The sequence below is a fragment of the Ziziphus jujuba genome, chromosome 4, assembly GCF_031755915.1.
Source record: "Ziziphus jujuba cultivar Dongzao chromosome 4, ASM3175591v1".
In the NCBI taxonomy this organism is placed as follows: Eukaryota; Viridiplantae; Streptophyta; class Magnoliopsida; order Rosales; family Rhamnaceae; genus Ziziphus; species Ziziphus jujuba.
In genome coordinates, this window is record NC_083382.1 from 27,238,748 (window position 1) to 27,303,464 (window position 64,717).

General features: G+C 33.6%; 5 protein-coding genes across 13 annotated transcripts in view; 1 reads left to right on the top strand and 4 right to left on the bottom strand.

The window, feature by feature from the left end:
- LOC107416572 (protein decapping 5) overlaps positions 1 to 3,390 on the bottom strand; it is a 6,036-nt gene extending 2,646 nt beyond the window's left edge. Inside the window, exons 1-4 of the mRNA XM_016025080.4 lie at positions 2,590 to 3,390; positions 2,015 to 2,115; positions 819 to 887; positions 1 to 698 (exon numbers count right to left, since the gene is read on the bottom strand). The exon at positions 1 to 698 is cut by the window's left edge and continues 271 nt beyond it. Of these exons, the coding sequence (XP_015880566.3) occupies positions 1 to 698; positions 819 to 887; positions 2,015 to 2,115; positions 2,590 to 2,767 (1,046 nt within the window). The 5' untranslated portion in view covers positions 2,768 to 3,390. The remainder of the gene's footprint in view (positions 699 to 818; positions 888 to 2,014; positions 2,116 to 2,589) is intronic.
- Positions 3,391 to 14,464: 11,074 nt separating this feature from the next.
- On the top strand, positions 14,465 to 21,918 carry LOC107416567 (nuclear matrix constituent protein 1). Its single transcript, XM_016025073.4, has 8 exons — positions 14,465 to 15,225; positions 16,608 to 16,817; positions 17,188 to 17,441; positions 17,579 to 17,849; positions 18,027 to 18,110; positions 18,456 to 20,557; positions 20,754 to 20,919; positions 21,341 to 21,918. The coding sequence occupies exons 1-8, from the start codon at positions 14,944 to 14,946 to the stop codon at positions 21,581 to 21,583; spliced, it is 3,612 nt and encodes a 1,203-aa protein (XP_015880559.3). The 5' UTR covers positions 14,465 to 14,943; the 3' UTR covers positions 21,584 to 21,918.
- A 1,777-nt stretch (positions 21,919 to 23,695) lies between these two features.
- On the bottom strand, positions 23,696 to 32,665 carry LOC107416576 (histone acetyltransferase HAC12). 5 transcript variants are annotated; one of them, XM_048471999.2, is made up of 17 exons: positions 32,429 to 32,568; positions 32,128 to 32,207; positions 31,250 to 31,467; positions 30,991 to 31,093; positions 30,403 to 30,685; positions 29,206 to 29,951; positions 28,351 to 28,632; positions 27,997 to 28,272; positions 27,320 to 27,448; positions 26,962 to 27,162; positions 26,662 to 26,804; positions 26,239 to 26,542; positions 25,680 to 25,819; positions 25,199 to 25,277; positions 24,687 to 25,076; positions 24,222 to 24,442; positions 23,696 to 24,070 (listed from the first exon to the last, which is right to left on the bottom strand). In XM_048471999.2, exons 3-17 carry the CDS (start codon positions 31,450 to 31,452, stop codon positions 23,995 to 23,997), a joined length of 3,576 nt encoding a protein of 1,191 aa, XP_048327956.2. In that variant the 5' UTR covers positions 31,453 to 31,467; positions 32,128 to 32,207; positions 32,429 to 32,568; the 3' UTR covers positions 23,696 to 23,994. The 5 variants fall into 5 exon arrangements, with proteins under 5 accessions (XP_048327956.2, XP_060672191.1, XP_048327953.2 ...); XM_060816208.1 differs by lacking the exons at positions 32,128 to 32,207; positions 32,429 to 32,568 and adding an exon at positions 32,615 to 32,665 and having other exon boundaries at positions 30,484 to 30,685; XM_048471996.2 differs by lacking the exons at positions 32,128 to 32,207; positions 32,429 to 32,568 and adding an exon at positions 32,615 to 32,665.
- A 727-nt stretch (positions 32,666 to 33,392) lies between these two features.
- Positions 33,393 to 39,387, bottom strand: LOC107416574 (uncharacterized). 5 transcript variants are annotated; one of them, XM_048471861.2, is made up of 10 exons: positions 38,944 to 39,384; positions 38,521 to 38,568; positions 37,489 to 38,135; positions 37,198 to 37,279; positions 36,958 to 37,033; positions 36,312 to 36,392; positions 35,809 to 35,945; positions 35,160 to 35,412; positions 34,723 to 34,786; positions 33,393 to 34,238 (listed from the first exon to the last, which is right to left on the bottom strand). In XM_048471861.2, exons 3-10 carry the CDS (start codon positions 38,090 to 38,092, stop codon positions 33,610 to 33,612), a joined length of 1,926 nt encoding a protein of 641 aa, XP_048327818.2. In that variant the 5' UTR covers positions 38,093 to 38,135; positions 38,521 to 38,568; positions 38,944 to 39,384; the 3' UTR covers positions 33,393 to 33,609. The 5 variants fall into 5 exon arrangements, with proteins under 5 accessions (XP_048327818.2, XP_048327821.2, XP_048327820.2 ...); XM_048471864.2 differs by lacking the exon at positions 38,521 to 38,568 and having other exon boundaries at positions 33,393 to 34,232; positions 38,944 to 39,387; XM_048471863.2 differs by lacking the exon at positions 38,521 to 38,568 and having other exon boundaries at positions 39,060 to 39,384.
- Positions 39,388 to 40,216: 829 nt separating this feature from the next.
- Positions 40,217 to 44,846, bottom strand: LOC107416566 (protein GAMETE EXPRESSED 3). Its single transcript, XM_048472250.2, has 10 exons — positions 44,711 to 44,846; positions 43,893 to 44,080; positions 43,404 to 43,733; positions 42,902 to 43,148; positions 42,015 to 42,299; positions 41,820 to 41,906; positions 41,506 to 41,538; positions 41,365 to 41,424; positions 41,099 to 41,241; positions 40,217 to 41,006 (listed from the first exon to the last, which is right to left on the bottom strand). The coding sequence occupies exons 1-10, from the start codon at positions 44,805 to 44,807 to the stop codon at positions 40,389 to 40,391; spliced, it is 2,088 nt and encodes a 695-aa protein (XP_048328207.2). The 5' UTR covers positions 44,808 to 44,846; the 3' UTR covers positions 40,217 to 40,388.
- Positions 44,847 to 64,717: the final 19,871 nt, after the last annotated feature.

Here is a 64,717-nt window from a genome sequence, read left to right on the forward strand (position 1 = left end):
CTAGGGACTGTTACAGGCTTATCAGAAACTGACGATAGAATTGTAGATCTATCCAAAGAAGTAGTTAGCGGAGATACCAATGGCTCAGCAGTGCTCACAGCAGTAGGAAGTGCTTCAGTAGAAACCTTATTAGGAATCAAGTTTGATGATGTGTCCGGAACTATAGCAGAAGGCTGGGCAGGAAGTAAAGGAGACTGCAAGTTCAAAGCGCCCACACTGAGGGAAGGTGGCTGGGCAGGAAGAAAAGAGGATTGCAAATTAAGGATGCCTGTACTAAGGGGCGGCAACAATGCAGATGGTGATTCTGATGATTTTAAAGCTGGTGAATTTGAAGCCCCAGAAGGCAATGATGTGTTCATGGCAGGATACTGCAGCGTCTGTTGCATGGAAGGTGGCATCGACAAGCCAGGTGGGGGTCTAAGCAAAGATTGCTGCGGCAGTTGAAACCCATTTGACGACCCATAGAATCCTTGCCAATACATTGGCAAAGCAAGTCCACTTCCATTTGTTGTTGGAGGAGTAGGAGTTGAACCCCATGATCCTAAACTTCCAACTGGTTGATATAAGGGAAGATTTGCTTGAAATGGTGGTCTGGGAAGTCCCATTTGTGGATTACTAGCATTAAGATCTGGAATAGTAGACCCAGTACCAGAAGATGGTAAGCTCGTAGATGTGTTGGCTGCTTGAGGATAGTGAGTCTGCATAAGGAGTAAAACAAATATCATTAACAGAAAAAATAAAATAAAATAAATTTTGAGCAATAGTAACTCTTTTATCTCAAAACATTCTAAAACCAGCCTCTCTTATGTTTTCTTAACCTGTATAATTGCAGGATCATTGTGTACAGGCGTTGTAGTCTGAACTGGAGAAGATTTGACCTGCAAATCCTGTTACAATGTGGTGAATGATAAGTACACTTTTGAGTAAACACAACATGGAATTAGGGGGTAGAAACGTTAAGAAGTTGCATGAAACCATCCATCTAGAATACCTATGCAGATGCACACAGGAACCATCATAATTAAAGCCAGAAAGAATAAATACAAGCTCCAAATCCAAATTCTGAAAATCACCCGTATCTTTGGCTTAATCATGGATCATACACCTGGTCAAATTATATCATGATGATAACCCCCAAAATACTGCAGTAACCAGGATTTGAATAACAATTTTCCAGGAAAATATCTTAAGGTTTCCACAATTCTTCCCCTTGCTGTTTTTACTAGAAAAAGAAAACACATAAAGATTCTTCAACCCAAGAACAAGATACTTTATAATGGCCTAATCGCTAAAACAATCCACTCAACAAAAATTCAGAAGATGAAAACTTAGATGCAGGTATGTAGATATTAACTTATCAAGAGTGATTACTGGAGAAAACTATTGGAATAAGAACACCTGATAATTGAAATAGACAGTCTATTTCAGGCTCACGACTGACGGGCATAAGACACAATAGAGGAAGTAGTTTATAGACATCAAGATTATGTATGATGCCATTATTCCATTGCATCGTCACTTCCAACTTAAGGTTTTACAAGCAGATAGTAATGCCAAAAGAAATCTAACATATTCTATCAAATAGGTATCCAAAGCATGGGCATCTTGTTCTGTTTGGCTAGTTCATAATGCTCTGATCATTTCCTAACTTATAGCACAACAACAAAGGTAAGAAATTGCAAGGCCAGTCAATGAGTTACTGCTAGTATTTTGTTTAACCAAATATTTTACGAGGTTGCCTAAGCACTTATAATCTAAAGGAGAATGACAATTACAACAAAATTTAAATTGACTTGAACATTTCTTTGATTGTGGTTTTTTTATAGTCTATCAAGTTCAAAATTCTAGTATTTGCTTCCAAATTTGAGTCAGACTCTTAAACACCAGAATCCAGATCTTCAGACTCAAAATTTCTAACCATAATCAACAGATAATAGTCTTAGTTGCTAACTTGCAAATGTAGGCAGTGGTCTATCAATGTGAAAGTATGAAATTCAAACGTACTATTATATACCTTGATGTCACTTCCTCGAAAGAGTATATACTCGTAAACTTTGTCACTTGGAGGAACCTGCAGACCATCTTTTTTCCGTCCTTCCGTTCCAAATGATCTTACTGCAATATTAAAGATCATAAGTCAAAACCAAAAAATGTACAATAATTTACTTTTCATTGAAGACAAGAAACACCAAAAGTGAAGTCAATTTTCTGCTTCATTTGATATTGTTTACTTATGTTTTAAAACAAACTTAACCATACCAGACAGATAATAACATGTATCTCACTTTTACCCCCACAACGATGATTCATCCGGAATAATAAACCAATTCATACCGATAAGCGAACCAATTATAGTAGCAGTATCCCAAGGAGAACAAAAATACAACACTCATATTTGAAAATGCCGAGGCATCACTTATATACCAAACAAATAAAGTCAAAACAACTTACAATCCCAAAAAAAAACCATGTTCACACCCCATTAAGGAAATTACCCAGAAAAAGTAAAACACCCCATAATGTATTAAAAAACAGACAAACAAAAACCAAAAAAAAAAAAAAAAAAATCGTGTGTGGGTTTGGTTTTACCATTTCTCAAACCGATGCTGGATTCTTCGGTATTGATGTTGAAGAGGACGCCTTCATATCGAATTTCTGACTTGGAAGTCAGGCTAATTAAGCTGCCGATGTAGGAATCGGCAGACCCACTCGAAGAAGATTTGGGAGCTTCCCCTGGTGCTGCTGTTGTTGCTGCTGCTGCGGCCATGGTGGCGTTGCTGTAGTTCCCTTTTACACTGAGCAAAACAAACTTTATACACCTCACTCTTTTTTACAGTCAATTTTTTATTTACGCTTTTTTTTTTTTCCCCTTGCAATGTAATTTGGTAAAGCCACCCGCTTGTTCAGAGAAAGCGCATCCACCGTGAGGTCTCTGTACGGCTTGTTGTGTCAGATTCCTCACCAAAACCAAAGCAGAACTCCGGTGATATAGGCAGCGTGAAACGGAAATCCCCTTCGCCGAGAACGGAAAAAGACGCGACGGCGCGTAGGGAGGATATTCCGGTGTCTTCGAGGCTAGGCTTTACCGTGGTTTTGCAGATCGGCGTTATCTGAGTCCGATGAAACCGGTGGTGTCGACGTCGGAGGTTTGGATCACCAGAATCGGCGGAAAATTCTCGACAGAGGAAATTTCCGGCGTACCTGCGTTGTTGAGAACAAGGTTTTTTTGATAGATCAGAGCTGGTTTTGATTGGCAAATGAGTGTCGGTTTTGTTTTGCAAAACGACGAATCGAATTTCCCAAAATACAAGGAAGCAAAATCTAAATGTATGAATTAGGGTCTGGAGTTTTCCGGAATTTCGCAGCCAAGAGTAATAATAATAATAATAATAATGATAAGAAAACCAAAAAGCGTTTTAGGAAGTTTTTTATTTAAACTTTGTTCTTTAAATTTTCCTTTTCTCAGTTTTGACAGTGTGTGTTTCTATCAGACAGAGCACGAGTGCACGTACTCCATAAAAATGAGCTAGTCATCATAGTTTTTATTAGTACCCAAAAAAAAAAAAAAAACATATTTTTGACTGATTATTTGGTTTTTTTTTTTTTTTTTCCAATTGCTTTTACAAACATGCTTTTTTTTTCTTTTTTTTTTTGTGCTTGAATTACAAACATGCTTGTTTTTGAAATGATGTTTGAGTGAATTGAATTAAAAAAAAAAAAAAAAAATGTTAGCGCCCCAACTGGCCTTTTATTTTAAAGAGCCAAGCATTCCCAAAGTCTTCTTCCTTAAAAGGTGCTCCAGTAATACTCACCATATTTTATGTATTTTTTTTACTTTTATTTGTACAATAACATTTGTTGCTATGTTTTATGTAGTCAGGTGAAAATTTGATTAGTATTAAATTAATTATATTAATATAGTGTTAAATATACAAAATAGATTTGATTCTTCATATTTGAATAGCAAAACCTATCCCATATTTTAAAAAATTAAATTATTAAATAGCTTAAAACACACTTTTAAAGCCGTCTCAATATGATAATATTAAAGAGCCTCTCAAATGCTCTAAAAAAATGGTTTACAAATCACTTTTTATTTTAATTTTTTTTTTTTGGCTTTGTTGTATTGTTAGTTACCCTCAGAATTATTGAGGATGTAATATTTTGCCCCTAACCTTGTAAGTTGGTGCAAGTATCCCTGATCTTTAAAAGAAAATATGCACCGTAACCACAAAAAGTTGACCCTTTTTTTTTTTTTTAATTTTGGTGTTAATTGTTGCATGGATACCTTAAAGAGGAAGAGTATTGTCATTTTTTTTGGTTTTTTTTTTTTTTCACCGATGCCTCTTAACTATGCAAAAAATTGCAAATTGCTCCTTGTAGCAAAAAACAAATACATATTAAAAATGTCAAACAAATTTTCTAAAAATTCAGAAATTTGTTAAAAAAAAAATTTAAAGCATTATGTAAAGCATTCGAAACTTTACCATCTTGTCCTGTACGATTCTTTTTTAATTTAAAGCATTTGAAATTTTTCAAGAGCTTTTAGGACAAAAAAAAAAAAAAACTTTTATTTTTAAATGTTTATTGAGCTTTAAAAAAAAAATTCGAGACATCTTGAACTTTTCTAGAGCTTTGAAAAATTTTTCTCGGATTTTTCACATTTTTGTAAGGCTTCGTAACTTTTATTGGAGCCTCTAGGTGTTTTTTAAAGCCTTGAAAAATATTTAGGGAGTTTCGAAAAACTTGTTTGAGACTTATTGAATTATTTTGTAGCTTAATTTTATAGAACTTATGGAATTTTCATATATTTTAAGGCTTTGAAAAATATTTTTGGAGTTTCGAAAAACTTGTTTGAGGCTTATTAAATTATTTTGGAGCTTAATTTTATAAAACTTGTCAAATTTTCATGTATCTTTGATATTTTTATTTTTTTTTTGAGAATAATTAAAATTTTTCTGGAGTTTAAAAATTATTATTATTATATTTTTTTTTTGGGGGCTAAAAGGAGCATTTTGCAACTTCTTGCATAGTGCGGGGCATTGGTAGAAAAAATAAATAAATAAAGAAATGACAACATATAAGTGGGATGCGACACTCAATGGCAAATAACAAACTATACTAACATTTTGTGGTTATGGTACATATTTTTCAATACTCAAGAGGTACTAACACCAATTTGAAAGGTTAATGGGAAAAATGTTACAACCCCATAGTTGAAAGGGAGTCCAACTTTTTAGTATAAAGAGAGTCCAAATTACTCCTTGTTTGTATTTAATATCATTTTCAATGCTATTAACACAATCTTTTATAGAAAATATATATTTATTATTTCATCTCATTATGTACAATAATTAATGCTTATAGAAAATAAAAATGAAAAATCTTGTTGAAGGATCTACTTTTAAAGATGCTCTCTAATTTTAAAATTATGTCATTTAAATTAAAGATATCATTGTAGATGCTCTTAAAGGATGAACAAATTTTACTTAAATCGAGTATGAACAAATTACACTTCAATCTTTTGAGGACATATTTTTTCTTGGAAAATATTCAGTTATTTTTATTTGGCATATGGAATTCACAACTAATATGTACTTCTTGAAACCTGAATATAAAATTCACACAATAAAAAACTACCAGTTAGATGATAAAAAAATTACTTGTTAAAAATGCACATAAGATATTTACTATTAGATAATAATTTTCTTTTGCTTTTTTTATTGCGATATGTTCTACACTAAAAAATGTGAGAGATTTTTACCTAAAAATGATCAAACCAATAATTGGGGAAAAAAAAATCGTATCATTCTTGGACCATCTATTTTTACATGGTCCTTCTACAAATTTTTAACATGTGATAAAAACAACACTTAATGTGATTTTAAAATGATTGATGATAGGATCCGTCCCGAAAACCTTTCCAGGATCTTCCGGATGGTCCCGTCTAATGAAGTTCTATCGGACCCGCCCCGGAAACCCTCCCAAAATCTTTCGGATGGTCCCGCATAGTGAAGTTCTATCGGATAATCCTTAGAAAATATCCAATGGAACTTCACCTTAAAACGTGGACAACGAACACATTCATTATCAATAATACCGCAATATAAATATAAAATGAATCCATAACAGCACAAGTCCAGAACCAATCTATAGTATCACAGGCCATAACTACACACATAAGTAATATGGTCTCTATTGAGTCCAAAACATAGATCAAAGCATTCTACGAATGTTAAAAAAGTTTAGAAGTATAAATAAATAATGAATGAATCCGGAAAGATAAAGGTAAGATCAGAAAAGATAAATACTGCTACTGTTGCGGAAGAACGAAGTGACAACTGAGCGCAAGGTAGACTGCTACTAATTGCCTGGACCTAGAGAACGAATTTAAAATAAATAAAACGTGAAATAAAAAAATCTCAGTGAATGGCATAGTATAATAGAAAAATAATAATTTATTTATGAAAAATCTTTCTCTCAAGACCTCTCATTCTACTCGTTTGAAAAATTTCCCGTTTAAAAATCATTTCGCAAAACCTGAACTTATACCTCAATTTAATATCATAAAATCAATGCTAAAAAGTATAAAGTGAACAATCATTGTAATATTATAAAATATTTTAATCAAGATATAATTATTGAGCATAAAATATTATAAACGTAGTTCCACAAAATAAATATGAAAGTGTAGTAATAACCACAATATTTGAAAACAAACAATATACTTAAATGTATACAATGTACCATACGATATACTAATCTGTAAATCGTGGGATAGACCCACCTCACGACCCTCAATATATGAAACATATCGTGGAAATAGTAAACTGTCGGAACGTACCCAACCTCACGGCCTATGACAATAATAAACTGTTGGATGAAACCAACCTCATAGCACCATGACAATAATAAACCATTAGATAAAATCGACCTCATGATCCATGACAATAATAAACTGTTGGATGAGACCAACCTGATGGCACCGTAGTAATAATAATAAACCGTCGGATAAACCCGATCTCACGGTCCGTGGTAATAATAAACTGTTGGGTGAGACCAACCTCACGACACCGTGACAAATCCAGCGCTCTGTAATATAATAATGAATCAAAACTCTGGTACTATATGGTACATCAATTAAAAATGGCAGATATAATATCCTTAAAACAATCTTGTAATATCTCAAATACTTTTTTGGACAATATTGTATCATAAGTCCTTATTTAATTTTCAAATCTATCTGCTTATTTAAATATTTCAAAAATTTCAAATCATCATTTTCTACTAAAATTGAAAATACCACAGTGAAATATATTCACCATAAACTAATTTTAAGCATATAAAATTTGAAATACTTGAACATGCTTAAAATCATAAAGTTTACAATCTGCTTTCTCAAATCAATCATTTTCTGAAATGATTTAAAATCTCAATTGAAATACCAAAATATATAATTAACATAATTCACAAGTTCACTATGAACTCATCAAAATTAGAAACCATTAAAAATCTTATTAAAATCCACATAAAATGATAACACATATAGGTGACGGCAGACATTTATATATGCACAAAACAAACATTTTAATTAATTGGTATATAAATAAAATATCTAAACCACATATAGATATTATTCTATATACCCAAAACATTTTAAAAGTTATAATTACTCATAGTACTGCAGATGCTCATTCCTGCTCCCCTGCAGGACTACCTCCAGACTTAATACAAGTGTCTATAATATAAATAAAATATTTCTTAGACTTCAATAACTAAACTAAAGACACTTGTATAAAACAAATGTCTTAAAATAATTTATACTACTAAAATTTTTTTCATAAATTGGGTACTGAATAATCCAATTATATTGCATACCCTTAGGATCCGATACCCAAAATTGGGACTTTTCACCCAAAGGCTAATCTTTCAAAATTTAACCTTTTAGTGAGTCCTAATAATATTTAATATCACTAATCCAACTCTAATTTCAACCAATTTGACCAATTTTGTCCAAACACAGTTCGAATTTATTTGAAATTTAACTAGTTGATTCAAAAATGGAAAAATTATCAAATAACCTCCAAACCTCACAAACCTTATATCGACAGAAAGCCTAAGAGACAAGGAATCCATCAGTAAGCTAACCTCGATCCAAAGGTTCCTCCGGTGGCCTGAAAACTTAGTTGAAGCTTCAGCTGAACTCCCCGTGGTCGTATCTCTCAAACGGTGAGGAATCTGGGCAAAATAACCATGGAATGGAGCTCAAAGGGTCCAAAAATGATGTGAAAGGTCTATGGGTTGGTCTAAAATTGTTGTAAAAGCCCAAACAGCCACCGTGGGCTTCAAACAGCCAATCCAGGCGCGTCCGCCAACGGTTTGGCTTGAAATTTGGCCCGTGAGGTCGTTCTAAGGTGGGTAAGGAGGTCCAGTGTGTGCATAAGAAGGGTGGTGGGAATCAGGCAAAACTGTGATGACCCGATTAGGCATAAAATGGGTTCGAAACGACCCAATTTGGGTCCGTGGGTCTTGAGAGAAATTTATTAGGTTTGGGTGACAAAATGGGTATTTTGGAACTTGTTTCCTGCTGGGCATGCTTTCCCACATTTATATAAAGTCTTGGATCACTAATAGAAGAAAATTTGGGACTAGTTTGGCCACTGATATAAAATTGATACTGAAAAAATTTTAGAACTATAACTTTTTATCCATAATTCCGAATTTGACGTGCCGCCAGTTTATGAACTCATATCGAAGATCTCTACACAATAGTATATCAGTTAAACCAAAAATCTTATCCATAAAAAGAAAAATCAACTTTGATCCCACATACTGTTTACTAGTCAAACTTGATCAAACCTTGTTAAATTGTACAACATGGGTATTTTGGTACCGGTTGTTACATTGATATGATTTAATATTTTGATTTTTTATTCTATTTATGACACGTTAAAAAAATGATGAAAGGACTATGGAGAAGATGATTTTATCTACATAATTGAAAATGTATTTTCAATGATTTTATTACTAAACTAAGCCTACAAAAACTTTTAATACAGTTGACATGACTCACCCTGAGAACCTTCCCAAGATTTTCTGGATGGTTCTGCCTAGTGAAGTTCCACTAGATAGTTCTTAGAGAATATTCATGGGAATCTCACTTAAAACGTGTATAAACGAACACATGCATTATCAAATAATACCTTGATATATAGATAAAACGACAGCAGCATACAAATCCACAACCATGGTCCACAATTACAACCATTATACTATAAGTCATAACTGCACATATATAATATAGTCAATATTGTGTCTAATATCTAGATCGGAGCATTCTAAAAGTATTTGTAAAATTCAGAAATACAACTAATAAAAATAAGTTTAAAAATATAAGAATAAATAAAGAAAAATAGATATTGCTGCTGTGGAAAACATGAAGTAATAAACAATGCATGAGATAGGCTATCAGCTAACTATCTGAATCTAGATGAATGAATTTGAAAACAAATAAAATGTGAGATAAAGATATCTCAATCACTGGTATAGTATAATAGAAAAATAATACTTTATTTCTGTAAAACTTTATCTCAAGACCTCTCGTTATACTCTTTTGAAATGTTTCCCATTTAAAAATCATTTTATCAAATCCAAATTTGCACTTTGAATTAATATCATAAAATTGATGCTCAAATAGTATAAAACGAATGATTATTATAATATTATAAATTGTTTTAATCATAATATAAATATTAAGCATAAAATAATATAAACACAATTTCACAAAATAATTATGAAAGTGCAGTAAAAATCATAAATATTAGAAAAATCAATAATATAACAAAAAACATAAACAATGTACCATAAATATATCTAGCATTGTCAAGTGATGCACGGCGTCCTGGAACACCACCGAACAGTAAAAGAAATGATACTTGTGGAATACACTCACCTCACAACCCTTAGTGTTCTAAGATGATGTAGTACTATTAATATGTGGGATGAATCCAACCTCATGACCCGTAATATACGAAAGAGATTATGGCAATAATGAACTTGTTAAATAGAACCAACCTCACAACCCTTAGAGCACTATAGGTATCGTGGTAAACCTGCACGCTATAATATAATACTAATCCAAAACACTAATACTATGTGGTACACCAATTAAAAACATACATTACAATATTTATAAAATAATTTTTATAAAATCATACCATTCCAAACAATACTATATCATAAAATATAGTTTAATATTCAAATTTAACTATTTGTTTAAATATTAAAAAGAATTTCCAAATCATCGTTTCATGCCAAAACTAGAAATACCACAGTAAAATATATATATATCACCATAGACTAATTTTAAGCATATAAAATTATATGATACTTAAAAGCGTATAATTTTCAATCCGCTTTCGAAATTATTTATTTTCCAAAATAATTAAAACCTCATTCCAAGTATCAAGGTATTTAAATAACATAATCCACAAGTTCATTATGAACTTAATAGAACCATTTAAAATTTTATTAAATGTCATATAAAATGATAACACATATATGTAAAAGTTGATAATCATATATGCATAAAATAAACATTTAAATTAAACGATACATATACAAAATATTCAAAACATATATATATATATTATATTAGCATGTCTAAAACATTTTAAAAACATATAACCATTTATTATATTGTAAATGCTCACTCCTGTTCTCTTGCAAGATTACCTCCAAGCTCAACACGATTGCCTGTAATATAATTTAATATTTTTCAGGCTCCAACAACTAAATTAAAGACAATGGTGCATACCAAATGTCTTGTAATCATTTGTACAACTATAAAATTACATAAATTGGAAATCGAAAGGTCTAATCATATAGTGTACCTTTAGGATCTGATATCCAAAATTGAAATTTCTCACCTAAAAGGCTAATCTTTCAAAATTGAAATGGACCCTATTAATATTTAATTACACTGATCTAACTTCAAATTTGTCCAAACACAATCTAAATTTACTTGGTATTTAACTAATCGACCTAAAAATAGAAAAAAGTATCAAACAATGTCTAAAATTCACAAACTTTATATCAATGGAAAATCCAAGAGATAAGAAATAAAATTGTGTGCTCATCTCGGTCCAATGGTGACTCTAATAGTTAGAAAAATTGGCCAAACTCTCCGTTGATTTATCTCTCAAATGAAGCATGAGAATGGGTTCAGAGGATCCAAAAATGGGGGAAAAGTGTATGGGTTGGCATGAATTGATTGGAAAATCTAAAAACTTCGACGACCCACTCTGTTGATCGTCGTCGACTTCACAGGCCCGATTTGGGCTCGTCGACCAGCTGTTCACTGTGAAATTTCATGGTGGAGGTCGCTATTGAGTGATCTTTCTCCTTGTATGACGCATTCATAAGTATGGTAGTTGGACTTGGACAAAACAATGGTGACCCAGTTCGGACCTGTGAGTCTGGAGAGAAGTTTTTCGGATTTTGGGATAAAATGGACATGCTTTCCAATGTTTATATAGAGTTTTGAATCACTGACAGACAAAAATCTAAGACTGGTTTTGACATTGATATAAAAATGATGTTTAAAATTTTTTAAAACCATAACTTTTTTTTTTCCGTAATTTGGAATTCGGTGTGCCACCGGTTTATGAACTCGTATTGATGAACTCTATACAATGATATATCAATCAAATCAAAAGCTTAACCATAGAAAAAGTCAACCTGAGATCCATATACGTTCCACTTGGTCAAACATGGTCAAATTTGTATAACATGGATATTTTTTGTACGGATTGTTACAATCTATCCCCTTAAAGAAATTTTATCCACGAAATTCATACCTTAGAGTACCTTAGAGTTTTAGAATAAAAAATAATAGAATTAAATGCTTTAATTAAAGTTTACTAAATAACTTGGTCATCGTTACCATTGATAACAAATAGCAATATTTTATTGCTTATAGGTTTTAAATTTGATTATAAAAAACCAAAATAGTAATTTTCCAAATTAACTGAAAAAACGGATAACCTTCATGTTAGAGTCCCTATGGACAACTTATTAGTAAAATTTATTGTTTTTTTGAACAGTGATTCAAAGTTAAAATCTATTCATATTCAATATTCGAAAAAAAAAAAATTCTTATCTTAATAAAATGCTAGAGTTACTAATTATTTCACCAAATTTTGATAGACCTAGCAATATTGGTATCATAAAATGAAAACAAAAACAACCAATAATCTTTCAATAATGGATATATATAATTTTCATAAAAAATTGTATTATATATAAGGAATATTCATTTACGCATATGAGGTTTTGGATAAATATAAAAGCATTTTTTGGATTTTAAATAAACCATTCACATCTTTTGAAGGCAATCTAAATTACCTTTATACCTTTAGCAAAATTAAATTAAATTTAAAAGATTTATTATTCTTTTTTGTTTTAATAATTAGTTTGAAGGCTTCAAAGTTTATATATATATATATTAATTAAATTCTATTTAAAAAATGTGATAATTTTTCTTTTTTTTTAAAAAATATATTTTAATTTTAATTATTAGCTTTTTTAAGTAAATTATATATATTTAGATATATATTTGACAAATACATTTAGTTAAACATGTTTGAAAAATTATAATTATAATGTATCTAGTTAAATATATTTGAAAAAAATTTCACCTAGTTGAAAAAAAAAAAAAAAACTTATATTAAAATCAACACATAGTTTTTTTTTAACTGAAAAATATCATATAGTTTAAACAGAATTAGTTAAAAATATGGACAAATAAAATTTTCAAATTAATTTTTACAATATTACCTAAAAAATTAATTTTTGCAAAAAGAAAAAAAAATATTTAAAATAATTTATTTTTATTAAAGATATCAGTATATTTAAAATTGCCATCAAAAATGTAAATGAAATATTCCCTTTTATATAACATGAAACATTTAAAAAAAAAAAAAAAACGAAAAAAATACATTGATTATCCAGTCTTTCCGTCCTACCATCGATCAATAAATCCGTTGGCAAATCTTCAAATGTTAGAGGTAAACTTTATGGTCTTCTGAATCTCAGCCATTCCACCTATATTCACCAACTCCATATAAGACAAAGTGTAACATAATTCATAAAATTAGGTTATTACAATAATCTTATTTATGATATATAGTTTCTCGTTGTCTCTTGGATTAATCGTGCGCATAAATACCAACATATTTTTATATGTTTTAAAATTCAGATAATAAAAAAAATATGCCACATAACTTTTGTTGGTTCTCATTAGTTAATATTCAGGTTTTACTCTTATCACAAGTGTACAACAAACGAAAACAAAAGGAATATAATTTATGCTTTCCAAAATTATAAATCCATCATATTTTATAGATTGTCAATATATATACTTTTATTAAAGGAATACAAAGAAGTTAACAGAGTTCGAAAGGATCAATGAAAAATTATTAAAGAAATGAGAAATGATTTTTGTAATTATATAAATATTTTTATCTAGAGAAAAAAAAAAGAAGAAAAAGAATTGTGTGCCTCAATTGGCAATCATACAAGGCAATAAAGGAAAACATTATATCAATGATTTGCAACACAACAAAATGAACTTCCATTTCCTATTACCAAAAAAAATGCATTTTCATTTCTTTTCATAAAAAAAACACTTTCATTTCACATTTAGTTCATAAAGGCATATAAAACATTGTGATTTTTATCCAAAGATTAAAGATTTATTTTTTTAATAATTATTTTTAACCCATCTAATAATCATCCTTGGGAAAGTGTGACTAAAAATCATCCCCATTATCCTAAAAGTACATTTTTTCACAAAGCGGTGGTCCCCCCATAAAGAAACATGTTTCTCATTTTTTTTTTTTTTTTTTAAATGGTCGTGTTCCAAATTGAAAAACCCATATTTTAATAGACTTTGTTAATTGTGTTTAACGGTTAAATTAATCCTACTTTGCCTTCAAATTCAAAACTTTTTAGAGAGAGAAAAAGAGAGGAGAGAGAGAGAGAGGCAGTCCAATCCATAGTCCATAATGATGGCGAAGAAGACACATGGGACAAAGAGATGCTTATCTTCAAGACCCAGTTCTCTACTTCCCCCCTACTTAACAGCTCCTCAACATCGTGGCATTTCCATACAGGCATATTCTCGGAAACCCAGAAAATTCGTCGATTTACTTAAAAACCCTTCACTTTATTCTCTATTTACTAGCTGTTTCACCGAACCGGCTACTAGATCAACTATGGGTAATTTAGTCATATAAGAGAATACACACGAACACCCACGTTGTCATTCCAAAAGTACTTCTTTGTTAAATTCCTAAAATGCCCTAGACTAAATCGAGGGAATATCTAACAACCAAGGGCGTTTAAATAATTTCGAAGACAGAATTGTTGTTGGGCCCATTAATAAAAAAAAGAAAGAACGTGAGTGATCCGCGCAAAGCATCCAAAAGGTTGCTGAAAAGAGAGAGAAAGGAAGAGGGAAGAGAGTGTTCGCTTCAAGACGTTATCGGACCTCAAATATCCAATTCGCCGGAATTTGGGAATTCTGTTCGTGTCCGGACTAGGTTTTATACTTCTGTTAAGGAAACAAAGAGAGAAAATCGTAGTCGTTCGTTTCGCAAAGACTAGTATTTTGAAATTTTTTCTTTTTTTTCCTTTTTTTTGTTCGGTTCGGTGGAAATTTTGGGTTACTGGGTTAGGTTCCTACTGTGTTATGTTCTTCACTGTTCAATTTTTAGGGTTTTCTATTGGTGAAAGGTGTTTCATTTTCTGAAACTGAATAGGGTTTTCGAATTCCAGGCAAAATTCCAATTAGACTTTCTGGTGAGCGGTTGTGCTTATGAAGTTGAATTTTCGATCTGTGGTATTGGGTCGTGACAAGAGGTTATTGTGGAAAGTTTCGTGATGTTTACTCCTCAAAAGGTGTGGTCGGGTTGGTCTCGAACGCCGAGAACCGGGGCCCAGAAGAGTGGAACTGGGTCGGGTTTGAACCAGAATTCGGGCACTCCGAATTCGAACTCCGGTGATGGGGTCGTTGCGAAAGGGAAAGGTGTTGCTTTTGCCGAGGCCGTGACGCCGCCGCCTTTGGTAGTTGAGAATGGTGGAAAGATTCTGGTAGGTGGTTCGGGCGACGGATCCTTGGACCGGGATGGGTTGGCTCGGAGGATTTCAGAGCTCGAAAACGAGGTTGGTTTATATTTGTATGTTTACAGTCTTTCGTTTTTGTGATGTTGAACATGTTGCAATTGGTGGGTTTTGGTTCTTTTCTTAATTCCTTGTTTGAATAATACTAATATTAATACTAATAATAATAAAAAAATTACACTAGTAATGCTCCTTTTTTTTTTTTTTTTTTTTTTTTTTGTAATTTGACATTTGGATACGGATTTATGGTTATATATTATAAATTCTGATTTGTTTCTGCCTGAAAGTTTTGGTTTTGGTACTTTTAGTAATGTGGTGCATTTTTACTAGCTCATATATTTTTCTTAGTTGGATTTTTCTTATAATGCTACTAACAGTGTTTTGCATGAAATTTTTTCGATTGTTCTGATGCGGTACTAGAAAGGCATCACTACAAATAAGTAGGATGTAATTAGATGAAATGCTGTAAAGGAAGAGAGAAATAATGGTTTTTTAAGTCTAAAATATTAATCAAGGCCAAAACTACAATTCAATTAAAATTATTTCTCTTTAGACAATTAGAATTCCTAAATTAAAAACAACAAGAAATACTTACGAATGGAAACTGAATAAAACAAGCTTAATTGACACCCATGTGCCTATGCCTAGTAAGTGCAAAGGTGTCACTATGATCCTAAAACTAGTCATTGCTCTCTAAATTAAGCAGTTTCATGATGAAGTTTCCATGCCTGGGTTTTACTGACCGACCCTGATATATCTTCATATTTTTATGCTCTATTTAATAATCTTATGAAGCTATACTAGGGTTACTGAATCTAGTGAAATCATATTAAAGTTTTGGAACAAGAAGGATGATGAATTTACATATCGATAGACTGACATAAAGAGGAAATAAAGCACATCGTAGTAAACCTTAGAAAGTAACACAAGCAACTGGAAAATGCCCTTTTTACTGAAACAATGCATTTCACAGTTAGTGTTGTGGCTCATTGCAAATCCTTGAAGTAAGGTTTATGCACATTGAAAAAAAAAAAAAAAAAAACCACTAATATGGGGAAGCACTTTCTAATAAACTTATTAGTTATAAGGTAAACTTGCAAAGTCACTGTGGTTATCATGATTAAAGTCACTGTGATTATCATGATTATATACTTGCTTATGAGGTAGAACCACGGATACATAATTTCCAAATATGTTGGCATATCTCATGTATATATTTGTTTTTAATTAATATCTGTCTTAATGTTGGGTTGCATCAAAGATTTGACTATTTTGTGTATGGATTGTTTGGTATACCATATTGAATCCCACACGTGTCTCATAATAAAGTCATGTAACTCTCCACTGCATTGAAAAGTGTCATTTTTTGTTTGTTATACTCTCATGAAACTGGTTTCTTATAACTTATTGCATGCTTTGGTCAGCTTTTTGAATATCAGTACAATATGGGGCTTCTTTTGATTGAGAAAAAGGAGTGGGATTCAAAGCTTGATGAACTTAGGCAAGCATTGGTGGAAGCGAAGGATGCAGTTAAAAGAGAACAAGCAGCACATTTAATTGCAATATCTGATGTTCAGAAGCGGGAGGAGAACTTGAAAAATGCTTTGGGTGTTGAAAAGGAGTGTGTGCTTAATGTAAGAATGCTGTTACCCTTTTCTCCCTTATATATCATTTTTTGCTATGTTTTCTCCTCTCTCTTTATGTATGTTCTCTCCTTTTTCCTTTCTTTCCCTTCTCCTCATCCATGAATTTGTATGTTGGTATAAAAATATCAACAGAAAGGTCTTACCTTAAAACTGAGGAAATTGATGAAGTTCCTGAGGAATCTTCTAAGCCATTTGCTCCTACTATGATCCTGTAAATATCCCAAGTGATAGTCCCAACAAGTATTTTATTCATACACATGAGTTTTTCTTTTGGTTTTTTGTCATGAAGATTGTATTGTTATATAGGAAAAAATTATGGCTGGTGCTTGCTAATATTTGGAGCTTGTTGATCCTGCAGCTAGAGAAAGCTTTACGTGATATCCGTTCAGAGAATGCGCAAATCAAATATACAGCTGATTCAAAGTTGGCTGAGGCAAAAGCTTTGGTCTCTAGCGTAGAAGAGAGATCATTAGATCTAGATGCTAAGTTGCGTGCAACAGATGCTAAGCTTGCTGAGGTGAGCAGAAAGAGCTCAGAGATAGAGAGGAAATCACAAGATTTGGAGGCTCGTGAAAGTGCACTTCGAAGGGAACGTTTCTCCTTCATCGCGGAGTATGATCTAGATGGACCTTTAGCTTTATTATTTGCATTAATGTACGATAGATATTTAAATGCTATTAATGACATTCCATCAGTTGGAGCATCTTTGGCATGGTTTTAACTTTTGTCTCTGTTCAAACTTTTCTCAGGCAAAAGGCAGATGAAAGTAATTTGTCTAAGCAGAGGGAGGACTTGCGAGAATGGGAAAGAAAATTGCAAGAGGGAGAGGAGAGGGTGGCGAAGGGTCAAAGAATCCTCAACCAAAGAGAGGAAAGGGCAAATGAGAATGATAGGATTTTTAAGCAGAAACAAAAGGACCTTGAAGATGCACAAAGGAAGATCGATGAAACTAACACCATTTTAAAAAAGCAAGAAGATGATATTAGCAGCAGGATAGCAAGTCTAGCACTAAAAGAGAAGGCAAGATTTTTTATTTTATTTTATATTTTATTTTTTGGGGTAAAAGATGGCAAAAATTTGTTTGGTTATGCTGTTTGTCAATGGTAATGATTCATGATTCGTGTGTTAATGATTCATGGTTCGTGTGTTAATAATTAATGATTCATGTGTCATTATTTAAGTTTACTTTTGATGCAGGAATATGATGATTTGAGAACAAATCTAGAGATCAAGGAGAAGGAGTTGCTTGTGTTAGAAGAAAAACTCAATGATAGAGAAAGAGTAAGTCCTTGCACCTCATATTTTTTGATTGGAAGATATGAAAAACTTGGTTACTAAGGATGTAAACTTTTGAATGCAATTCAAGTCTGTGGGAGGATGGCCACCAGACATTAGGCGTATATGATATTTTGCTCTTATTCAGTGGGTTATCAGTCATGTTAATGAAGTAGGGTTCATGGGTAGCTGTACAGCTGCTTCTTCTTCTTCTTTTTTGATTTCCCCCTCCACACACACACACCCCACACCACCCCAAAAAAAAAAGCAATAAACTACAAGTTATGAAAGATCATACTTCTGATACCCTTTTTTTTTTCTTTTTTTTTTTTTTGCTTGCAACGTCTGCAGAATGAGATTCAAAAGCTTACTGATGAACATAATTCCATTCTGGATGCCAAGAAGCGTGAATTTGAGTTGGAAATTGATCAAAAGAGAAAATCGTTGGATGATGAATTGAAAAACAAGGTGGTTGACTTGGAGAAGAAGGAAGCTGAAATCAACCACATGGAGGAGAAAGTTGCAAAACGAGAGCAAGCATTGGAAAAGAGATGGGAGAAGTTTAGGGAGAAAGAGAAGGACTATGAATCGAAAGTAAAAACCCTTAAGGAAAGGGAGAAGTCTATCAAATCTGAGGAGAAAAATTTGGAAAATGAGAAGAAAGAGATGCTTGCTGATAGAGAGGAACTACTTAGACTTAAGGATGAAGTTGAGAAGTTAAAGGTTGAAAATGAGAAGCAGCTGCAGAAAATAGTTGAAGAAAGAGATCGGCTTAAAGTAACTGAAGAAGAAAGGGCAGAAAACAGCCATTTGCAGTCAGAATTAAAGCAGGAAATAAACAAGTATATGTTTCAAAAAGAACAACTTCTGAAGGAAGCTGAAGATTTAAAGCAACAAAAGGAAATTTTTGAGAGGGAGTGGGAAGAACTAGATGAGAAAAGAGCTCTAATTGAGAAGGAGCAGAAGAATGTGAATGATCAGAAGGAAGAATTTGAAAAACTGAAACACAGTGAAGAAGAAAGATTGAAAAATGAGAAGGCAGCAGCACAGGATTACATACAAAGGGAGCAGGAAGATCTTAAATTGGCCAAGGAATCATTTGCGGCCCATATGGAACATGAAAGAAAGGTATTTGCTGAAAAATCTCAAAGCGAAAGAAGCCAAATGCTGCATGATTATGAGACACGGAAAAGAGAACTTGAGACTGATTTGCAGAATCGGCTGGTGGAGATGGAAAAACAATTGCGGGAAAAGGAGAAGTCCTTTGAGGAAGAGAAAGAGAGAGAATTAGATAATATTAATTACTTGAGAGAAGTAGTTAGAAGAGATATGGAAGAGTTAAAGCATGAAAGACTTAAAATAGAAAAAGAAAGACAAGAGGCTGATGCAAATAAGGAACATCTTGAAAGGCACCAAGTTGAAATACGGAAAGACATTGAAGAACTTTTTGACCTTAGCAGGAAGCTCAGGGACCAACGAGAACATTTTATCAAGGAGAGAGAACGCTTTATTTCATTTATTGAGAAACTCAAGAATTGTAATAACTGTGGTGAAATTATCTCTGAGTTTGCGCTTTCTGATTTACAACCTTTAGCTGAAATTGAAGATACAGAGGCCCTTCCCCTATCTAAACTGGCAGCTTATGTAAAGGGAGGTGTCCCAGGAGATCTGGCTGATTCTGGGAGGCAGATATCTCCAGTCGCTGATTCAAAATCACCAGTGTCTGGTGGAATGTCTTGGCTCCGGAAATGCACATCAAAGATTTTTAAGTTTTCCCCAGGAAAAAAATTTGAGACTGATGCTGTTCAAGATTTTACAAAGGAGTTACCTTTATCTGGTAAGCTAAATATGGAAGAGCCATCCAAGAGAGTACAAAGCACTGAAATTGAGGCGGAGCTCTCTTTTACTGTTGCAAGTGATTCTTTTGATGCCCAAGGAAAGCAATTTGATAACAGCATTAGAGAGGTTGATGCTGGTCAAGATCCATCAGCTGATACTCAAAGCAACATCAACAGCAAGGGACCAGAAGCTCCAGAATATTCTCAGCCTTCTGATTTGAAGGACGTTCCTAATAAGCCTAGTAAGAGAGGGAGGGCCAGAGTTAACAGAACACGCACTGTGAAAGCAGTTGTTAAAGAGGCTAAGTCTATACTTGGGGAAGCTTTAGAACTAAATGAGAGTGAGTATCCTAATGGGAATGCCGAGGATTCAGCCAATACGAATGCTAAAAACCAGGGCGGGCCTAGTCTTGTTGATAAAAGAACTCCAAGAAATGGAAGGAAGCGTACCCGTGCTCAGACATCTCAAGTCACAGCGACTGAAAATGATGGGGATGACAGTGAAGGGCGTTCTGATAGTGTAATAGCAGGCCAACGCAAGAAGAGGCGAGATAAAGCATCTCTGGCTGAGCAAGCACCTGGTGAAAGGCGGTATAATCTCCGCCGGCCAAAAACGTAAGTCCTAAAAATATTTTATTTTTGAAGTGTTGACTCACCTAACATGGGTCGACTTTGCCTTGCCTGCTATACAGCACATATTGCACAATTGCACCCAATCTGACTGGCTGAATGGGCCTCATTATAATATAATTTCTACAATTTAGTGGTGCATCACTACAAACTAATGTGTGAATTTTCATCGTGTTCTCAGTAGAGCTACTGCTGCAGCTGCTGCAGCTTCACCTGACTTAAGTAAAGAAGATGAGGAAATGGATGGTGGTAGAGGTACACAGGATGAGGTTATGTACTCTAAAGTAGTACCAACTTCTTCAGTAGGTGTGGCCAGTGAGAATGGTGGAAGTACACACATAGTGCAGGTGAGTGTTAAATGGTTTTTTCAATACCCACTTCATCTTCTAGTAAGGTTGTTTAATGTATGCATGTTGAGCATAACCTTGTTTTCACTCTCATGCTTTGTTGAATCTAGTCATTTTCTTTGTAATTTTTGTTCTGTTTCTACGAATATTGGATTTCATTAGGATTGTTTTGAGTGAACGTCAATTGTTTCTCTCTTGTTATAGATCTAGGTCTTGATATTTGACAAACAGTAAATTTTGGATTGAAGATTTGGCTAACAATCGTATCAACTTGATATTTCTACATTTATTATATTCGAACTTTATAGCAAAATTTGCATGTGAGCATTACCGTAATTTGTGATGTTTTTCCATACTGTGCCATCTGAATATTTCTGATGTATATATAATCTCTTCTGTTTATTTTTTCTTTCTGCCACAGTGTGGGGCCATTTCTGTTAATCAGAATGGTGATGACACAACAAAAAAGCCTGTTGAGAATACAGCCTTGAGTGAAGAGGTGAATGGAACACCTGAAGGGGCTGGGGATTATGAAGACTATAGGAGTGAATCCCACCGGGAAGATGCTGGTATTATTGAAGATGAGGATGCCGATGATGAAGAGTCTGAACATCCTGGTGAAGTCTCAATTGGAAAGAAACTTTGGACCTTCTTCACAACATGATTTCAGAATCCTGTTCCTGATATTGTTTTTTAGGCTTGGCTGTTAGGATATCTAATGTGTAGTAGGTGTGTCGATGATTTAAATTTAGCTAGAACAATGGAAAATATTTTTAGTTTGGGGGGATTAGGTTTTTGTTTGCCCTCATCTTCTTTTAGGATTCAGGTTATTGGTCCTGTTTTAATTTTTTTTTTTTGGTCTCCCCGCCAACAACGCTCTTAGAATATGTAGCACTAATCAGTGCATATTTGACACTGGAGGTAGCATCCTTTCAACATTGTTTGTATCACGTATTTGTATCACCTTTGTTCTGGAATGATTGTTTGCACTTCATAATCTATTCTCTCTCAAAGGTTTTACTTTGAAAAATTTTGACTCTGCAGAGAAGACGTGCATGATTGCCTAAGCCATGGATAAAGGGATGCATTCTTTTCTGATTATTATTAGGGTTTCACTTCATTGGTCAGCAAGATATGCCCATTAGATCAATTCTAAATTGCTCAAGAGAGAAAAAGAAGAAAAAAAGAGGAAAAAAAAAAAAAAAAGGGATTCTTTTCCAACTATAGCCCTCTCAAACCACTTCCAAAATAAATAAATAAATGAATCGTTGCCATTTTCAAATGCTGTATTTATCGTTCAACAAACGTTGCTTTGTCTAGGAGTCCAAAACAAAAAGCAGAAAAACGATATATTCAAATAATTTTTATAGCTACGGCAACCATAAAGAATCAGCGAAGGGGTGGATGAAAACCCAAAAAAAAAAGAAAGACAAAAAAAAAAAAAAGGTTTTGTTTTAAACTTTGATTAATATAACCCCCTCCTAACAGGTTGGTTTCGAGCAGAAAAAACCCGAAGCATATCTAGCTAGCAATCGTGCGCCATAACGTTGTTCTTCGTAGGAGTAAAGGAAATCCGTTTGAGGTACAGTACATTGTTTCCTTGTTTGGCTGGCTAAGCATTGGTCTTCCTCCCCAACCATTCAGCTGACTGCACAGCAGCGATACAGAACCCGATTTGCAGTTCTCGTTCAAACATTAAACCAAGATATCTGCATGCATTGTCTTCCGTTTGGTTTCCAAATGAGAGAAAAAGCAAACGGCTTCAAATCACCAGGGCCTTTTTGCGGTCAACATCGACTAGTAGGAATATGTTTTCTGAGACTATATTGAATGAACAATCCCTTTTTTCAAAATAAAAATACTTTTTTAGTAAAAACTAAAAAGCATGCAGTTTTCAAGTAAATGAAAAAACAAAGCATCTTAAAGTTCCCACGGGTTTCTTTCATCTTCTTGTCTTATAAATAAATAGAGTTTTGGCACTAGTGCTCTTTATAATTTCAACATTTTTGCTTTTTATAAATTCCTCCTTAAATTTATAAACAATGTAGCATTGGTCCAAAACCTTAGCTCTGCGACCTTTTAATTGTTAAAATGGAGGTGCATAGTACAAAAGGAGAAACATTTTTCCTTTTTTTCCTCAATAGCAAAGAAGAAAAAGCAAACGAAGCAAATCCAAATGCACTTACATATAATACAAATTAAAGTCCACCATGACCAAAGTTCAACATATCAACCATTTTAATGCTCCAACTTGGCTACAAGCCACTGTAATCAGAATGAAAATCCTGTTCTGGTTAATATGATTTCTGTTAAAAAAGTCACAACGAAAACGTTTTGAATTGATGGTGCCACTATTTACAAACTTTAGAAGGCATTGGTGTTAATTTCATATTATAAGGGGTAAAATGCAAAAATGATCATATTATAAGAGGCACTGGTACAAAAATCCCTTGTAAATATAGAACAACAAATTTGGTTTTTGCATGTCTTGTTCCACTGGTAAAGTGTAGATTTGCAAATTTTTTGTCTGAGATTGAATGTAATGAACATAACATCTTTGTATTGTCTGGTCAAATGCTCGAACTTCCAACAACTTTAGGTTTAAGTTTGACTAGGTTTGTTAGGAGGTCAAACAGTTAACAATGGTTGCTGGAAGATAGATGAAGGCTGGGAGAGAGTGGTGGCGCTGCTGTACATGGAAAGCACAGTCTTTTTAAAGGTGTGCATCATGCATACATGCAAAACAAAATTATAAAACAAACTCAGTTATAACAGCTTGTGTGAAATATCTGCGCGCTTCTTGTTACTACAAAAACAATGGTAAAAATTATTCGGATTTACAGACATATTCATTGGGAATTGGTGATCATCTACACAACACATCCCGCATAATGGGGGAAATTTAACATTCTATAAGCCTTCACAGAGCTCCACTCAAAACTGTGAATGTACTACTTATATTTGACAACTTGACATTGTACGCTAGGCAGTTGCTGTTGTTGATGGTCCTTCTAAATCTATACACTTAAAGACTAATCAACTGTGTAAACTCTAAATTTGATGCTTCCTCATCGGCTAATAATGCAAATCATCAGCTCTTTGACAGGTTGCAGATTGTAACACCCGCATTTTTGCATGCCTTCTCATATCCCTACAAAATTAATCAAATATATAATTTGAAAACGAGAAAGTTGTAGAGTTGCAGCAAGATGGACAAAAGAAACTGAAAATTTCTTGGAAAACCTCTTTTTTTTTTTTTTTTTTTTTTGGGTAAACACTAATGTGAAAGTATTTATACGTACATGCAACGTGGTACCCTGCAAACTGGCTCTCCACACCTTTTTGAGTGCAAACACAGACACAACCAAACCTTCTTACAGTGGCCACAACCCCCAGCAACCCGAACAGTGCACTTAGCGCCATGATGAAATAGATTTTTTGTTTTAGGGCAGTTTGGATAGGAGCAAGCTTTGTCTACATGGCACTGAGATGCATGTTGTATAACATCCAGTAGTTCCCTTACCTGCATCAACAATTTTAAACCATAATAAGTACATAACTTCCACCTCCATTAACAATTTTAAATAACTTCCTCAATCTTAATGACCTAAGAATGGAACTGAGCATCAATTTGTCTTGTATAAAGTACTACCGTGCCGGTCACCTTAGAGTGACCCATAGAAAACATTTGAATTTATAAAAATTAAGATAGTACTTCTATGATTAAGCCACTACTCTAAAAAACATATAGGGCAGAAAATTTATACCCTCCATGCATTTCGTCGTGCCTCTTTTCTCTTGACCCAGTGACTAACTATTGAAGAATGTCGACTCAATTTATGAGTATGACATGAATCTCCTTTTTCTTGATAGCATGCAGCACAAACATCAAACTCTGGACAGAGTTCACATATCCAGCTGGGGTCAACCGCAGCTTTCTTAAGGCAGATGCTGCAGGTCATCCTTAGAGTTGACACAGTTAAATTGTGGAGATGATGCAGAACCATCATTGAGGAATGCTTTGCCTGGCGAAGTGTGTCAAACTGGTAATGATTCTTCTCACAAAAGTTCAAGAATGTATGCCTGTCCTCGAAGAAATCATTGTCCAATATAATATCTTCATCCTTGGTATCATAAGGCATGGTATCTGTTTTTACCTGAAAAGGAAAGCAAGTGATACAAATGGGCATAATTTGAATGGAACGTGAACAAAATTTTCCCAACATGGTGACCATGAAGAGAGTGATAATGGAATTTTGATTTTGATTTTGTTACTCACCGGAGAGAGAGAATGTTGTTTCCCATTGATAAAAGTGTGTGTGTTCCTCGAATATAGGCACTGCTCGTCATTGTGACATCTGCAATATCAATTTGTAAGAGAGTAGGTATAAAATAATTCTACCTTATAATCAAGTTCTTCCAAATCAAGCAATACACTAAATGACCACTTTTTTTCTTTTTTGATGTCCTTGAGTCTAATATTGTCCATGCTCCCCACATTTAAAAAAGAAGAACAAAAAAGAAAACTGCTCTAGTTGTTCTGAGAAGAAAGATAATTATAGAAAATGGCAACTGGAAAAGAACTAAGATTGATAAACAACAGTGCATGAAAATGAGAGGGCTGGCATGGAGACAAAAAACAAAAAAAAAGACAAAAAAAACAAAAAAAAAAAAAAGGGAAAAAATGAAAAAAAGAAAGGCAAGCTAACATATATCTGATACGAAGGAGAATGCAAAAGATCCTACAAAGAACTAGTTACCTTTCACATAGTTGAAAATTTTTGCACCGACTGCAAGACCATCGCTGTCCAGATAATATCAATTCATGGCAGTTTGTGCAAACGAACTGCAAGCAGATAACCATGAAGTCCTCTCTAACAGGAAAAATGTTTTGCCCCATCTATTGGAAAGAAAAAACAATGAGAGCAAAGAATAAGTAAGGGAGTCTAATGAACAACAAAGAAATAGATCTGTTTATACTTCCAAGGTCAAATGCATGCGCAGTCAGTTTTCCGTTTAAAATAAGTTTAAACATTCATGCTTCCATATATGAACATGTGTCAGTCAACTCAGATGTAAATCAGGATAAACTTTAAATGCTAAAACATATTTGTCAATTGGCACTCACTAAACTTTAGTTTTCTTACAGTTTAAGCAGAATATAGCAGTTATGAGAGAATGGTGAAAATTTTAAGATGTCTGCAAATATTGAGAATTTTTCGAGTTTCCCCGTCAGCAACCAAAATATCTTAAATGAAATTTATTTGATCACTCAGTGCTTTTATTAGGAGGATGAATTAAAAGGTAAGAAAACTTTACCTTCTGCATCAGTAAAATATCTTTGGTGTTACTATCAGAAGGATTTGTGAATCCCATGGCTTTTAGGGTTCTATTTTTCACCAGTTTCTTTATATTCACTTGAGAATCATTCCTAATTTCTTGTTCAATATTCCTAAGAACATCCTCAACAGCTCCAGACCAATAGTCACCATCAAAATATGGCAAGCGAGCTGCTGTGATCTTGGAGTTCGGTTGTCCACTAGGAACAAAAAAGTTATCATATAAATTAGTAGAGTTGACCACAATTTTCTCGTTGGCTGCTTTCCTTAGCATTGACTTATACCTGCATATGAGAAACAGTTGCAGATGATAAGAGGGACACATAAGCACATAAACACAAACACACACACACACACACATATATATTGAGAGAGAGAGAGAGAGAGAGAGAGAGAGAGAGACCATTGCCGCAGCTTATCAGACTTGGGTGTTCTCTGAACCTGTGGATGGCAATAAAAGATATAATCTTCTCCCTTTGATGGGGGGCTGGCCCATATAAAGCAGGTTGCAAAACCTTGTCTCTTAACAAAATCCAGATAACCTATCTGATGAGTCACAGACAAGCAAATATGTCATAAGTGGCCATTTTTTTTTTTAATGCAACTATACTTATTTATTTATTTTAATGTAACTATACCGACAATAACATCAGATATGGCAACCAAAGGACGGAAAAAAGAAAATTGGAATGAAAGAAATTACCAATATTTCATGGTAAACAAATGTTCGAAGAGGTTCTCCACTCACAGCTTTAATCTCTGGTCTCAAGTACTTTACAGAATCAAGATACGGGATATAAACGCAGCGTTGATTTGGATGACTACAATCTGAGCCGAATTCCTGGACATACATACCAAAAACACATACATCTACTCCTTCAATCTCCTGAAACAAAAGAATAACCTGAAATGGACAAAAGAATGTGACTTTAATTATACTCAAAAACTAGAATGTGACTTTAATTATACTCAAAAACTAACTTATTTGTGATACTGAACAGCGTGGAATTCAGCAGCGGATAACAAACATAGCAAACTTGTAACTGTAAAATTCATGTCACCTTTGATCTATATGGAAACTGAGCAGGGTAATTCCCATCTTCAAAGATATTCAGAAGCTTCTTCTTAACTTCTAATTTTTTCTCAACAGAAAGCACAACCCTGACAACAAGACCTTCAGCTCCTGGAACCTAGTAATCAATAAAAATAAACAAATAAATAAATAAAAACCAAGCAGCTCAACAGGATTATTTATCATAATCCTTTTTAGGCAGATATCCTAACAGAACCAAACATTGAATCTTTATCATGAAAAGGGGGGAAAAAAAAAAATTACTAAAGAAAACCATGAAACTTCGTTATTTGTTCTACAGACAAGAAGTATATCTTCAAATAATTCATCTGGTCTACTAGCTGTTTTTTCATTAAGTCCTTGATTTAGGGGATAGTATTATACTTTTTTTCCATTATTCAAGCATAGACAAAATGCCAACATAATCATGGGACTTACATAAGAGACCCACCTAGAAGGAAAAAGTAAACAAGTTCTTTCATTAAATACAAGTGCAATGGAATCTAAAGAAGAACAATTCCAAGTCAGAAAAGAAAGTTACTGAATTATAAAGCCCTGAATCCACAAATTTGTTTTTCCATACCTTGAAGCACATATCAAGCTTAGATGCAATATATGAAAAGAAAGAGACATATGGTAACTAAATGAATTTTTTTTGCTTCTTACCTCATCAAAGCTTTTTCCAGTAACTTTTGCCCTCTCTTCTCTCTCTTGCTTGAGTTGTCTAAGGAGTCTTTGCTCTATGTGGTTGCTAAGCATGGTTTTTGGCAGGCTTTTTGCACTGAAAGCATAGTTGGACTGGGGCAAGCTATCTCCACTTTCTATTCTTTGTAAACAGCATTTGGGACATAAATACTCTGCCTGTCCTTCCAGATCACTTTTTTCATTGAAGAGCGCACATATCTGATGTTGCCAGCCCTCACATTTATCACATTGGACCCACTGCCAGTGCAAAACAACCTTGTGGTGAGACACAGTTCTTAGATTCAGCAAATGAAAAGGCAGAATCATTTAACTTACCGATTCTTCAGTTTCCTCATCGTTCTTCATTTTAAAAAGTTTTGCCTTGGAAAAACACATCCCACGAAATGAGATATTCCCACCTCGAGACCACTTATAACATGAGGTACAAAAGCAATAATGTGTACCATTTTCACCTGGTGCATGGTAATACCTTTTGTTCTTCTTGATACAAGCACCACAACATGAACAATACATTGTTGCTGGTGCAAGAAAAAGCTTATCCAATGCACACAACTGACAAATATTCTCACTGTTTCCAATTTCTTTCTTCAAATTACCCTGTCTCAAAAAAAAAAAAAAAAAAAAGAAGAAAGAGAGAGAAAGTTCATTAGATAATTTAACAAAGTAATGTAAGACTTTAAATATGGGTATGTCTTTGTTAAAAATATTTGGAGTCCCTAGCTGGACAAATTCTTTATGCTTCTCATGCAAATAAAATTTATGTTTATCTGATTTTTATAATACTAGCACTAGCTTCTAAAGAGACAAGGAATGTCTACTAAGTGAAAATGGCTATTGATGCAATTAACTGAAAACAGATACAAAAAGAAGGTCTGCTGGAGTGCAACAAAGGCTGCCAATTGCACCACCAGAGGAGGATTATAATTGAAGGAGCTAAAAGGAAAAGGATAGAAAAAAGGATTTATCAGGTGACATTATGACTTAATAATTAACAGAAGATATGACCCTTCACATAAATGGTGAAAAAGGGCATGAGCAAGGAAATCAGGTGACTTAAGTGTTATCACTGTTATGTTCATGCACATGTTTAAATTGTTTATGCATGCATTAGGAATAATGTAAACAACTGATCACTTGATGAAAACAAAAATGCAACTTCAATCTACCAACCTGACCAACTCTAAGACTTGAGATATGTTCTTTAATTTGGTCTGCTGTGAAAAATTCAGTTATGGACACACCCTTTATCTTTCGATTCCCTGGATTTGTTGATTTAGCTTCTAGTACTGGTTCTGTCTGGAAGACATCATTCCTGTTCTGCGCTTCCTTTTCGTCGCAATCAACACTAGGTTCTTTTGGGAAAACAAGCGCACTATTCAGCTTCATATTATCAGAAGTCACTTCCGCCTTATCCCCAGTCTTACTACTGTTCGTAAGGTCTGTAAGGCCTGTATCCTCTGGGCTATTAGTAAGTTCCATAGAAGAAGTAGCCACACTCTCCTGATTCACTTTCTGTATAACTTCAGAATTAACAGATAGTGGAGACTGAACCATCAGTGGATCAGAGAGATGGGAAATTTCATCGTTATGTATAGGGTATATTGAATTATCCATCTTTGAGCGTTTTGCACAAGGTTGCACATTTTCAGAAGAAAACCCATCATAATCTCCAAAGCAAAAACCTTTCAGGAAGGTATTTGCATGTTTCATATTTGGCTGAAGTTTATCAGTAGCATCGAACTGATTATCTGGCCCAGATATGCAATCATCAACTTGGCACTCATTATTGTGTGCTGTTGAATGTTCTTTAGGGATTGACAAACTTGGACAGGAAACTACTGATTCTTCTCCTGAGGTAGATGGAAACACAGATTGAGCATCCAAGTAAATATCTTCCAAATAACCTCTGAATACACCTGGAAAATTAACCGTTGGGTTATAGAGAGGATTAAAGAACATGAAAAAAAAAAAAGGGACAAACATAAGAATAGGTAGTGAAGTGACAAATCTAACCAGATACAATTCCTGCAGAATTTGAGTGTAAGGAGGAAAAAAAAAAAAAAAAAAAAATCTCTCTACAATTCTGTGCAGGTTGGTAAAAGTAAGAGAGAATAGTCAAGTTTTAAATCACATAGTAGGATTGATGGTTAATGAATTTTTGTCAGGAAAATAAGTTGAATAAAGCATTTCTGCAGCATGGGTGATTTGGTCTTTGCTGTGTGACCATAGGGTATTAAATAAGGTATACATGGATTCCACATTACCTAGTCCAATGAAAAATAGTTCCTGGTTGAATATACTCAATATCAAGTATAAATTAAGACTTTAAAAGGTAGAATAATTTTGTATTAAGTGCATGAAGCATACCTGCAGCATTATGCTGCTTTTGAACAGGGCAGCTAAATGATGTATTATTATTAAAATTCTCTCGAGGAAATAAATAGGCACCATTAGTGGCTTCATCGCCAGAAAACTGGTTCCCTTCAGAGTACATAGAGATGGATGAATTCTTGTGAGGATAAAGAAATATATCATTGAAAGCCTTCCTGATCTCCAGTTGACTAAATGTTGCACAATCCGGATCATCCACTTTAGGTTGGAGTAAAATTAACAACCGATAAAGTAGTGTGTCTGGGTTCATGTACTCCTCCTGCAACCATTTGAAAGTACAATTTAGGGAAAATAACGTGTAGTTTCATGAAGTTCCAACTAGAATACTAGAAAAGTTCATCTTAAAAGGTTTAAGTGACAATCTCATATTCAGCTTGTTCATTTTTTTAGGGAAGCATTTAAAGGTATATGATAACCCTGTTGACATAGCTGATATCAAACATATTTTGAAACTCAACCACTATGCGTTCAAAAGCAGCAGATAATACCAAAATCCATAGGAAATACAATTAAACGAAAAGAAGTTTTCACATCAAATTGCAATATATTATGGGAATAACAGACCTGTGAAGAAGCTTCTGCAAATAGCCGGTTTTCCAAAACAGTCACAAAATCAGATACCCACAGTGCCCCCCCACAATATGTTTTCAGTGACAAGATGTCAGCACTGCAGACACATAAAAATAAAACATATTTGATGATATTAGTACTGCTCAAGATTTGGCAGGCAGTTTCTGTCACATATTCACTCACATTCATAGAACTACAAACTTCTAGACGAATCTCAAAATGCAGTTTAATAATGCCAACTTGTGAAACTTACATTTTATTCTTCATCAAATAGCGAGAGAAGCTAACTCTAGGATTGTCTTTACGCCAATCCATCAAACCGCATCCCTGGAATTTTACGGATTGATGATCTAATCTGTTCTCTCCATGCTGGAATAGACTTGGAGGATTCAGTAAATTGTAGTTAGTTATCTGGCCAAAGGCATGTCTTGACATGCATCCTTCTACATCCATCATGAGGGTTGATTCAAACTGCAAAGAAAGAAAATTATTATAGCTTAAAATTGATACATAAGACTCCACTAACTATCTTCAAAATTTCATGCAATATCATACATATAGCGCACAAAGAAGGAAGCTACATTGCTGGGTTTTCAACAGTTTATCAAAAAGGAGTGCAGTATTTCTATCCAATTAATCCAATTACTTTGAATATCTAGTCTTGGAAATGAAAAAAACCTTTTTCATAGACCATGAACAAATAGATGTTGTTTGCCCTATTAGGTGAGTAATTTAACTATGCATTTTGACAACCCTTCTGTTTGGAATCATCAATTCATTCACATTACAAGTGGACTCTCTCCAGACACTGTTTTTAATTTATTGTACCTGTTTATTTTATACTTTGGGTTTCAAACATTTTAAATTAGCATAGTACCAACTCTAATTCCTGTCGATAAATTTTGCAGGCCAACTAAAAAAAAAAAAGAAAAAAAAGCGTTATTTGTCAGCTAGCTTAATATATTTACTTAATCATTAATTAATTTCAACTTTTTAATGTTCAGGATTCCCAATTCAAAATTCAAAATCCCATAAACCTTAGAGAATTATCAATTATGTCTTCCGATCCAAAGAAGAAAAATCATCAGCCAAAAAAGGAAAAAAAAAAAAATAGCACCAAATTTAAGCTACCAAAATTGTTCATGAACGTTGATCCAATTAACAAAGCCAATCATCAGGGTCTCCAATAACCTCCGGATTGCCCGAAAGCCCTAAATTAAAAGACATCCAATTTCAAATTCGCAATCATACCCAAATCAATGCAACAGGAACCCCGAAAATATAGATAAAAACAAAGGGAGAAAAAAAAAAAAAAGGGGAAAAAAAAGGGTATGGATGAATTTGAAAAAAAAATCAAAACCCTAATTTAGGAAAGAAAGAAAGATAAAAAAAAAAAAATTAAAAAAAAATTAAAAAGTTTTAGGAAAAGGACCTGAACGGGGGTTTGAATTGTCTCCGAGTTTTTTTTTGGTTTAATTAATTCTTGGTTATGGAAACTTGTGCGATCGACAGTCGCACACAGTGGTGGGCCAGCGAGCACCGTTCTCTTTTTTCTTTTCTTTTATTATTTTATTACAAACGGACTAAAAACAATATGTTTAGTTGTTCGCTTCCGTACCTTTTCTTCCCCCAGTGTACGGAGTGGAAGTGGCATTGGCCGTAAAATCCTAAATCTATTTGGCTAAGGTTGTCTTTCTAACTTAACTTTGCTTGGCTTCCACGGCATTACCTCCTCTGCAATTTGTAATTTTTTAACATTATTTGTCGCTTCGTTCAACGGGCTGATATTGGATGCCCATGTTGGTCAAATTAATCTGGGCTTAAACATTCTAAGCCCACATATGCTGGGCTTTAAAAAATTTAGAACCGGATCTGATCCGTACTTTTTTTTTCCCCTGTACTTTTTTGTTTTAACAAAAACAAAACTACGACAACAATTAGTACGATGTCAGAGCAGTCTACTGTAGTGTACCTGTCAGGCTCTTAACCGCCGGATCTCTCTACTTCCAAGTCTGAGTTTCCTACGACTATAGGAAACGTTAATTAAAAAAAAAAAATTATTAAACCTTTGCAAGTTTGCCTCTTCTTCTTCTTCTTCTTCACAAGACTAAATTTTCAAGCACAAAACTTAGTAATATCGATCGTTTTTACATGTTTCATTGGTTTTAAACAATATTATATTACTACGATTTATGAAATTGAAGAATGTGTATTATAATATTTTAAAATGGGAGGACAGAATTGTGCCCAACGAACATTCAACAACCGTATAACAAAGATTTCTCCAAATGCCACCTACATATATTTGGTATCAATATCAGATCTGCAATTCCTTCAAAAAATGCTTAAGGGCCTAGAACAAATTGAAAGGAAATGTATGACATCTTGGCGATCGATTAAAAAGGACAAAGTAACCGGTCATCTGTATGTATAAAAGAAATTGAAGAATCAATACTACAGTATACATTACATAAATAAAACCATCAAAGTCCATCTAATTTTATTTGTTTTTTGTACAGGCCTCTTCTAATTGTTACAGATGAATAAACTAGTCTACAAGTCTTGTCAGGATAGCATCTTTACAATTTGCAGTTACAATCATGTTGAGTTCGCTTACCTTCTACTGTAATGGCGATGCCTATCCCGCATACTATGAGTTGAGTAATCAAGATCATAGTCATTTATACTTCCATCATTCCAGTTTTCATATCTACTGGAGCCATAGTCAGACAAACGTGTATTTGGTAAAGAACCATAATGGACATGGTTTGAGTAACCTTCATCAACCAAAGAGCTTCTTCTTCCTCGCTCCGATTGAGACCTTCCTGACATAGGGCTTCTTGGTCTCAGAGTATTACCTCTGGAACTGGGAGAGCTGTAACTGTGATCATAACTACTGTATCTTGGGTAACTTGACATGGGTGGGCTAAAACCTGATTCAACACCAGGAGGGCCATCATCTCTAGAATCCCTATACAATCTTTGTTCACGATGATGCCCTCTGCTTACAGATTCTGAAGAATGATTCAATCTACGGTGTGATTGGCTTCTCAGTACAGCTGCCCAGCGATCCTCATCAGCATTTTCTGGGATTGGTGCATTTACTCCCGGAAATTCTACAGTCATTTTCATTTGTGGTTTGGAATACTCTTGTTCAATAATTTCCCCATCCTCCTGCTCTTCTTTAATTTCTCCATCAGCAAATATTATAATACCTGATGGCTGATCCTCATCATCTGGATCTAGAAATTCCATGACAAGTGGTATCATCTCAGAATCAATTTTAACATGTGAAACAGAAAAGCAAGAGCTACTAACACTGTGACATATAGACAACTATTAAACATGAAGGAATAGAAGCAAGACATAAGACTCATCTCCTAAGCAAGTAAGCTAACTTAAGTGGAGGTCATCCTGGCTTGCCTAATTAGTTGCTTTTCAATTCTTATGCATTGTATTTGTTCTATAAATGCTGAATGGGAAACCGTTTATTCCTCCTATTTTTTCCATTCATTTTTCTCCCTCTCTTTTTGAGGGGTCCCAGGAAGTACAAAGGGGATAGAGAAAATGAAGAACACTGGGGAGGTGGGAAGCAAAATACTGTGTCTATTTGTTAATACCAGATTGTACTTTTTCACCAACATAGACATTTAAAATGTTGCACCTTAAGATTGACAGAACAAAGTGAAGACAGAACCATGAATTGGAGGAGTTTTTCTCATTTACCTAGATATCCTGGAGGATATCCAATTTCTCGCATTCTGTTAAGCCAAGGAGGTGGATCAAGCTCCTGCATAACAGAGGAAATAAATAAATAAATAAATAGATCAAGATGTAATGAATAGATATATCAAGTTGCAATGGAAAATTTAACTTCGGGAAAAAAAATAAAATGAAATAAACATATGCAAGTTCTAAAATGTAAAGACTCCATATGAATTTATGTATTTGTCAAAATTAATTGACAAGTGAGTGATTAATTAATTTTTCATCTGACAATAAATAAATCTGGATTCCTGACAATAAAATGCATCTCATTGATTATCTTACTGGTATAAATAATAGGAGTTTAATGCTACATGGTTAACAGAGATTTTTCCTTGACATGCATCATCTCATCCAACATGAAAATGGTTTTACAAAAATAGATTAAGTTACATTACCCCAATACCCAAAAGCTTCCGTGTTTCAGTATCAAGAGCTCCTGGCCTCAAACCATCAAATTTTCCAGCTGGTGAATTCTGATAATATCGAGTAGGATTACGTGAACCAGAATTCTGGTTTCGCTTTGACTTATGATTTTTGCGAGCATTATTGACAGCAGTATTGTTACGAGGCTTTGGACAGGTTTTCAAAGAATGACTATATGAACCACAATTGAAACAACGAGCAGCTTCACCTATTATCTCCAAGCCTCTATTAACATTTGAGGGGAAAATAAAGGCAATGCATTAGCAATCCAACTGATTTGAAATTTGGTTCATGATATAGCTACTAAACACTCTACAACTCAGGCTAGCATTGACAAGGAAAACTACATTTAAGATGCTAAGTTTAATTAAAGAGCCTAGTAAATATAGAAACATGAATACTGACAATGAAAACAAAATTATTTAGTTGTAAAATTCAAGTTGACAACTAGTACTTTATGCATCAAACTCAAAAGAAATATAGCCACAGTGTGCATCAAGAAATCAACAATCTCCTTGACCAAGATGCCAGTTATTACAGATTCTGTCAGTCAAGAAAGTTCATAATGTGACATTATAGTTATCTTGACAATGCATTATATGATAAAAAATGAGTCTTTACCCCTCTAGATTACTTGAAGCACCCTCTGATGTCAAACCTAATGCAAATCCACGATCATATAGGGGAACAGAGTTATCATCCAATGGAATGAATTCCCCATTCTCCTGTTTTGTTTTTTGGTTGTCCATCCAGAAGAACTGCAGACAAAGTAACACTTCAATAAAAGCTTCAAACATAAAGCAAGAAATCTCTGTTTCACAGTGGGCATATAGGCCAAATATAAACAGGTAGCAAGTAAAACCACTCAAAGTTCAAAAAGCCTATAAAAAAAAAAATAAAATGAAATGAAAGAAACGAAAGATGATGACAAAGAAAAAATGTGTACAGGTGCTGCTTCTTATGGAATTGTATGGTTCATTCCCTTTAAAAGCGTAAATCATTCTTTTCCACCAAAGAGTTGGCATAAATTCAAATCATAGCTCCCCATGCAAGTCTCCTTATATTAACAATTGATGACAACTTTAAAGTCTGAATACAAGAAGGATGATAAAGGGGAAACTCACCACCGCAGATGTATTTTCCAAGCCAATATGCAGAGCAGGAAAGAATGTCTCTTCACCTGATTCTAACACTTCAGCAGGATCCTGAACAATACATGATCGACATAATTTAACAAGAGTTCAGATACCCACAACTGAAGAAATGAAACAATTGCATGTATGATTTCATAAAAGCACAAAATCAAATTCATAATTTGGTCAACTAATCAAAACGGAGAAAAGCTGATTGGTTGAGCATATTCACTTGATAGATAAATCTTTGATCTTTGTTTATGAAGTTGCAAGTAGGTCTGATTAATAACTTAACAGACTAATCTTAATAATTGATTAAGATTATTAAGGACCTAACTCTCAGTGTAACACCAGCTCATCCAATTTTTAATTGTAATACAGCTAGACAAAAGCAAAAGCCAACCAATCATCTAAATAAGGGAAAATTTTAAATTAAAGATGCAGGGGGTTCACATCACTGTAGTTCAACTGGAACAAATGAACTATCATCTTTAATGCCAAAATTGACACTAACTTCATACTTTTTCATATACCTTTTCATTTACCTTCAAATTGTTTGCACTTAACATTCTAAGAAAGGCAGCATGTTAACAATAATGGAAATAGAAAAACCACACAGATGAAGACAAGCTCTTACTTGGGATGAAGAATCATGTTTAGCATGCCACTCTGACCATTGCTGTAATAACTCTTCAAGCTTAAGTTTGCTAGCTCTGGAAAACAAAAAAAAAAATAAAAAAAAAAATATATATATCAGCTGAGAAATAAACTAAAGAAGAAATAACCATACTTTGCTTTATGTAATCGTTAAGGAAATATCAAATCTATAAAATAAAATTTTTGGTCCCTCTTTAAAATGGTAATTACACCAACTAACCTTGTTATGGAATTATAGGTCACATGAACTGAAGGTTGTTGTTCTTCAAATGTTACCCTACTTCTTTTAACACCCGATATAGCTGGAAATTTTGAGTTATGGAAAGATAAGTTATATATAATAAATCAAAGATAAGAATTGATTCCATGGTCCCTCGCCTTTTTATGCATTATGCTCTCTAATGCAATGTTGACAACCACATCTGTGTTGCTTTAACGGTAACTTATTTGAACAGAGCTGAACAGTATGCAAGAAGAAAACCTTAAGATAATACATGTTGAAGAAGGATACAATTGCCACCTGTCTTGCGGGTTCCAATGGGATGGCTTTCATCTTGGACAACGAGGAAACCCTTCTCAGGGTGCATTCTAGCATTTAACTCAGCAATTCTAAGAGTTTCATTCATTTTGACGCTCACTTCCACATGGGAGGAATTCTCAACCAAATCCTTGTCAGGGAATGCTTTTGATATGCAGTGACTATCTGCACCTTGAACATCACCTTTATCATGTCCAAGGTTCTCACTTATTAATTTACCTCTTATATCTGCAGGAGTACTACGCTGACGATCATTTTGGATGGTACCATGATTAGAGTTATGAATGCCATTCTCTTGAATTCCATAGCTAGAGTTGCTCAAGGCAGGTATGGAGCTTATGTCCTCAATTTCCATATCTGAATCATTGTTAACCAAATCCTTTTGAAGGTTTGCTTCAGGCATAAATTGACCATCCTCATATTGAGCATCACTCTCATGTCCCATCTTATCCTGGGAAGTAGTCAGTTGAGAATCTAATTCGCCAAGCTCATGACTGCTACTGCCATCGTATTGACCCTCATTTTCACCACCAGAATCAGTACATGCAGGAAGACCAATAAAATTTTGATCTTCCATAATGTAAATGACGAAGAAACTTCAAAGAGGTCCAACAAGCAAACTGCAGATATCACTAAATGTTATGAAAGATTAACATTGAACCAGGAAAAACAGCAGTGCATCACCCTCCTAAATAAGCTAATTAATAAAATTAGTATACACAATTGCACAAATTACTCTTGTCGACAGAGTCTGAAAAATATATTGGATAGCCTATTTGGTTGTAAAGCAAATGAAAAGTATAAATTTTAAGGATAAGCATACAGGCTACAACATACTCCTCATTCAAAATTCTCATAAATTGAGAATACATAATCATTCCCTACCATACTATTTAAATGCTATCATTCATTCACTATTCATCATAAAGGTGAGAGATCCAATAAATTTGAAAAGATTAAATTTATGTTAGCTTTTGAACTTTTAGTTTCAAAGTAAATACTAACCTCATAAAACCAGCTCCTAAAAAAATGATTATTCCCCCACCCACGCACCTACCCATCCACACAGATTCATTAATGTTAAAGTTAGACATAATGGAGTCATTATTTCTTCCCTATTCTCACATTTTCTCAGCAACCAACCAAACGAGGCATAAGAGACGTAAGAACAAAGCAAGCATGATAATAACCTAAAATTCATTGCCAAGCACTCCCGGGGCCTTGACATCCAATACAAGAAAAATCACTTCAGCTCATAAAATTCAAGCAAGAGAAAAAAAAAAAAAAAAAAAAAGCAAGATATTTTATATTTTTAAGTAGTACCAAGACCCTAAGCTTCATTAACAGAGAAACAAGAAAGAAGAAAACAGCCATGGAAAATTCGCAGAGAATGAATTGAACAACCATGAAAATAAAAAAGTAACGTACCGTTCGGACGCTGGGAAAGTTGCAGGGAAAAAGAAAAAGCAAGATCTGATATTTTTTTTTTCTTCCACTTTCTTTACAAAGAAAAGATTGAATTAGGGTTTCGGAATGGGGTTTACCTTGAATTGCTAAACTATTTATTCAAATATTAGACACTGATTAAGGGGGGAAAAACCAGATAGCCCAATCGCTCAGATCAATCAAAGACGATAGATCTTCCGGATTTTTGCTTTTTATTTTTTTTATTTTCAAAATTTTTTTCAAAGCGAGAAAGAAGGGAGACGTTGATTGGGTGCGATGCGACGCAGGGTATAGCGGTTCGCTTCGTCAGATTCTTCAAAGAAAGAAATCTGGCCGTACACCTGGAAAATAGAAGAATTGTGTCTCTGACTACGCTGGCGGCTCTCCCCGGTCTTCTTACTTTACAAGAATGCCCTCCCTTTTTCTTTTAAATTACTTCCTCCTTACTCATTCGACAATTTCTCACCGTCCATTTGCATTTTACATCTTAATCCCCTCCCCCCCCCCCCCCCCCCGGCGGCCGCCCGGCCCCCCAAAACAAAAACAAAAAAAAAGAAAAAAAAGAAAAAAAAGAAAAAAAAGAAAAAAAAGTAATATCATGTGTCAAAAATATTATTAAATAAATAAAAATTTTGAAATATGTGTCCCATTCTATGAAAAATATATATCTATGTCTCATTGATCATTACACTAAGTTATTTTTCTAAGCAAAGAATAAATACCATTTCTATTTTTAATATTTCTGAATTCTGAAGACAAAAGAAAATAATATTCTAAAATGAAATATTGAGACATACATACTTCTAGCAAAAGTTGCAAATATAGTATATGTTAACAAATTAGAGAAAGGAGTCAAAGATGGTTAATAAGAAGATATATTTTAATTGACTAGATATTGACAGAGCATGAAAGGTTCCTATATAAGACAGTTTTTCACAAAAATAATTGGATATTATTATATGAATGGCTAGTTTCAAAGTGGTTAAAATTTGATATTTTATTCTATCACTTGGGTTGAGAAAAAGGTTAAATCCAACCCAAATGTAAGAAATCAAAAATAAAATAGTTGGATATTATATACTATTTTTTTTATTTGAAGATCTTGGGCACATTTTTATTTATATTTTTTTCTCCCTCTCTATCGGAGAACAGTGTTGCTCTTTGGCTTGAAAGTCTATTGGGTGAATTTCGATCTTAATAGAGATGATAATCTAGGGACACCAAATATTTGGTATGGTAAGAAAGTAATACCGGATTCACTTTTCATAAATTTAGGATATTTATATTTACAAACTAATGTATTACCACAGATTTGGAAAGAAAAATCAGATATACAAATTTGGTGGCCAATAGCAGTATTCAGTAAATATAAAGCACTTGACAAACAGATTAGAAGTATTCTATTAGAGTCTGCAACTTGCTAGTTTTTAGCTAGTCGAAGACAAGGCCCTTCTCTTCTTTAATGACAAGCTTCTACTCCTATTTGTCTTTAAAGATTCCACTTCATCTTCACCATGCAACTTGCAGTCCCTCCAATTTTGCTCCTCAAACAATCTTGAGCTTGTTGCTGGCTCTGAAGGACTTCTCCACAAGTCCCTTTTAAAAACCCCATCATCATCACTTGAACTCTCCGCTTCATTGCTTGCTGCCTTTACTTTTGCCTTTGCCTTGGCCTTTGTTTTGGTTGCTAACTCCTCTTCGAGGAAATGCCGGTGGCTAGCTTCTCCATCGCTGCTGCTTTCTCTAGACGACGATGTGTCACTTAACGTGTGGAAGATTGTGACACTCTCTTTTTCTGCACCTTGAAAGGAATAGCTTCTTGCTTTCCCATCATGTAACAATGGAAGTAGAGGTTTTGACCGTGAGCTAACTCTATCCCTGCCCAAACTATAGGTCGTTGAGAGCTTCCTCTCTATTTCTTTCCTTTCTCGTACTAAATCACTTATTCTTTCAAGTGCTTCATTGGTAACAGCTTCTTCTGCAGCTTTTTGTTCAAGCTCTGTGATTGTATCATCGAATGATTTCTTTTTCAGTTGGAGAGAACGCTGGAAAGGGATAAAAGTTTGTAAAGAAAAAGGTTGAGAAAATATAAAAATATTGAGGAAAGCAAATGAGTTCGCGGGGATTCTGAGCTTACTCGCTTTTCAAGAAAACTTCCAAGCTCTTGACCCTGAAGTTTCTTTTTCCTCCAAAATATACAGCAGAATCGAACGAGTCCAGCTAATACCATCAGGATTGTAGATTCAAATAGTAGAAACAAGAGCACTGTTCTTTCATTACCTGAAGTTTAAACCAAAAAAAAAAAAAAAAAAAAAAAAAAGGAAAAAAAAGAAAAAAGAAAAAAATGGAACTATCAGTTCAAAACCTTGATGGTTTGCAAATAACTGAAGGGTTGCATTGCACCTGTGTAAATGCTGAGATACTTGGGCTTTGCTTGAGAGCAGCTAGACATTAGCTTCTGACCTGTATAATACAAAGATCAATAAATACACCTTCCGATGTTGTGACATAAATGTGTATGAGAGCAATTATGTGTATTCTTACGTGTGGAACGGCACGTCAGCGGATTTCCAATCTCTGCATCAATTAGAAATGAAAATTGTTTGAGAAGTGAAATTCATTTGCTCGTAGAGATTGAAATATCATGTACCAGAATTATGCGAGTTTTTACAGTGCTTAGACAGGTGAACGGTCAAATTATGTTCACAGGCGTACATAAGGGTAATCATATCATATAAATACAATTGGTGAAGATCAAACATTTTCTTACATTAGTCTTAAAGGAAGATCAAAGATATCATATTTTCAGAAACACAACTCTGCAAAAATTTTTCAAGTTTTTCCTAATAGAATCTCACTTGATGCCGCAAAAAATGCAAGAAGAATTCTCTCATCCAGTATAAAATGCTGCAGATCACCCTCAAACAATGATGATGAGACTTGCCCTGCCAAAAGTAATCACTGGTGAATGTAAAAGCTATGAACTATACGAAGGAATTAATCTTTAGAATGTGTAAATCTCGAAACAGACAAAAAGAACGAACTTAAATTACCAGGATATCTTTCAGACCAGTAGATGGATCCAGTTGCTGGAACGAACAATGTGAAAACTACACTTTTGGGTTTCATTGCTGAGACATACGTATATTCACTGATTGTGCGACTAATCTTATTGTCCATTTCGGTCTGAGAAATATAGACTGCAAAGCCAGAGCAATCAAGAAGTGGATTGACTTGAACGGCAAAATCCACTGCTACTGTTTTTGAGAATTTCTTAAGAACTCCATTCGGGGAAAATGAATATATGAACCCGTCCAAAGAACCAATAGATATCCAACCTATAATATCAATTTAAGTAGCAGTGGAAGTGAGTCAAGCATTATGATCAAAGTACAGTTCTGGCAAAAGTCCAAGCCAAACAAGAGCAAATGATTGAGGTTGCTAAACGTGATCAAAAGTAGATAACATAAATTTCTTTTGTTGATTGAAGTAGGATTGTTGAATCAGATGTATCTCTGATTTACAACAGACTTAACTATCTACAAGGAAGAAAAGCATTTAGGACCTTACCAAAAATACTTGGTATGAGAAGGGTAAAATGAAAAAGACGATGCAATACGTGTTTCAAGTTCAAAAAGTCTACATTCATAAAAAATAAATAGATAAATAAATAAATAAATAAATTCAAAAAGTCCACACTTTATAATAGAGTCAGTGAAAGGGCAAGAGAAAAAGAATGAGAATTGTGTGAATGGATTTGGTGAGAAGAAGCAAAATAACCGAATTTTTTGTTGGGGATAAGTCAAATTCTAAAAGCCAGTGTGTAGAACTGGTTACTACTTAAAGCTTTTCAACTGCAGTGGAGCATGTGAATGCCATTTGTAACAGAAAATGCAGTGATTCAAAGATCAGCTAAAATACTTCAGAAATATAAAGTTACCATTACAATCAACAACAGGTGTAGAGTCTGCTGTACTTAACGGCCCAATACTTCCCTGCCACAGCACATTTCCTGAAGCAACATCTAGAGCCAGTAAAAGAGCCTTAACTGGCATAATGACATACAAACGACCATTGTTTCCGGGAGTAACAGTGAAAACTTTGTCAAACAAACTAAAATCCTGTATCCACTTAAAGTGGGCACTCCGAAGTGACAAAGAATATAGTTCTCCTTCTGTATTTGAGATCTGTATTTGACAGAATCATAGATGCATGTTCATTACTTTGTAATTGTACTTTAACAGAATAGGCAGTTAGCTTTTTTTCAGGAAACAATATTCCTTAGAGATATAATTCCCCTGATTGAAACCATTAATATTTAAAACATTAAGAATAAGAAAAATATTGATAATATTGATATACGTCTCATGCAATGGTTAGAGGATATAAAAAGAAGAAAAATGGGGAAGAAAGCAAGGAAATCAAAGAGCAGCAGACCTTACATAAATACTAGCCTCACATTGATCAATCACTGGGGCAGAAGTAAAATAGCAATCTGTAACATTCTTCCTACAACCCTGACGGTAGCCAAATCGATCAGTCACAGGTCCAGCACTCCACAACAGTTTTCCACGCATTGTGTATGCAAAGAGTCCACGACTTCTGATGTTAATAAATAGAGAAGATACCAAGGTGCTAATAGAGAGCCCAATAATCTCACCATTTCTTTCTTTATCCGGTTCAAAACTTAGGAAAACTTGTGCTGCTGGTTCAGAAGTTCCAACCTTCAATAAGTTAATCTTCAATATTCTGTTCTCTGCAACCACATATATCTACCAAATATTTGCAAAAGTCAAAACTCTTGTTGAAGGTATAAACGAAGACGTTTGACAATGTAAAAGCAGTCTGAAAATGGGTACATTTTTCCGAACACGATGAGAGCATAATATGAATGAAAAATGCAGAAGGAGGTGAGGTGAATCATAATCTACCTTTTCTGTACCACCATAAATTGGAGCAATATCAGCATTGCATGTATAATTCAAATGTATGGTCCAAGCAATAGACCCTTTACTTTGAAATGCAAATAAATCTTTCTCAGAGCATGCATAAATCTTCCCACCATAGCCAATCAGAGGTTTTGAAAGTCTACGATCAAATTTACTAGTGGGCTCTTGAGCTGAAACATAATGAATAAAAGAAAACAGGAATAATAAAATCAAACATTTGTTGAGTAAAATTAGAGAGTAATCCCAGAAATTCATCATACAGATTAGCAGAAACAGAGAGAATAATTATAACCTACCTCATAAAACAAAACTAGAAAATTAAAACAAAAAATACTTAAACCCAATTCAAATTAGAATATTCCCTTTCAAGAAACCTTTTATGCATTCAAGATACAGCTTAGCTAATTGGGCAATTGTGTTATCCACATATATATATATATAGATAATATGATTTTCACCTATGTGGTAATCTTTGACAAATTTACAACGCATACAGGCTTATCCTTTTAAGGATACACATTCTTTGGTACAAAATTTTGTCCGGATTTGTGGATGAGAAAATTATTATTTATATATAGGGAATTCTTTTATTCAAAATATTCTGTGTTTTCGTCTATCCACAGGGTATATGTGTTAAAACGTTTTGCAAACCTATCCACTAGGCATTGTCTTGGACAATCTGGACATAAAAATCCTGGATAATAGAATTTTCTTACATATACATACATATATATATATATATATGGGTAGAGCTTAAGAGAGAGGGAAAGAGAGAGAGAGAGAGAGAGAGAGAGAGAGACCTGAAAGTTTCTGGAACTGATGTGTAGGCTGAGGGTGCATTTGGTTACAAGGCAACATGATGAAGAGCAAGAGGAAAAGGATTTGGAAGATTGGCATTGCAGAGGTAGTGGATCTTGATTGAAAAGGATCTGTGAGTTTTCAGAGAGAGCCAAAATGAGAGGTTTCTGCTTTCTAGGACTACTCTCAACTTGCCCTTATTTGAAAAATTAACGGTTACTTAACCGCTTTGTACGTGGCAGTGACTCCTGTTTTTCAAGCAGTTTAAGACCACGTGTATACACTTTTACACGTTATAAACTTTCCAAAGCAAAATTTTCACAATTTTCTTTCTTACCTCCAATTTATAAACACATATAATGCATATACAAAAGCAGTGAGAGAGGCAAACAAGCACTATTCCATCTTCTTTTCTTTTTCTTTTTTTTTTTTTAAATATTTAAATTTTTACACAAATACCGGCAATGTTCTCCCATTTTTACCCCATATCTATTAATTAGATATTCAAATGGTTTTATCTCATTATTTTTTATCCGTTAGAAAAATATCAAAATTTTAAGAGAAATTAATTCTTAAATTTTTTTTTTCAGAAATTAATTTTTCATCAATTGGTTCTTATGATTTATTTTATTAGCATTTATTAAGGTGGGTGTATTCAATTTAGAATTTGAAAGATTTTAAAAGTCTTTTAAAATTTAGAAGTATTCGATTTAGATTTTAAAAGAGTTCATACAAATCTAATGATATTCAATTCAGATTTTGATGGATTTTATAAAAGTCTATTAAAATTTAAATATATTTAATTACAACTTTATAGAATTTTTTTAAAATCTGATGTTATTAAAAAAGTTATTGATTTTAAAATATTTTAAGAACTTATGGATTTTAATGGATTTAAAAGCATTTTAACAGTGAAATTGTGAAAAAAAATTATCAATATACAATTTAACCTGAAATACAAAAATTTCGTTGGATTCTTATAAAATCTTTATGGAATCTGTAAAATTCCATAACATTCCATCAAATTTTTTAAAGTCTATAATTATTCTTATTCTATAAAATACTCACTCAAATTAAAACTCTCCTAAATTTAATAATAATACTTAGTTTATTCAAACAATTTTAATAATAATAATATTTATTTTTTCTGTAATTTTATATGATTTATGATGTAATAATAAACATTTTCTTATATTTTTAAAGTTGACAATATTTATATATATTTTTAAAATAGAATTGAAAATACAACATAACTGCATATAAGTTTATTAAGCTAACAAAATATAAACTTATACATATATTATGCCCATTTTAATAATTGTAAAATTTAATAGCAACTTTACATTTAAGGTTATTAAACACATGTATATAACTTTTGCTTCTTGTACATTTTATGGACATAGTTTAACGAATATTTAGCCGATTTTTTCTCCAACATAGCTCAAACTGATTTATTTAGAAGTCATAACAATACCAAACTAGCCTTAAATTATCACATTTCTTAAAAGTTTAAAATGTTGAGAAGTATGTCATCATATTATTTATATTTTTCTATAATACTATTTCAAAATTAACAAAGATAATTTTTTTAATAAAATATATAAAATAAGTTTTCGTGAGAATCTTAGAATGATATACTTTTTTTCTTTTTTTGTGAGAATTATTTTCAATCCTATTTTTAATATTTCCTGGGAAGGGAATATTTCATTTATATCCCCTTATGTTTGAGATAAAGACAAAAACATTATCTAGGTTTCTAATAATATCTTCCACATTTCTTGGAGGAATCTAAATTACTCTTATAACATTACTAAAGTTAAATCACTTTCACAATTCTTTCTATTTTTATTTTTTTTGCAATAATTAATTTAACTAGTACAAATTTTGTTTTATATATTTTTAATTAATTTTTATTTAAATTTTTTTAAATACTACAAAGGTTTTTTTTTATAAAAAAACAAAATACAAAAACTGAATAAATTAACAAACAATAACTAAATTAGAAAATATGATGATGAAATTAAATAGATGGCCATCTACGTATATGGGTTAAGAACCACGAAATTTGGGGCCCGAATGCAGATGCATGATATGACTTGGAAAATTGCGATTGACAGAATATAATTTTGAAAAGTTACATTTGATAAAACTATATAACTTGTTTATTATATACATAGATGTATTTAAAATCTTTTATAAAAAAGTGAGAGCAACTGTAATATAGCCATGGTTTAACTTATATATTGAAAACAACTAATTTAACTCAGAATAATATTAATATCAAAGGCACCGACTGTAATTTAGCTTTAATTTTATTCTTTATGTTTTTCTTGCGAAGATATTATTTATTAATATTTGATTTAGTCTTTTGTTTATTATAATTGATGATGATAATTAATTTATCTGATAATTTTAATTGGAGGTATTTAATTTAATTTAAAATTTTTTTTTATGTTAAACCCTAAAAATGACTCTTTAATGGTAATTATTGAATTTACCATCTAACATGTAAATCTTAATAGTCATTAGTGGTAATAAATAATATTTTTTCTATATTATTGGATTATGTTTACAGTTACGTATATTTATTCAATGGACCACTTATTCATAATATATTAATCAATAAAATATTAATATTTATATACATCTTGATACATTTATTTAGTATCTTTAGTGTTATTTTTTTAACTTTTGACTTTAAAGTAAACAATACAACGTTTATTGATTAAATTGTAAATGATAATGAAAATTAAAAAGTTTGAAATCTAACAAAAGAAGCATGTGAAATTCACGAGATGAGAAAAGCTTTTTGGGAAAAAAAAAAAAAAAACTCTTTTTTCTTCTCATATATATATTTTTTCTTTTTTGAAAATTTCATTTATTCAAAATGTCAAATTGTATACAGTTATGACAAAAATCCTCTAGCCATTGGTAAGGCAGAAGCTTAAAAAAAAGTATACAGAAAATTGATTATCTATTTTTGACTCAGTTTGATCAACTATTCGAAGTTATAACTAATAAATTGGGAATTTGGAACATGAATAAGAAGAGAAATTATTATAAATGATAAAAAAAAATAGTAAATTAAAAAGGAAGTTTTTTTGGTCAAAAAATTAAAAAGTAGTTTTCTTATATTATGACAATAATTTCTAATCCAGGAGGGAAGATATGTGTTTCGAACCAATAACCTCATTAGTGTAAATAACAAATTAAGCTTTGTGCCATTTGATAATTGTCATATTTTTATAGTGATAATTATTAAAAAAATATTAATTACTATAATTGAATTAATATATGTGATAAAATACTGTAATATTTTTAATATTATAATATTTAATAATAAAAAATAAATATTTATGTGATTGGTTGGCTATCGAATATTTATTATATTAATTACCTTATCTTAAATTATGAAGAATTTAAAATTATTTTTAAGCATTAATTTAATAAACACTAATAAAATGAAATTAATAAACAGTAATCAAACTCTTAATCGGCAATTCTGTATTAAAAAAAATAAAATAATTGCCAGTGTTTTAAAAATGGATTTTTTTAAGGTAAATCAATTATATTATTTATTTTAGAACAAATTTTATTTAGATTTCCTCAGTTTTATCATAATTATACTTAGATCCTATATTTTAGAAAAATCATTGTTAATCTTCTTTTCTTTTTTAATATTTATTAAAATAGACACATGTATTATTTTTTTTTTCCAATTGATTTTTACAGTGTAAAGAAACGAAAAGGTTAAAGTCCATATTTCATAATTAAATAATAGAATTTAACAATTAAAATTAGCTGTTAAAAATTGACAGATAAGAGTAGATAATAATTTTTCAAAACTATGGAGCCTAATTGTAATTATGACAAAATTAAAAAGATTTAAATAAAATTGTCTCTTTATCTTATTATATATCACAGAGTGGAAATCAAATTTTATAGGTCAAAAAGGGCAAAATTCGAACTTTGTGGATGTCTATTTTGTATGGGGGAAGTTTATGATGAATTTTGAAAATGTTGATGCCTAACTTTATTTTAGCATTACATCAAGGGAGGTAAATGCATTTTTACCTTATAAAAAGTGATTATTCACAAAAAAGAAGAAGATAAAATTAAATAAAATTAGATAAAAAGTGACATGGTACTAGACCTGGCAATTTGGATCATGACACGGCGACACGACTCGAAAACGACACGGAATAAATGGGTTTGGGTTTATTATAAATGGGTTCGGGTCATAATCGGGTCAACCCGTTTAACACGATTATTAATCGTGTCATTTTCGGGTTGACCTGTTTAACTCGAAATTGACCCGTTATGACCCATTTATTAAACGTGTCAGTTTCAACCCGACACGATTATATACCTATTACAACCCATTTAAATTTAATTTTAAATTAATATTTTATCACTAATATAATATTTAATAACTAAAAAATATTATAAATTAAAAATTTTATAAAAATAATTTTCTATTACTAATTTTTTAAAAATAAAAAATACATATTTAATAAAACAAAAACATAAAAATAAAAAAAAAATTTCGGGTTAATAGGTTAATTTTCGGGTTAACGGATTAATAGGTTAGTTTTCGGGTTAATAGGTCAATTTCAGGTTAACGGGTTAATAGGTCAACACGACCCGTTAAAATAATCGTGTTAAACGGGTCGTGTCGTGTTGACCTGTTTATAAACAGGTCGGGTTAGTGTTTTAGGTACCTGACACGATTAATAAATGGGTCGTGTTCGGGTTAGACATTTTTGACACGATTATTAAACGAGTTGACACGAACACGACCCACTAACCCAAATTGCCAGATATACATGGTACAAGAATCTCCAACTGGAACCCTTTGTTTTTTTTTTGGGTGGGGATGGGGGTTCGGGTAATACTTCAATTGGAGCTAGAATAACTATTCCAAACTTTATGATGACATTATATAGGACACACTTTTTAATAGACTAGAGGGACAAGAGTTTCCCCATCAAAGAAAGTTCAGAGGCCTTCTTACCAGTTTTCTCATATGGTTCCAATTAATTAAATTTCATCCAAGGAGTAATTAAGTTTTACTGTTTTTCCAGTAAAAGACTCCATAATGAAACAAATAAATAAATTGTATACAATTGTTGTAGGGGTAGATATGATGCCACATGCAATTTATAATCAGATATTCAATAAAATATTAAATGGGATTCATATATTAATTGCGCAGGCTACAAGGAAATTTCTCAAGATGGAGAATCTTGACAAAACTGAGAAAATAAAATAAGTAATGGAACCAAGAAATACTATCCATTGGAAGAAAATAGAGTGTGAGATTCTTTTCATATTTCAAAGCGTATACAGTATATGAAAAAATTCTTTTTAATTATTCGCAACGCAAAAGCTAAATAAAAATTATATAGAAAATTGATCACTACGTACTTTTATACATATCAACAAAAGTAGTGGAAAAGGATCCTGATGGGTGTATAGATAGAAGTAGAGAGGCATTGTTTTTCAGGATTCAATATTCATGTCAACCAAGTTTGTAGGTCTAGCTTTCTCTCATTCAATTGCTGTGCAAAACTGCAAATGGAAAACTTACAGCTGACTAAGAATGGAGTCAATCAACCATCCCCATCGTCGCAACCAGCAAGATTCTTAATTAGTCACCTCCATGTACATATATATGAACTAATCGTGTGTACACATATGTTTATATCATTTTTTTTTTAAAAGAAAAACACATTATTTATATCTTTGTCAATTATATATATATATATATATATGCTTATGTTCTGGTTTTTCACAACAAATTTAAGTGTCAGTTACTTTAAGTTTACATAGTTATTTACATATTTACATTTATCAAAACCAGCCTCGTTTTATAAATAGTCTGAAATTAATTTTTTCCCAAGCTAATCTAGATGAGATATGATAACTCTTATAATTCAAAACATAAACATCTTTTATTTTTAATAAAATCAAAGATTCTTTAATTTGAGAATTCTTATATGCATAGATACATACTAAACCTTTTTTTTTTTGGTTGAAAATCTATTATGAAAAAATTCAGGATTTTGATCATATAACGCAAATTATGAATTAACTATTAGCTTTTTGGACAATTTTCACTTTCAATAGAGATTCTTAAAAAATAAATAAATAAATAAATAAATAAAATACCAATTGGTAGATGAAAAATGTGATTTGAGACATTTGAATATCAGTGCTTTTTAATCAAGTTATTTTTATTTTTGTAAATAAATATAACGATGGATATGTCAAATCTCCCTTTTTCAGAATGAAACCAAAATTGCTGTTTAGGCTGGACGAAAAGTCGCAATATGACGAGGACCCCCCAAGCTGGGAAGGCAAGCAAAGAGGCACCGCGGGGCCACCCCCAAACTATGCGTTTAATGTGCTAATAATAATAGGCACCTATTATTGTTTGTATGTCATCATCAAGTACTATATTGTCCCATGATCTTAAGTAGATAAAGATTATGTTTATACATATATATATATATATATATATATTATAAATGGACATGGGACTTTTTGAATGTATATATAAGGATTTGACAAGCATGTATTAGAGCTAATATGGGGTGTGTTTTACAGGATAGTACTCCAACATGTTATATGAAATTAAGTTAAAATTTGCTTGCTTTGCTTGGGTATGGTTCACGTATATATATATATATATATATAGTAATGTTATAGGTAAGAACGCATTAAAAATCTTTTATATATTTTATATTAAAATATAAAAATATTTTAGAGATCACACATATAATAAACACTAAAAAAAATTAAAATATATTTTAATAAAAAAATATTTTTATTAATAATTATTTAAAATTATTAAAAAATTAAAAGTTTTCCACATGAAAATAAAATTGGGAAAGTTTTTTACCCTTTAAAATATTTCTAAAAACAGCTAAAAATTTTAACATACATAAATTATTTTTTAAAAAAATTATTCTTAAACTCAAATATCATTTAGTAAAGTTTCTTTTTACTTCCTTCATTTATTTATTGTAATTTTTTTTATAATTTATGGGAAAATTTATAAACATTTATAAATTTATAATGTTTTATATTTTTTTTAATTTTATTTTATCTTCTCGTAAAAAATTTCAAACATTTAGTAGTCCATCCAATTTTTAAATACAGTTTTGTATAAGAAGTGTAACTTTTATAGTTTTGTTAATCATAAAGATTTTTAAATTTAAAATTATCTTTGAAACAACTTTTTTAAAAAGAATATTTTTCTCTTAACTTTTTTAATTATTGGCACAAATGATTTAAAAAATTTTAATAATTTAAAAATAATTTTTTTACAAAAAATTGAAGTATATAAAAAGAAATTTTACTAAATAACTTTGATTTTAAAAATAATTTTTTAAAAAAAAATCTATACATATTTTAAATTTTTTATCTTTTTTTAAAAAAATATTTCACAAGATAGATACCTTTCAAATTTTATTTTCAAAGCTTTCTATGAAAAAAAAAATAATTGTATTTTAAATATTTTTTTAATAACTACTAATAAAAATATTAATTTTGTTAGAAAAATATATTTAAAAGTAATATTCAGATCTCTTTTACTAGTTATTGAATGTGTCATCCCTAAATTATATAAAAATTTTACTTTGATCCCTCTCAATAAAGAAATTTTAAATGGACAATTAGTTAGAGACTAACAACATAAAAAATTTAAAAACCAATTTTTTTTTAAAAATATTAGTTTGAGGACCTAAATATAAGCAACATATAGTTTAGGAGAAAATTTTGCATCAAACCATGGCACCATTTAATCCCTGCCACGTCCATTGACCATGTGTCACATAAACTTATTAACCTATAATCACCTTGGGATTATTAGGAAACAAACCTTTTCCACATCTCATGGGATTCACAGGCCCAAATCTTGATATCTTTTCCTTGTACATCCTCTCTGCTGTCTTTCTTATGTAGAATATCTGTTAGCTGTATAGCTTGTAAATCTCCATTGATGGAGGACCAATATTCTAGTTACCTTTTATGCTCTCTTTGTAACTATATATATATATATATATATATGTATCAATACAATACTTGACAGGACCTGTCCCAAGAACCCTCCCAGGAGCTCCCGGGTGATCCCGCCTAGTGAAGTCCCACTGGACAATCCCTAGAAAATATCCAATGGAACTTCACCTTAAAACGTAGATAATCAAACACCCGCATTTACATTAATACCTCAATATATATATATATATAAATAAGTCCACAACCGGTCTACTGTACTATAGGCCATATGTAACACCCCGTCCCGAATCGCACCGGAATCCGTGCACGTTGACCGAGGTTGACCGTTGACCGTTGACCAAGGGGTCAAAAGTTGACTTTTTGACTCAGTGGGAATTTCGAGTTGACCAGGGTACCGTGGCGAAGTGCATGATGCCCTGAGTTCGTAGACTAGTAGCACGTCAAAAACGGAGCTACGGTTTGAAAGTTATGGGCAAAACAAGTTGAAGTGCAAACTGTCCAAAAGGTGCCGGGAGTTGACTTTCTCTTGTGATGTAATTTTGAGTTGACTCTTGTATGGTTGTAAAATACTCGTCGATACGAGTTCATAGACTAGCGGCACGCTTAAATCGGACATTTGGTTAAAAAGTTACGGACGTTTGAAATTCACCGGGGTACGTATTATTTTAATATATATGGCTTAAGTGCACAGTAACGCCATGTGTCAGCTTCTGATTGGTCCACGTGGCATGAACAGTGTCACACAGGGGTTTTTATTTGTTAAAACACTCGGGGAAGAGAGAGAAAGAGAGAGAGTCGCCGGCCGCCGGTAATTTTCAAACTTTCCGGCCGATTTACTGTACACGCGCTGGCCAGCCAGGTTGCCCACCTCATTTCCGGCAAAACCTCCAAATTTCACGGCGAACGGCCGCCGGACGCGCCCGGATCGGACGTCCGAAGTTCGGCGGCGAGTTTTTCCCCTCCACCGCCGGCCACCGCGAATCGACACTGTTACGGCCATTTTCCGGCCACACGCGCCAGTCACCCTTGATCCTCTCCTCAAGTCCGGCCTACCCACCAAAAATCACGGCCATCGGACCACCGACGCGCCGGGATCGAAGCGTTTTCCGGCGAGGGGCCGGAAATCTTCAAACGGTGATTTCTCCGCCGTCCGACCTCCGTTTTGCTCACCGCCGGTCCCGTTGGGTTGCTCTCCTCAAGATCTACAAGACTGCAAAATTTCACAGCCAACGGCCACCGCACGCGCCGCCGCCGGCGACGGTTGCCGGTGACCGTGGCAGCTCGCCGAAAAATACTATTCCGACGAGTACCCGAAATTCCGGCCAGCTCCAGTCCGCAGTGTTCGACCTCCTGAACCCGAATCCGGCATCCGTTTCCGCCAATTCGCGACAGTTTGGGAGAATTGCGGAGCCGAAACCCGAAAAGTTTCCCGACGAAATTCCGACCCCGTCGGGTACGATCATCGGAAATTAAGACCGGATCTGTGATTAGCATCACTCGAGCTTCGATTCGGTATATAATTCGTAAATTTTAGTTATAGTTGGTGTTCGCTCCCCGGGTACCCATTTGGGAAATTATCCGAATAAAATATTAATATTTGTGGTTTGGTACTGTGGATGTTTTAGGTGCACGTGCGAGTAGCGGAGCCGATCCTACGGAGGATCTTGATTGAGATACGTGCATAAAGTGAGTGACCCACCTTCAAATTAATTTTGGGAATTTATTTGGTGAATATATTATGTGCGATTTAAATATTTGGAATTTAATTTCTATGTGCCAAATATTTATTGGATTTATTGTGGAATTATTTATGAATTTATTGGATTTAAGAAAATGTGCATTTTACAAATTTATGCCATGTGAAATTATTTTATGGTTTTGAGGATTTTGAAATTGGTGTGGTTTTAATGGTAAATTGGGCACGATTTGACTTTCAAATATTTCAAGGAAAATATTTGGTTATGTTGGTGATTTCAATTTTTATAAAATATGCCCATGGAATATTATGAGATTTGATTATTATATTTCGAGAATTATTTATGCTATTGAGAAAATGTGGATATTTGAATTGGTGGATTTGAAAATCATGGGATTTATGGTGTTGATTATAAAGAAATTACGGAGAATTTCCGGGTTCAAGCGGATGGACTATGCCCGCTATGTTTATTAAAAATGTGAAATTTGTTATATAATTTAAACATGTGGATTTTATGATTTTTGGATGCACCGTGCACGTACTGGTGTTCTGTTTATATGTGATATGGTTAGTGTGCACACGGTTGTGATTAGCGCGCAGGTGGGTGTGATTAGCGCGCAGGTGATGTGATTAGCGCGCAGGTGGGTGTGAGTAGCGCGCGATTGATATTATAAGGTTGTCCTGTGGTTGCCATCGGATGAGGGTAGGCCACCCCCTTGGCCGGGACACCTGGTTAGCAGCGGCGCAGTGGGACGCCACGCGACCGTATGCCGGTTTCTCTCTATAACCTCCTGTCTGGCGGTACCTTGGGACGCTGGGTACTGTTGGCGCCACTGGTATATAGTGGGTGCATCAACTGATTTTCGGAACGGTGTTTTAAAAAAATAAATTGTTTTAAAGCTGTATTGGAATTAAAATTAATTATTACTGTTCGGATATTTATTTGATGTCTTGGTTTTCGGGGAATATGAATAAAGGGTTTTGTGAAAAGGTTTTAAAAGGGGAACCTTTCCAACTGAGAGAATTGTAAGGGTTTTGAGAGAAATTATTATTTCCAATTAATTATTATCTATCTACTTATTACTGTGATATTATATTGTATAGTAGATAAGGTCACTCACTGAGATAATTAGCATCTCACACTCTTAAATTCCGTTCCTCTAGGTACCAGGTTGTCGGTGTTCATCCAGAGCGGACTCGACCTTCCTCGCTGTTTTACTTCGTGAAGTACCCTGTTCTTCTTTTATTGCAGTTGTAATATTTCTTCACTCTTGTTGTATTTATTTTGCACTGGATTACTGTATTTTTATTTTGAAGTGCTGAAATTTGTGGAACCAGTTTGTAGTACTGTGGGAGGAATAAGGGGACAATTATAGAAGTGTGTTTTCAGTGCAGGGTATTTTGTGGTAAGTCCATCCCTTAGGGGAGGTTCTGCCGGATTTTCCGTTGGAGGGTCCGGTAGGGTTTCTCTGGGATCAGGGCTGTCTAGGGTTCCGAGGAGGAATTCTGGACGGGTCCTGACACCATAACTACACACATGAGTACCATGATCTCTATTGAGTCCCATAGTATAATAGAAAAATAATAATTTATTTCTAAGTGAGTGGCATAGTATAATAGAAAAATAATAATTTATTTCTAAAAAAAAATCTTTCTCTCAAGACCTTTCGTTCCACTCATTTGAAAAGTTCCCGGTTTAAAAATCATTTCACAAAATCCAAACTTGTATCCCAATTTACTATATCATAAAACCGATGCTCAAATATAAAATGAACGATCATTGTAATATTGTAAAATGTCTCAAATCAAGATATAAATATTTGAGCATAAAATATAATAAATACAGTTCTACAAAATAAATATGAAAATGCAGAAATCACCACAATGTTTGTAAATTAACAATATGTTCAAACGTACACAATGTACCAAACGATGTACTAATCTGTAACCTGTGGGAGATACCCATCTCACGACCCTCAATATACGAAAGGTATCGTGGAAATATCAATTAACCGTCGGGACGTACCCAACCTCATGGTCCGTGGCAATAATAAACCGTTGGATGATACCAACCTCAAGGCACCGTGGTAATAATAATAAACCGTCGGATAAACCTGATCTCACAGTCCATGGTAATAATAGATAACCGTTGGATGAAACCAACCTTACAACACTGTGGTAAACCCAGTGCGCTGTAATATAATACTAAACCAAACTCTGGTACTATACGGTACATCAATTTAAAATAACCGATACAGTATCTCACCGTATCATAAATCATAATTTAATATTCACGCTCAACCGTTTGTCTATATATTTCAAAAAAACTTCAAATCATGATTTCTTACTAAAATAAGAAAATACCACAGTGAAATATATTCACCATAAACCGATTTTAAGCATCTAAAAATTTATAAAATATTTAAACATGCTTAAAATCATATAATTTTTAATATGCCTTCTCAAATCAATTAATTTCCAAAGTGATTTAAAATCTCAATTCAAATACCAAAATATTTAAATACCACAAGTTCATTCATGAACTCATTAGAATTGCCAAACGTTTAAAATATTGACAAAAGTCATATAAAATGATAACACATATATGTAAAAGCAGATCCTCATGTATCCATAGAATGAACATTCAAATCAAATGATAGGTATAAGTAAAATACTCAAACCACATATATATATTATACTATATACCCAAAATATTTTTAAACTAATAACCACTCACAGTACTGTAGATAATAAAATATTCCTCAGGATCTAAACAACTAAACCAGAGACACTTGTATAACTCAAATGTCTCAAAATGATTTACAGTACTACAAAATTGCATGAATTGGACACCGGACAATCTAATTATATCGCGTGTCCTTAGGACCCGGTACCCAAAATTGGGGATTTTCACCCAAAGCTTAATATTTCGAAATCGAACAACCTAATGGGTCCTAATAATATCCAATTTCACTAATTCAACTCCAATTTTAACTAATTTGACCAATTTTGTCCAAACACAATCTCCAACCTATCCAAAAATTAACTAATTGATCCAAAAATGGAAAAATTATCAAACGACCTCCAAAATTCACAAACTTTATATTGACGAAAAGCCCAAGAGACAAGGAACTCATCAGTATGCTCACCTTGGTCCAAAGTTTCATCCAGTGGTCGGAAAACACTGTTGAAGCATCAGCTGAACTTCCCGTTGTCGGATCTTTCAAACGATGAGGAATCTAGACAAAATAACCACGAAAATGAGTTCAGAGTGGTCGAAAATAGTGAAAAAGGTGTATGGGTTGGCTTGAAATGGCCAAGAAATGAGAAAATCTGGCGACTCACCTCGCCGGCCGCCGCGAACTTCGCTAGCCCAATCTGGGCGCGTCCGGCCACTTCTTGCAGTGAAATTTCACGGCTGAGCTCGCCTTCAAGTGATCTTTCTAGTTGGCTGGCATGTGTAAGTGGTGGTTGGCCGAAAATGGGCAAAATGACGGTGACCCGGTTCGATAGTAAACGGGTCGAAACAACCCAGTTTGGACCCACGGGTCTGAGGAGAGAATTTCTCAGGTTTTGGGGAAGAAATGGGTATTTTGGGCTTTGTTTCTTGTTTGACACTCTTACCTAGGCTTATATACAACCTTGGGTCACTATTAGACAAAAACTGAGGACTGACTTGGACACTGATTTAAAATTTATGCTTAAAACTTCTCAGAACCACAACTTTTTATCCGTAACTCAGAATTTGGCGTGCCGCCAGTCTATGAACTCGTATCAACAAGATCTACACAATGGTACCTTAGTCAAACCAAAAATATTGGCTATTGAAAAAGTCAACTTGAACCCATATATTGTTCACTTGGTCAAACTTGATCAAACTTAGTCACTTTGGTTAAACTTGTTTAATCATGTATATTTTTGGTACGGGGTGTTACAATACTAGCAGTCGGATTTGTCTCTGGCTTTCAAATTCACTGTATACATTGAACTTCTTTATGGTATTAGAGCTCAATTAGCTTCAACGAGTATTTTTCGATCCCTCATTTTCATTTTTATTTTTAGTGGAAAATCCTAGCTCCATCTTTACCAATATTCAAACACCAGTATCTTCTGTCCCTGTTCAGTCTCTAGACCAACCTGCATTCATCTCTTTCAGTGCTTCTCAGCTTCCTATAAAATTAACCAGTAACAATTATTTTTCATGGAAAACCTAGATCGATGCTCTCTTATCTGGATACAACTAGATTGGTTTCTTGGATGGTACTAATCCTTGTCCTTCTCCTCTCTTGACTGACAATGGTCAATCAATCCTAAATCCTGGATATATCTTCTGGATGCGTTAGGATAAACTTCTGTTGCATGGTATTATCTCCTCTCTTTCTGATTCAATTGCCCCACTTGTGGCGTCATCCACCACCTCGTGAGAAGCATAGCAACATCTTACCAAACTGTTTGCCAATGCCTCTGCATCCCGCATTCTTGGCCTGAAAGAGCAACTCACTGTCATCAGTCGTGGTACTTAACCAGTGAATGAGTATCTTGCTAAAATCAGAAGTCTTGCTGATGAATTAGCCTTAATTGGATCTCCCATTGGAAATGATGATCTAGTTATTTACTATCTCAATGGCATAGGACCTGAGTTCAAAGAAATATCTACAGCAGTCCGTGCTCATGATGCAATTATTACTTTTGAGGAACTCCATGACAAACTTATTGAATATGACAATTTCCTTAAACTTGAGGAAGTCAGATTTGGTTCTATGCCTTTCACTATCAATTCCACTCATACCTCTAAGTCATGGAATCATTCTCACCGGCAAAGGAATGAATATCAAAATGGTGGACCAAACGGCACTCTCAACAGCTCCTCATATGTCTCGAAACCTTCATCTAATGGTCAAAATTATGGTGGTTCACCATTTGCAAAACACCCTGTCATCTACCAGTTTTGCTCTTGGCCTGGTCATACTGCCAGACAATGTTACTCGGCCAAGAAAATTCTTCTTCAAGGCTACCCTACCGTCAATCACACAACCACTTGTAACAATACACAATCCCCTCAAAATTGGCTTATTGATTCTGCCGCATCACATCATGTGGCTTCCTCTCTTGATGCCTTCTCTTTTCATCACCCTTACAATGGTCCTGATGACATTGTACTTGGTGATGGTACTGGACTTTCTATCACTCACACGGGTTCTTCAACTCTCTCCACTCCTCACACTTCCTTCTCCCTCTCTAATGTTTTGTGTGTGCCTACCATTCAGAGAAATTTAATTTCTATCTCTCAGTTTTGCAAGACAAATAATGCTTCCATTGAATTTTTTCCATCTTTTTTTATTGTGAAGGATCTAGCTACGGGGGCACATCTAGTTCAAGGAAAGAGAAGGAATAACGTATATGAATGGCCATCCATTAACAGGACTTCTTTCTAGCCCAAGCTTACTTGTGTCGGCATCTCCACCTCTTCTCATCAGTGGCATGCGAGACTTGGTCATCCCTCATCTAAAATCCTCCAGCTTGTCTTGTCTCAAAATAATCTTCCTGTTAACTCTGGTCAATCTGCTTTTACATTTTGTGATTCTTGTCAATGTAGTAAAAGTCATAAACTACCTTTTGGCACTTCTTCTCTCATAAGTCGTCGTCCTTTAGATTTAGTTTACACCGATGTATAGGGACCCTCTCCAATACGCTCAATGGATGGTTTTTCTTACTATGTTCTGTTTGTAGATCATTTCACCAAATATTCCTAGCTTTTTCCTATGATAAACAAATCTAATATTTTTTCTTTATTTCCTAAATTTAAATCCATGGCTGAAATTTTTTTTCAAACACCCATTGTTACCATTTACTTTAATGGAGGAGGTGAATATAAAGGTCTGAAATCATTTCTTGAATCTCACGGTATTCAACATTTAATCTCACCACCTTAAACTCCTCAACATGTGGCTATTGCTGAACGTCGTCGTCACCACATCGTTGAAACTGGTTTAACTCTCCTCCATCAAGCTTCTTTACCTTTATCATTCTGGACCTTTGCTTTTCAAACTGCTGCCTACCTAACAAACCATCTTCCTATGTCCATTCTTTCCAGCAAATCTCCATATCATATGCTTCTTCAAAAGCCTCCAAATTACACCAAACTTCGAGTTTTTGGCTGCCTTTGCTATCCTTGACTTCGACCATACACTAAGCACAAATTAAAAGCTCGATCCCAGCCTTGTATATTTCTTGGTTACTCTAACCTTCATAATGCTTACATTTGTTTCAAACCCAGTGCTCATAAATTTTTTTACTCTCGTCATGTTCAGTTCTTTGAAACTACTTTCCCTTCTCTGAAAACATTTCATGCATCCGACCACATTACCTCTTCAACTTATATTGCTTGGGCCCGGGCCTTTCCTTCTCTCCGAAACTGAGACATGTGCTCCCCACCCCACCATATACTGTTCCTACTCCTTCTCCATCAGATACCTCACTCACTCTGGTCACACCCACTGTCACTATCCTTCCTCCATCGTGTCTTCTTCATCCTTCCATTTCATCTTGTTCTTAATTCGCAACCGAGCCTTCTTCTTCTTCCCCCCCCCCCCCCCCGGCGTCCAGTTCTTTTGCTTCTCCTTTAGTTATGTCGTCCTCTTCACCATTCCTTCCTCCTCCTACTCCTTCTATTTCTACACCCATTCCTTCCCCTCTAATCCCGATTGATACATCTTCTCATATGGCCGACCATTCTGTATCTGCACCTATCTCTTCTTTGAATGGTGCTGCACCCGTGGTTGATTCTTCACTTGCACCTCAGTCCTGTTGAACTCACCAGATGGTCACCCGTTCATAAAACAACATTTTTAAGCCCAAACATATTAATACTAATACCTTTCATCCTCATCCTTTACCAATTGAATCTACCTCTGTCTCTCAAGCATTGAAAGAACCACTGTGGAGGGAGGCTATGTATGATGAAGTGAATGCTGTGCTATGCAATGGCACGTGGGACCTTGTTCCTCAAGACCCAAATCAGAACCTTGTGGGTTGTAAGTGGGTCTTTCGTGTGAAGCGTCATCCTGATGGTCAAGTTGATCGCTTCAAAGCTCGCCTTGTCGCAAAAAGCTTCCATCAACGATCCAATATCGACTATACCAATACCTTCAGTCCAGTCATCAAACCCATTACTATCCAGGTAATACTATCCATTGCTTTAAACAATGACTGGTTTGTTCGGCAGCTTGACGTGAACAATGCCTTCTTACATTGGAAACTTGCCGAAGAAGTCTACATGCTTCAACCACCTAGTTTTGTGGATGAATCACGACCCACTCACATTTACCACCTTCGAAAGTCCTTATACGGCTTAAAACAGACCCCTCGTGCTTGGTTTTCAACCTTAAAGGAGTTCCTCTCCTCCTGTGGTTTTGTTGCCTCCCAATCGACTCCTCCCTTTTCATTTTCAACGATGGTTCATTGTTGATCTATCCAACCGCTTTTCCCTTAAAGACTTGGGTGCTCTACATTTCTTCCTTGGCATTGAAGTTATCCCCATTCGTGATGGCCTTTTTTTGTCTCAACATAAATATATAAGAGATCTTTTGGCACATTTTCGCTTGTCTGGGGTAAAAGAAAATGTCACTCCCATGTCCATAACTACCAAACTTGTCCTAAATGATGGTACCCCAGCAACTGATCCTACTCAGTACAGAAGTGTCATTGGTGCTATGCAATACCTCTCCTTAACACAACCTGACATTGAATTCCTAGTGAACAAGCTTGCTCAGTACATGCATGCTCCAACCCAAACCCACTGGATTGCTGCTAAACGTATGCTTTGTTATCTCAAACATACTATCCATTATGGCCTCACACTTCGCCATATCTCTTCATTCAATTTCCTTGCTTACTTTGACGCGGATTGGGCCGGGAATCATGATGATTATTTTTCAACTTCTGCATATGTCATCTATCTTGGTAGCAACCCTGTCTCTTGGAGCTCTAAAAAGCAGCGGTCCATTACCTGTTCCTCCACTGAAGCCGAGTATCGGGCTATTGCACTCACTACTACTGAACTCTCTTGGCTTCAAAACCTCCTATCTAAACTTCTCATTTCTACTCCTAAGCCTCCTCACCTACTTTGTGACAACCTTGGAGCCACTTATTTGTGTGCCAACCCGGTTTTCCATTCCAAAATGAAGCATGTTACCATTGATTACAATTTTGTTCAGACCAAGGTTGCCACCAGTGACTTATTTGTCTCACATGTTACCACTCAAGACCAGATAGCTGATCTCTTAACCAAGCCTCTTGCCAAACAACGGTTCACTTCTCTTCGGGCTAAGCTTGGTGTCTCCGATGGTGACCCAATCTTGCGGGGGCATATTAGGAAACAAACCTCTTCCACATCTCAAGGGATTCACAGGCCCAAATCTTGATATCTTTTCCTTGTACATCCTCTCTGCTGTCTTTCCTTATGTAGAATATCTGTCAGCTGTATAGCTTGTAAATCTCCACTGATGGAGAACCAATATCTAGTTACCTTTTATTCTCTCTTTGTAACTATATCTATATATATATATATATATATATATATCAATACAATACTAGCAGTCGGATTTGTGTCAGGACCTTCCAAGATTTCTCACCGAAACCTTAGACAAGCCCTGATCCCAGGGAAACCTTACCGGACTTTCCACTAAAAAATCCAGCAGAACCTCCTCTAAGGGTTGGACTTACCACAAATTTCCTACACTGAAAACACATTTCTATATATATACCGCCTTATTCCTCCACTTTACTACAATTTAATTCTACAATAATCAGCACTTCCATAAATTAAACAGGGAACTAATGCAGCATTTAATATAATATATCTAATACAGTATACAGAGTATCATAAGGTACAATTAAGTATGAAAGTTATACAACAAAGGATGGAAAGAAATATTACAATAGAAATAAATGAAAAAAAAAAGAGAATTCCTCGAAATACATAGCAACGAAGATCAAGCTCGCTCCGGACGAACGTCTACCAATCTTTGTACCTAAGGAAACGGATTTAAAAATATGAGATGCTAATCATCTCAGTGAGTGACCCTATATATTATACAATTATAATAGTAGTAATAATTATAGTACACTTGATTAATTAAGAATAAATAAGTAAATAAATAATAATTAATTGAAAATAATATTTTTTCTTAAAACTCTCACCATTTACTTCGTTGAAAAAGTTCCCCTTTTAAAACATTTTCGCAAAATCTAATATTTTATGCCCTAAAAATCAAGGAATAATTAATTAAATAAAAATTTAAATAATCCAAATACGAATAAAATATAATAAAATAAATTTAGAATACTTGCATTAAAGAAATATAACATAAAAGTAAAATTCAATACATAATTCGTAACATTTGATTTAATAAACTAAAATAAACAGTGTCAAAAATATAATTTAAATAATTACAAACAATCATGTAAAATAAGTGGTAAAAATATATTATAAAATTCATTTTTGAAATATTCAATCAATTTATATAATATTTTTATGGCAAGATACATTTTAAAAACATTAATTTAAAATAAGTGATATAAAATATGAATAAATACATTTTAGAAAATACTAATTGGAAATAGGTGATAAAACAAATTAAATATATTTAATTTAAATACGATTTTAAAACTTTAGGATTTGAAATTTATATCAGAAAAATAATACTTGACGCACCACACTATATACCAGTGATGCCCTACGATACTCAGCATCCGGAGCACCGTTCAGCGGGAGGTTAAAGAGAGAAACTTGCATACAGTCGCTTCGGCATCTTGACACCGTCACTGCTTAAACCGTCATCCCGGCCATGGAGGGGGCGGCTTATGGCCAATATCAAACTTGTCTGCCCTCGGTCTGATGGCAACTCACGGGAGACATTATAATTTGCGCGCTCATTCACACACACAGCACAGAACACCAGTACTGTATGAGTGCGTCTAAAACAAATAATCATATTATTTTAAAAATAATAATTTTTCCAAAACTCACCGTGGGAATTATATCGTTTTTCAAATTCACATTCCCATATTTTCTTTAGTATCACCAGCATAAATCCATCGATAATAATATACAAATAACTTTTTCCAAATCATAAAATCAATCCAATAATATTTCAAAGGCATAATTATATAATTTGAAACCACCAAACTTAAACCAATCTTTTTTTTGAAATATTTAAAATCAAAATATACCCAAAAAATAATATTAAAATCCAAGTATAATTAATTAAATGAAAACACCTTGCTCATG

Coding starts and splice junctions, on each gene's coding strand:
- LOC107416576 (XM_048471996.2), bottom strand. CDS start 32,650: ATGCCACTTCCACTCCGTACACTGGGGGAAGAAAAG. Junction 25,820..26,238: donor ATATTTTACTGATGCAGAAG/GTAAAGTTTTCT, acceptor TCTTTCCAATAG/ATGGGGCAAAACATTTTTCC. Junction 24,443..24,686: donor CACGACGAAATGCATGGAGG/GTATAAATTTTC, acceptor TTGTTGATGCAG/GTAAGGGAACTACTGGATGT.
- LOC107416567 (XM_016025073.4), top strand. CDS start 14,944: ATGTTTACTCCTCAAAAGGTGTGGTCGGGTTGGTCTCGAACGCCGAGA. Junction 17,850..18,026: donor GTCTAGCACTAAAAGAGAAG/GCAAGATTTTTT, acceptor CTTTTGATGCAG/GAATATGATGATTTGAGAAC. Junction 20,558..20,753: donor AATCTCCGCCGGCCAAAAAC/GTAAGTCCTAAA, acceptor TCGTGTTCTCAG/TAGAGCTACTGCTGCAGCTG.
- LOC107416566 (XM_048472250.2), bottom strand. CDS start 44,807: ATGCCAATCTTCCAAATCCTTTTCCTCTTGCTCTTCATCATGTTGCCT. Junction 42,300..42,901: donor ACCTGTTGTTGATTGTAATG/GTAACTTTATAT, acceptor TTGATATTATAG/GTTGGATATCTATTGGTTCT. Junction 41,242..41,364: donor GTATCTCAGCATTTACACAG/GTGCAATGCAAC, acceptor TTTAAACTTCAG/GTAATGAAAGAACAGTGCTC.
- LOC107416574 (XM_048471863.2), bottom strand. CDS start 38,092: ATGGAAGATCAAAATTTTATTGGTCTTCCTGCATGTACTGATTCTGGT. Junction 35,946..36,311: donor TGGAAAATACATCTGCGGTG/GTGAGTTTCCCC, acceptor CTTTGTCTGCAG/TTCTTCTGGATGGACAACCA. Junction 34,239..34,722: donor ATATCCTCCAGGATATCTAG/GTAAATGAGAAA, acceptor TGGAATTTCTAG/ATCCAGATGATGAGGATCAG.